The 66,000-nt window shown below is 33.7% G+C and overlaps 6 protein-coding genes across 10 annotated transcripts in view; 1 reads left to right on the top strand and 5 right to left on the bottom strand.

The window, feature by feature from the left end:
• Positions 1-5,836: 5,836 nt before the first annotated feature.
• LOC147392597 (adenine phosphoribosyltransferase 2-like) lies at positions 5,837-12,582 on the bottom strand. Of its 3 annotated transcripts, XR_015182179.1 has the most exons (8): positions 12,415-12,582; positions 12,196-12,306; positions 10,056-10,148; positions 8,384-8,533; positions 8,231-8,289; positions 7,183-7,254; positions 6,244-6,409; positions 5,837-6,168 (listed from the first exon to the last, which is right to left on the bottom strand). XR_015182179.1 is itself a non-coding variant. In XM_086456202.1 (7 exons), exons 1-6 carry the CDS (start codon positions 12,503-12,505, stop codon positions 7,198-7,200), a joined length of 561 nt encoding a protein of 186 aa, XP_086312328.1. In that variant the 5' UTR covers positions 12,506-12,581; the 3' UTR covers positions 5,837-6,168; positions 7,183-7,197. The 3 variants fall into 3 exon arrangements, 2 of the variants coding, with proteins under 2 accessions (XP_086312328.1, XP_086312329.1); XM_086456202.1 differs by lacking the exon at positions 6,244-6,409 and having other exon boundaries at positions 12,415-12,581; XM_086456203.1 differs by lacking the exons at positions 5,837-6,168; positions 6,244-6,409 and adding an exon at positions 6,452-6,634.
• Positions 12,583-42,383: 29,801 nt separating this feature from the next.
• On the top strand, positions 42,384-46,865 carry LOC147392596 (serine/threonine-protein kinase PBL34-like). The gene is made up of 6 exons (XM_086457150.1): positions 42,384-42,934; positions 43,646-43,965; positions 44,064-44,199; positions 45,076-45,209; positions 45,291-45,414; positions 46,007-46,865. The coding sequence occupies exons 1-6, from the start codon at positions 42,814-42,816 to the stop codon at positions 46,459-46,461; spliced, it is 1,290 nt and encodes a 429-aa protein (XP_086313276.1). The 5' UTR covers positions 42,384-42,813; the 3' UTR covers positions 46,462-46,865.
• Positions 46,866-49,207: 2,342 nt separating this feature from the next.
• PDE334 (ATPase, F0 complex, subunit B/B', bacterial/chloroplast) lies at positions 49,208-50,131 on the bottom strand. Its single transcript, XM_086457151.1, has one exon. It carries the CDS (start codon positions 49,992-49,994, stop codon positions 49,332-49,334), a length of 663 nt encoding a protein of 220 aa, XP_086313277.1. The 5' UTR covers positions 49,995-50,131; the 3' UTR covers positions 49,208-49,331.
• A 2,138-nt stretch (positions 50,132-52,269) lies between these two features.
• Positions 52,270-56,096, bottom strand: LOC147392594 (uncharacterized). 3 transcript variants are annotated; one of them, XM_086456936.1, is made up of 6 exons: positions 55,436-55,939; positions 55,234-55,333; positions 54,868-54,967; positions 54,443-54,529; positions 53,402-53,490; positions 52,270-52,969 (listed from the first exon to the last, which is right to left on the bottom strand). In XM_086456936.1, exons 1-6 carry the CDS (start codon positions 55,605-55,607, stop codon positions 52,681-52,683), a joined length of 837 nt encoding a protein of 278 aa, XP_086313062.1. In that variant the 5' UTR covers positions 55,608-55,939; the 3' UTR covers positions 52,270-52,680. The 3 variants fall into 3 exon arrangements, with proteins under 3 accessions (XP_086313062.1, XP_086313063.1, XP_086313064.1); XM_086456938.1 differs by having other exon boundaries at positions 52,796-52,958; positions 55,436-56,096; XM_086456937.1 differs by lacking the exon at positions 54,443-54,529 and having other exon boundaries at positions 55,436-55,909.
• A 2,418-nt stretch (positions 56,097-58,514) lies between these two features.
• SERAT1;1 (serine acetyltransferase 1;1) lies at positions 58,515-59,820 on the bottom strand. Its single transcript, XM_086455240.1, has one exon. The coding sequence runs from the start codon at positions 59,678-59,680 to the stop codon at positions 58,784-58,786; it is 897 nt and encodes a 298-aa protein (XP_086311366.1). The 5' UTR covers positions 59,681-59,820; the 3' UTR covers positions 58,515-58,783.
• Positions 59,821-63,160: 3,340 nt separating this feature from the next.
• Positions 63,161-66,000, bottom strand: part of LOC147392592 (PTI1-like tyrosine-protein kinase At3g15890) — a 5,045-nt gene continuing 2,205 nt past the window's right edge. The window contains exons 3-4 of the mRNA XM_086455239.1: positions 64,226-64,488; positions 63,161-64,141 (exon numbers count right to left, since the gene is read on the bottom strand). Coding sequence (XP_086311365.1) covers positions 63,487-64,141; positions 64,226-64,488 — 918 coding nt within the window. The 3' untranslated portion in view covers positions 63,161-63,486. The remainder of the gene's footprint in view (positions 64,142-64,225; positions 64,489-66,000) is intronic.

Genomic DNA, 66,000 nt, shown 5'->3' with positions numbered 1-66,000 from the left:
ACTTCTAGCCCCAGTTTACAAGTTGAAAAATCGTGGACCGTCTATTTTTTAAAATTTTTGATGGGGTTAGAAGTTTTGGAATGGGCTGAGTTTTGGTGATGATGATCTCCTCACCGTAGAGATCATCCTCACCAAAAATCAGCCCATTCCAAAACCTCTAACCCATGTTTTGAAAAATGTTTTGCCAAAATGTTTTTCTTGAATTATATATATATATATAATATATATATATATATAAAATATATTAACAATTCATTTGTTAAAATAAATCAAGTTTTTGAGATGTTGCAATCGTTAGGAAGAAAATGTCGGGAAAATAAGGAGTCGAGTATTAGATTAAACCCTAATCCTTATTTCAAAACTTTGGGATTAGTTGAAAAAAATCTTGTTCTTCAATTCGATTCTGTCTAAATCCATATCTTACCTTGGATAGAGCAAATCATGGGAGCCGTTCAAGATTGTGTTTACAGGTAATTTCAATCTTGAGGATAAGTTCAAATTAAATGCAAACCTAAAATTAGATGATAGTTTCACAATCCTAAAATAAATCCTAGAAATTTTTTAGATTTCATTAATAGTCATATAAAGTAATATAATAAATTTTACCAACCTAAACATAAAAAACAATCTCAACTTTTGGTCTTGAATAATTATACACCTAGAAATAATCATTATGTCATGTTGCAAGTTTTAGGACATGTTTGGCTCACCATTTTTTGGCCCAAGAGAATTTTTTTTTTTTTTTTCTACAACAAACAATTTTCAAAAATAAGTTTTCCAATGTAAAAGTCCAACTTCAAACAAGTTCTATTTCACCATTTTGAGGAGGGGCTATAGTTGATTTCCCAGTGGGGTAAGTGATTATAGCTAGTTTCCCTCACATGTGTGTCTAAAAGCATTAATCAAGGTTAAAGGGAAAAAACTTTGAAGCGGGCATCTTGCTTCGAAATTTTGAAGGAACCCTCACCATTAGATTACACATCTGGTAATGAGGAGGGTTCCTTCAAAATTTGACATGGGCTACCCTCTTCAAAGTACTCAGGAGGAAGACTACTAACATAATCGGTTGAGTCATACATGGTCGAGGGAAGAAGCATAAAGAAATAAATTAAAAAGAATTAAAAAGAAAAACCTAAAAAAGTAACAAAATAAATTAGAAGGGGAGCATGGGGGAGAGAGTTAAAGTTTGAAAATATTTCAAAGAAAATACCTCATCTGATGAAGTTGCCACTCCATCGATCGTTGGAGATCCAGGATTAGGCATGAGATCTCTCGAGCGAACAACTGTGAAACAAGAATGTAGAAAATAGGTAAGGGGATATATTCTTAAATCAAGAACGTAAGGATTATAACTCGGAGAATTTTATCTTTAGTTTTAAATTTATTCGAAATTGTCAAAGTAGCTTTAAATATTTTTATACGAAAAAAGATATGTTTTTAATTAACGGTTACAAAGGAGTGAACACACGCACGTGTGCTTAACACGTTTGGACATTTATGACATTTACTTCGCACGTACGCATCATTGTGTGGGATTATAGTGGTTGGTCGGATAGCCCTAACCATCATTATACTAGATAGTCAAGGGGTTTTGACCACGAAAATGATCATGCTTAAAAGATATGACCATTAGTAAATGGGATTTGAGTGTGGGGTGATTACATTCAAATCAATATCAAAACACATAGACTTAGCGCTTATCTCTTTTATAGAAATCTATAATCATTTTTTCTTACTATTGTTATTTTTGGGTACCTATTTTGATTGAATTATATAGGATCTCATCGTATTTGCTAGATGTCAAGCTATGATAATAAAAAAATTAGGCTTGTCGTATCCTGGAAATGCATCGTTAAAAATTTCATGAACATGAATTCATACCTAGGTAGGGAACAAATAGTGTTTTAAAGAAAATGATTGTGTGCCTGAAGTCCAACGTCTCTTGAGTTCTTTTTCTAATACTTTTAAAAATTGTAAACCAAATTCTCTAACAGATAATACACCAGTAGATTCCATAGGCTCATGAAAAGTCGATGCATAATAGAGAGAGTTTATTTGTACTTGCTCCATGTTCTTATCCTTTTGTTGTACTCTCGCTTGTGGGGTCCATATTTGAGTGATCAACCATAATGACTCATTCACAACATTATTATCAGGACCACAAAAAATCATTTCATTCTAACATTATTATCCATACGAAAAATAGGAGAGTATCAATACTTCTCACAAGAAGTCAAAATGCTTCTACCACCGGAAACAAGTACAAACCCATCATTTTTTTACCATAGTGAGGGAAATTTCATTATTCTCATGTGTGATAGAGCAAAATTCTTCTTACCATTAGAGAAAGACCCCAAAGCCATATTTTTTTTAATTTGATCGACAATAGCCAAATTAAATATAATAAGTATTTGATAAAATTGTGGTTAAAAAAAATAAAAATAAAGAATCTATATATATGATAAAACACAACGGTAGGTCTCACTCCAACTATAGTTTCATGAGATATAAAAATTGAGACAAAGAAGTGGATCCACACTACCCTATTTAATTATGTTTCCTCTCCGCTCGCAAACTTTAGTGTCTTTCCTCCCCCCCACACATTTTTTTAATAATACCTTCTAATGTTACTATATTTCCTCTTTTACCCCAGTGCTTGTGTCATAGGCACAAGCAAACTTGTGTTGATTTTGATTTAAATAAAATAAATTTATATAAAAGATTTTATTAAATTATTAAATGAGTTTTTAAATTTCTTCCAATGGAGATGTATGGTTTGAAGAAATGAACTAAAGAGGTTCATTGTATCAAATCCAAACCTAAGTTCATGATCCCAAATTAATAGACCTAGGTGCATTGAGCAAGTTCGTGACATTTATGTTGGTGTATAGATCGAAGTTCATTCATCAATTCTAGATAAATGAATTTAGCCAAAAAAGATGAATCTAAGATTGAAAAATCTTTCGAGTCATATATATAATAAATACATATACAATGCACCTAAGTTGGAAGAATGTGTGAGACATGTATTAATTCATGGTGATACATTATACCAAGTACATCTCCACCTCCATCTCACAAAAAATCTCACTCATTTTGTACATCTCTCAATTTTCTCTCGAATAATGCTAAAGTGAACTCAGGTTGAAACCTCATATTGCATTTCTTGACGTGAAAATGTATGGGAACCTTAAATGCTTTTCATCAAGATGCAAGTAAAAAAGCATTTATGATTCCTATCCAATTTCACGTCAAGAAGTGTGATATAGGGTTCCAGTTTGAAGTCACTCCAGCACAACTCTTTTCTCTCCATTCTTTTGCGAGACTTATTTTCTTCATCTTTTTTCTTTAGCATCCTAAAGAGGAAGGGTATAAGATCTTGTCAAGTAGTCCAAACTTGTAGATGAACATAATTGAGTGTAAGCTAGGTTGAATCCCAGAGATAATGTTATCATAGGTTCCAACTTTCTTCAAGAAGCATTTACATGTCTCTTAGCCAAGTTGATGTAATCAAAGATTATTATTCTTTTTTTGTTTCTTATAACAAAATATCATGTTTTGAGTTCGATTTTTCAATAACTCTAATTTATATAATAAAATACAACGGTTGATCCATTCTAACTACAGATTTATGGGGGTATATAAACGTCCTACTCCAACTACAATGGAATAGGATCCACACTATCCCATTTATTGTCTTTCCTCTTCACCATCTTCAACTTTCTCCTCTTTTCTCTCCTCTTTTACTTTTACTATCTTTTCTATTTTACCCCTTTAACTCTAAGCGCACGGGCAAACTCTAGTTTTACTTATAGTACCAATCTCGTTTGTTTTAATCTATAAAAAGAACATAAAGACAAGAGAGTAATATATATTTCTTTTTGAATTTTTATGGATTTTTAACATATTTTTTTTATCTATTAAAGAAGAAGTCCTCTAGGTTTTGTCTATAAAAGCACCTCCCCAAAACATCCATGTAGCACCGATGTGTACTGGGGTAGTAAAACATACATTTTGCTGGTTGGGAAAATCTAGTCACGTTAACAAATATTCTTCTCATATTTGATCATATAATATAGAGTAAAGATTTCCTGACACCTCTACGCCCCAATCATAGAACTGTAGATCATTTGCCCCGAGATATGTATAATTATAAAAAAATTCTTGTGCATCCCGAGGCAAATGATCTACGATTCTATGATGACGACGTGTGTCAGAGGGGGTGTCATATTATCACGACTTTATAATATAAGGTATTCCTCTTCCAACATAGTGTATGTTGAGGTGTACTCCAATAAGCCATAAAATGGGTCGGACTTGGGTTGGATTTAAGCACATTCATATTCATACTTTTTATATAGATTCAAATCCAGATCCATATATGGCACAAATCCTGCTAGTTAACACTGTATCCGGATTTTAGTCCAATCAGAAAATACCGAATAATTTTGGACTACTTGATTTTTTTTTTTTTTTAAATATATTTTACTTCTTTATTAACTTGAAATGGTATTCTATTTTGCCACTATACTCTTTCATTTTATAAAAATTCATATTATAGGAAAATAGCATAAAAAATATATTTTGCAATACTTTGAAATATAGTTTTCGACAAATCTAGGGATGGATCAGTATCCAACCCGCATCTGAATCAGTTCAGGGGACATGAAACCGTCTCCAACCCGTTTTTAAAATTCAGATCTAATGCAAGGATCCAAACCCTCTAAATTCGGTTTTTAGACCACTCGGATTGTGTTGAAAACTTGTATTGAATATCAAGCAAAAATATGAAGAAAATGATTGACAGCTCTTTTAGATTTTAAGGATCAATCGAAACGTGATTTCTTCACAAATGCAACCCCTTTGGAAAACTGAGTATGCATAAAGATTTTACGACAAAACATTTTTGGGATACACTAAAATTGATATTTACACTAGCATCTTCGGATACTGCACAGTTTTGGGTCGAATCGCCCTTCATAGAGTGTTCTTTGGCCTCGTATTCATATAGGCCAAATAATGTCCTTCGAGGGTGAACCATTGCAATAATGATCCATCACATGGTAATAGTCAAGGAGTCAACCATCAGTGTGATATGTGACAGTTACGAGAGACCTTTGAACTTAATTGTCATAGTAAGCATTTGAAATAATGTAAAGCACACCTCACAAGTGCCCATGCCCACACATACATGATTGACACAATGGCTTGTAATTCCCACATTAGAACTAAGAATAGCAGTTGAAGGATCTATCTATTAGCCAAACATTACTCATGAACCCACTCATTCCTACCCACCCATGGGTTTAAATCTCGGGTTTAAATCTCGTCCAAGACCAAAAAGACTCGTTCAATACATCTCAATATCATCCACCCGTCATGAAGGATACAAGTCAAAGGATTGGACAAGATTAAAAGTCATAGTTCATTTTCCTCATTGTTGAACGAGATGACTCAAACGTATTAAAAAACTCATCCCAAGACAAACTCATCCAAGACGACTCGATCTCGTTAATGGGCGAGAGACTAAATGGCAAAACGAGTATTAAAACCATGTTCCTACCTTTTTAATCCTCTCATCTCTTGACCAAATTTCTGGCTACTTAAAACCCAAAACCCAATCTCTTCAGATCCATCAACAAATCATAGGTAGCTGAAGATACAAGGATGGATTCATCATCAACAACAATAAAGTTGGGAGCTGGCACTCAACCAAGCTTCAAATATCAGCTGTTTATCATTGATAGACAAAAAGGGTGTCAAAAGTGCAAAATTCACATTCGAAGCTATACTTATCATTCACAAAGAGCAAATAACTGGGCTCAGACGATTCCTATCACACTTTAAAGCATTTTGTTTTTGTGAAGAACTTTTATAGCTCTGCCAATATGATTTCCAAAGTCTTGTATCAAACAGTATTCCTTGATGCAGCTTTGTTCAAAAATGTGAATAAAAACTTGAAGAGCTAAAACCGATAACAATCTCTTTCTAGATACCGAAAATTAAACAAACGAGTCGAAGAAGCAAACCCCTATAAAAGAAAGGAAAACATCATGAATGAAGTTGGTATACAGGACTGCATGAGGAGCATGGCCTGTAACTTAAACAGATGGTATCGGGAAACAGCTCACGGCACCCTTCAGTCGCTCATTGCGGAATTATGTATAACTGCACACACAAAAAAAAAAATCCCCATTAGTACCCATAATCTTTAAAATTATAGTAAAAATACTACATACATACCATGCATATAAGACCCAAAATTGCAGGCAAAAATATTGTATTATCACGGCTTCCTTAAGTTTTTATATTTTCTCAGTTCCCTCTTCACTCATGTACACCCATGTACAGTGCATCACTCCTAAGTGGTAGTGTCCATTGGTGCAGAGAATCAGACAAACGAAGTGCCCTAACAAAGCATGACTAAATAAGAAGGCTAATCTTGCTAAAAATCTGATGAGATGAACTGAAGTGCCCGCACAAAGCATGATTAAATAAGAAGGCTTATCTTTGCTAAAAATCTGATGAGATGAACTAGCATACATGACTGCACCAAATCATTCTCTCCTTTATATTGTAATCGTTGCAACTTATTTAAGATAATAAAGTTCACCATTGATAGAAATTGGATATGCTGCAATAAAAAAAATCTGTTTCACTTTTAATATATATATATTTTTTTAATGAATAAAATTATATTTATTAACCGGGGGGGGGGGGGGGGGGGGGCAGTCAACATGACCTAAAACCCCAAAGAACAAAGAGAGCAAAATAAAAAAGAAACAAACAAACAACACCTCCACATAGTTACGAGCCACCCATACAGTTACAAACTCAATCCCACCTCCCCAAGAAGTCTTCAAAATAAATCCCTCTCGCTTCAGTGAACACCAAGCTCCAATGAAACGTAAGACCAAGAATTCCAATGTTCACCTTGTGACTTTCAAGCTCCTTACATAATTTGTAAGGTTCAATGCTCACTTTAACATAGTTTGTAATGTTCTCAAAGCACTCCACTAGGAGGAGTAGAATGATTGGCTCCCACAAGATCACAAATTAGTTGTAATTGTTTATTTAACTACTCTTGAATAGTTCATGAATCACTTCAAGTGCAAGTAATGAAATTTATTAAATGTAAACATCTCAAATTCAAATTCAAGATCGTATGATCTTGAAATATACCTTAACAATACATTTCTACTGACGGGGCTCCACAAGGATATACAATGGTTTTCCATTTAGCTTGCACGTTCCCTGCAAGTTATACAACCATAAAAAAAGAAGTCAAATTGCATTTTACAAACAGTTCATTGGATTCAAACAAGGGTTAAAATGGGATGGGAGATTTAAATGGCTAAAAGAGTTTACTAGGTACCTATGGGACTAAGGCAATTGTCACTTTTGGAATATATGAGCACAAAATAAACCAACTTAATCTTGGGGGGTGTGGAATGAGAGAAATAACAGGGTGTTTAACAATAAGATGAGAAGCTCTCACGACATATTCTTGGAGATCTTGGGCTTGTTATATCTTTGGGCGAAGCAGAACTTTCAAGGGGATTACTTTTAATGATTTCGTTTTTAGATGGAACTCTTTATGTAGTCTTTGATGCTTTAATTTCTTTTTGGTTTGTTGCTCTTTTAGAGGCTTCCTCGACCTCTTTGTACTTTGTTTTCTTTCACTCAATATATTACACTTATCAAAAAATAAAAAATAAACCAACTTAATTGGCTACAATTCAAGCCTGTGTTGCACTGAAATAATGGATCTTATAAAGGATTGAAATAAGGCTGGACAATGGGCACAAAAAATCTTCATATTGTACATTATGCAGTCCAAAAGTTGCCAGAAGTATCTAAATTTTAGCCTTAAAGTTATGTGCACAGCTACTACTTCATGTTCTTCTTGGCGCCATGCAGAACACTTGTGCACATGATCATGTTCAAGTTTTCAATGAGAAGTTGATTCCATCAACCAAACCGTGTGTGCATGCAAACCGTGTGTGCATGCATGCATGTACACAACTTCCAACAGCATCCAGATTCATGAAACAACAAAGATAAACTATAGATTCATGAAACAATAAAGATATACTAATTATTTACGAATTTTAATTGTTAAAAAAGCCTTGGAATCATGGTAATAATTCGGGTGTGAGTATGAAATCTGTATCCCTGCCAAGTCTCAAGTTTTACAAGTGAGGGCATCAATTAAAATCATAACCATTACCTTGATCTCCGGCACCCCAATAACACATGCACACTCAACCACTACAGCCCCCGCACGTTCTAGTTTTAAAAAAAAACAACAATGTTCAAAAAGGGAAGTTATTAGTCACAAAGGAAAGAGAACACTATGTAGCATTGAAGACCCAACTCTTACCTAGAAGTTTTATTGCTGCAGAGAGGGTTCCACCGGTAGCTACCATATCATCAATGATCAATGCACGCTCACCAGTCTGAACCGCCCCAACATGCATCTGTAGACAATCGGTTCCATATTCAAGCACGTAATCTTCAGAGATTACTTCACCTACATATTCGAACTTTTGAAGTCAAATGTATGTGTTGATGTTGTAAGGTGACCAAAAAGGACGCAACACTAGCATGTATGTTAAATGATAGAACAATAATAGACATGTTAACATATAATTATGTGTTCATGGAATGTAATAAATGCTTTTACAGATAATTTTAAAGAGCTTCTATTGGAACCCCAACTTGTACTTGTTACACCCCAATGTCTTAAATTATTTATCACACACCAATTAAAGATTAAACCGCACTCTTCAAACATTACAAAGGTTTGGCTCAAACTATAATCTCAACATTACAGAACATCATAACACTCGTTCAAACAATCTCAGAAGTTGTTTACAATTATGATTAGTCTCATATAAAATCACAAACCCAAAAATAGAAATCTAGCAAAACAATGAGAGAGCTTCTATTGGCACACCAACTTTTATTTAGTCTCAACCATTCACTTATTTTCTTTAATTTTAATTGTAGGTGTAAGAAGTAAAATTTGGGATGCCAATAGCAGCTCTCTTATTTTATGATATACTTCTGACTTTCTCACAAAATTTGTGTCACAAGATAGGCAGCACCATCCACCTGCAGGAAGAGTTAATTCATTTCTTAGCTCTCTTAGGCTCGCTACTTGGGTTCACTTTGGTTTGCTTATATATATATTTAAATTCAAGCATGCAAGTAGGTTCAAGTATAAACATGATGTTAAAACATTCTAAATTATATATAAAGAAAATACATACAATGATCCAAGTGCTACATAAATAAATATTAAAAAAAATTATAAAATGTTTGTAGGAATCAATTAAAGAAAAAATACATAAATATTAGTTATAATTTTCCAAGTTATAACAAGTTTTATAATTTTCCATCGACGTGGTTGTCTTTTTTCACACTAAATGTTTGTAAGAATCAATTAAAGAAAAAATAATATCATTCGGATGATTTTCTAAGTGTTGAGATGTTTGGTTCCCTAAGGAAATTATAACTATGAATTTATAGTTTTGGTGAAAATACACAGTTCAGCAAAAAATTCATGGAACAAGATTTTTCAGGGAGGAAATGTAAGTGCAAAGCAAAGGTATTTCTTTGTCTATTATAAGATACTTCCACGCTCCACCCATCCAACATTTACTTGTGGGGTTAATATGAGTGTAACTCTGAATTACAACATGACAAATGTTTTATTGGAATTTATCATAAGGTAGATTAGTCACATGGAAGTTTTACTTAGGTTATATTGTTGTAGCTATTTTATATTAATAAATTTCCATTTATAAAGAAATATAACTCAATTAGTCTTCATAATTATGAAAAGAATAATGATTTTCCAACGCCCCCCTTCTATCATATGCTCCCTGACATGGCATAGGCTAGAACCATAGATTTTCCTCAGGATACACAACTGCACATATGATTCTAGTCCATGCCACGTCAGGGGGCGTCACAAAATCACAACTCTAATGAAAATTCAAGTTTAGGATCACCACCATAGTCCAAAATGGCAAATAGAGCATGTATACCTGGCAACTTTCTTGGTTTGCGAAGAGGAACGAACTTTGCACCAATGGCTAAGGCAATTGCAGGACCAAACATGAATCCTCTAGCTTCAATTCCTAAAATTAAAATTGGATATCACAAGTTAAAAAATTAAGGAAAAAACAGAGAAAAACAACATGCCAGATAATAACAAATTGATTGGTCACTCTTGATTCTAATTTCGAACGGTGCACTTATAGGCTGCTAAACAAATGTGGCGAATAGTCCTCCAACTAGCACATATACAAGATTTCAAACTAAAAGGCTGGAAAATCAGTTATCCAAGACCAACAAGTTTCATTGTCGCTCTTACCCAGGCAAGTCAACTTCATATAAAAATGTTTGGGTCAAGAAAACTCCGAACCCGGGAGCGTTAACACATCAACTCAAGCATGTAATTGTTGTTTTAAAATTTTATATGTACAAAATAAAAGAATTTATCAGATTTTCGTGTATGGTTCACGAAATCCATTAATATGGAAAAAACAACCACGTTCTAAAAGGAGACAAATTTTCTAAAGCGACACTCCAAACTTCTTCACCACAATGGTAGTAGCAATACAATGTGTGGCATAAGGGGGATGTGTATCTTTTAGTTTCTTCTCTCAATACCATTTTACGAAAGTCAATGAGTGCAATTCATGAGGAGAAAGAACAATTGATGATAATGTAACGGCATGGGAGAGACAAGGGCACCATCGACGTTGCTAATTAAGATGATTGTTTATTGGATGGAAGATCTTGACTGGTCTCGTCAGCTTTCCACATTACAAGAAAAATCCCACCATGGCAATGTTGACACACGAGTCTTTTCCATTTAAAACAACACCATGTAGAGGGGTTGTATAGTCTTACAAGGTTTTGCTCCACACCATTCTTTTCACATGGCTGTGAAGTTCAAATAGAGATGAATGAAGGTCTGCTTTTTGGCGAGGAAATAATTCTTGCCAAAAATGGGCAAATTCTGAATTTTCAAACCATATGAAAATTTCGGATTTTTGTGACGATGATACTACCAAAATCTCATCCTTAGACTCATTTTGATATGGGCCCACACATTTTTTTCACAAACCCATGAAGTCCAAATGTTGATGAATAAAGGGCTAATTTTTGATGAGGCAACAATTCTCACCCAAAAAAAAAAATTTGGGAGTTCAGTCTCACTAACCCTGTGAGAGGTCATTTTGCATGACATTACATGTTTGGATTTTTGTGGTGATGATCACCACCAAATCTCATCCTTAAGACTCAATTTGATATGGGCCCACAGACCCGCATAAAAATTCAACGTAAAAGTAATCAAAAATGAAAAAGATACAATTTCAGCAAAAAACCAATTGTCTGTTCAGATAGGCCCAAAAAACAGTGACATTGTTGCAATCTACATTATGGGTGTCCATGCATTTGGTGATACCTACTTTGCACCCTCGTTTTCTGCAACAAAGCCCCAAAATATCATCTGCTAGAATTTAGATAGGAACGACGTCTTGGCGTTCCGATTTGTGCGATTAAAATTAAATTTTTGCACCAATCCAAACAAGCCCTTAGTATTGGCTTTTGGACTTGAAACCTCAGAAGTCCAAATGGGTCACCATATAGTCTAAATTACCATCACTGAGTGAGAGCAGCAAGTCAAATAAATACAGCAGATTCTGTTATTTTCAGAAATCCACTCAATTTGTTTGTCTTTTAGAATTCATGTGAAACTTTAAAAAAAAAAAAAAACATACAACTCAACCAAATTAGATTAAAACCAATCTTGTTTAATTAAATAATTTCATTTATCTAACACACAAGCTGTAAACTGTTCTATGAGAAGAAAACACAAAAACCCAAAGAAAAAAAAATTCTAAAGAAATGAAGTAGAACTATAAAAATAATAAAAACCCAATTCCAATTGATTTCTAGTTACTTTGAAAAAAATAATACTGAAAAAAACACTAATAAAAGAGCAATAAATTCCAAATACCCACAAAAACCCAAATACCACATTTACACCTTAGTCCTAACATGATCAAGATAAAATAAAAAATTAGAACCCAAAACCCAGAAAACAAGTTTAAAAAAATTAATAATAAACAAAGAAGGAACCCAGTGGAGTAAGAGAGAAGAGATGAGCATTACCAGCAACAACAGAGATTTTCATCTCTCTGTATCTATCAACAAAGATATCAACAGTGTTCTTGAAAGCTTGGTGATCAAGAAGCAGAGTTGTTATATCTTGAAACATTATACCTGAAACAACAAAACAGTTTTTTTTTTTTTTTAAGTAAGTAAATGTGACTGATAAAAATCCAAAGAGCAACAACAAAACAAAGGGGAAAAAAACCCAAAGAACAAAACCTGGTTTTGGGAAGTGAGGTATGACTCTAATGGCATCAGAGATGGTTTGAAGCCTTGGGTCTCCCTGCAATCCATCTTCTCCTGCAAACATCTCTCTCTCTCTCTCTCTCGACCAGTGAGTGGGTGTTAAAAAAAATATTTTTTCTTATGGCCAAAGCACTACACAGGAAGATCTGGGTGTTCAGTGGCAGTTTATATATAAACATAAATTATGAGTTTTAATTTTTTATTTTTTATTTTTTCAAGGAGGGAAAAGTACAGAGTGTTTGTAGTACTATTAGAGTAGAATGTCTAAAATACTTTCAATCAATCCACACCGTTGATCAACTATCTTATCTTAAAATGTTTATATCACAAATTTGAGTGGCTAAAATGAATCTATTTTGCCAGTTCATGCCTATGTTACCTGGTTGGTCGGTTTGCTCCATTTGAATTAGGGTTCATGGTTCGATACTCTATAATGGACCCGTAAATAGAGATAATTCATTCTTTGGTTCTCTAGATTGGTTTACTTGTACATATATATATTTCAAGTATATACGTTGCAAGTCCAATTATAATGTTAGAAAATACTTAAGCTAATTAGAAACATATTTATATAATAGTTCAAGTTATAACGGCGGTAAACAATGAAGAAAAATATAACAAATTGGTTTGGTTCACTGAACCAATTAAAAAATTGTTGCGAACTGACAATCTTTTGCTCATTATACTAGCATGTTTTGGTTCGTTGAACCTAATTAAAATTCAGTGTGTTCGTGGTTCGCTTGATTGTACAACCCCTATCCACAGACTGGTTCAGATCGTATTGATTCATGATTTAGACTAATACCAATGCATTGGGTAATATAAGTTCATTCTACCTTGAACAATGGTTTTAGAGTTAAGTTTTGAGTTGTGTTTTTTGAAAAACAAAATGGATAAACACATCAATAATGATAATTATTTAACCTAATGACTTTAGGAAGATAAATCTTTTTAGGAAATTTGGCTCAAACTTTCCTATTTTACTTCAAAATTGGGTAACATGGGGTTTATTCTACCTCGAACAATGGTTTTAGATTGAAGTGCTTAACTATGGTTTTTTTTTTTTTATAATTAAAATGGATAAAACCTCAACAATGACAATTATTTAAATTAATGACTTTAGAAAGATAAATCTTTTAGAAAATTTGACCCAAACTTTCTTATTTTACTTTAGACTTGGGTAACATGGGGTTCATTCTACCTCGAAAAATGGTTTTAGATTGAAATTTTTACCTATGTATTTTGAAAGAAAAAAAAAATCAAAATGGAAAAAACCTCAGCAATGCCAATTATTTAAATTAATGATTTTAGGAAGATAAATTTTTTTAAGAAATTTGGTTTAAACTTTCCTATTTTACTTCAGAATTGGGAAACATAGATTTATTCTACTTCAAACATAAGTTTTGGAAAAAAAATCAAAATGGATAAAACATCAACAAAGACAATTATTTAAATTAATGACTTTTAGGAAAATATATCTTTTTAAGAAATTTGGCTCAAACTTTCCACTCTTAGTTTAGAATTGGGCAACATAGGTTCATTCTACCTCCAACAAAGGATTTGAATTTAAGTTTGGACTTGTGTTTTTTGGAAAGAAAAAAAAAATATTCAAAATGGATAAAACCTCATCAACGACAATTATTTAAATTAATGACTTTTAGGAAGATAAATCTTTTTAGGAAATCCGGCTCAAACTTTCCTATTTTACCTTCGAATTCTTGTTTAATCCAAAATTTTAAAATAGGCCAAAGGTTGAAGTTGTTTGAATCAATACTATAAGATTAGTCAATTTTGTTCAAGTTTAATTAAGGTTTGTGATCCACTATCGTAAAAGAATCAACTTAGCTAAAACGACATGTAACAAAAAGATGCAATCGGATTTATCAACCAAATATATATCGTATTTTGATTCATCGAAATGTTATATTAAATCTATTGAATCCAATGAAAACTTCAATAAACCACAACTAGTGGATTTGAAAATTTGTTGGTATGTGATTCGTTCTATTCTACGAGCCAGTAATGGATCATATTATAAATTAGTTTGTTTCACATCGATTTATTATTCAATAAAAGAGGTAAGAATTCGATACATTAGATACTGACTAGATCTTAAATTCTAGTATATATGAAAATTCAAACTTAGCATATTATGCAGTCTTTATTGAATAGTACTCAATTTTTAAGGTAATGATTAAATAAAAAAGGAAAAAATGAAAATAAAAGAAAAAATGAAGATAAAGGAAATAAGAAAAGGAAAAGAAAAAGAAATACGGAGGTAGGCTCTTTCAATTTTTTTGATAGCCTTAGGAATATTTTAAGAAAAGAATTTCTAAATTTTATAGTTTAAAATATAATTTGTTTTATATTTCTAATTTAGTAATTTTAAAAATAAAAGTTGATTTTTAATTATTCTCAACAACATGCACACATTTTATAGATATTTATATTACTATTTTTATGAGTTTAAAATATATTAATAATTGCTACTTTGCTTAGAAAGAATTTATTACATGCTTGTTGTTATTTTTATCCTACATCATTTTTTATTGGAGGTATTCGAACTTATGTCAAATTAGTGGGGTCCTGTAAACACCCTAATTTGAACGGACCCCAGCTCAAAAGGACCCAAAAACACCAATTTTCAAGTAAAATTCGCCAACAAGTCTAAAAAGTTCAAATCGTCGAAATTCGACATTTTAATCAAATAAAAAAGTCTTAATATCCTTAAAGGTCTTATAGACCCACAATAAGACCTTATAAACCTACCACATTTTCATCATTTTACCCCTCTAATCCAAAACTCGAGAACATTCTAAGCCCACCCAAGGCCTACCAATCTTCAACCCACTAAATCATATTTTAGCCTCACCTTAAAACAAACTTAACCCTAGCCAATGTCTTAACCAAACCTAACCCTAATCCTAATCCCATGCAACCCAACTACAACCCCAACCTTAAACTCGCGTCAATTCTAAAACCTAAGCCCCTATCAAGATTAAAACCCAACATAATCAAGTCCAAACCCAAAACTCATACTCTTATTCATACCTATGCCCACAATCACTACCAATCAAGGTCTATGCAATCCTTGATTATCAAAGGGAAACCCACCTCCCAAAATTATTTTACACAATCTCACCATCACCCCTAAAAGTTAAACAACCCATACCACAACCCACAACTCATATCATAACTTAATCCTATCACATTCTCCTCAAAATACTTCATAAGTCATCTCCATATCCCTCATATCCCAATCTCCTTGATCAAGTCACCTAAAACACACACCCACACCCTTGGGATACTTGTCATCATTTTCTTCACCCTCTCAAAATTTAACCACTTAATCCCTTATACAACTCATTCTCTTAACCAAAGACCACACATCTTAACCCCACCTAATACTCAATCCAAATGGGTTAAGAGATCCAACCCATTTGGATTACAAGCTACCCATGTACTTCTCTTTCTACAAATATTCTTATTTCAACTTTAAATTTTACGAACCTCACTCATAAACCTCGGGTCATTCCCCACATTTCTACCTTTTCATTTTATCCTACCCCTAAAAGTAACATTCAACACCTATAAATACCCCTTACTTTCCAAAAGGGAATGCTTTCAAGCCCTAAAAGATTTAAAAAGCAAAGTTTTTAACTCTCATTTACTTAACTCTTCTCTCATTTCTTCATCTTCTCTAAAAAAATATGTTCTTATAATTCCATTAAGGATCTAAGGAGAATAAAAAAAGATAAGGAAAAGAGGAAGAAAAGGAAGGCCCAAGCCTTAAGGTGGGATTGCGTTCCCCTTTCTCTCCCCTCTCAGTCTCCCTATTTTATCTCCCTTTATATTATTTTTAGCAAGCCTCTAAAATGTAGTGCTCCCCTAACTCCGATAGATTGGACCGCGGTTTAGTCGAAAGTGTAACAATTGTAAGCATTTTTAATAAAAAAGAAAAAATTGTTGTAAACCCCTAAAAAATTCGTTTTAAAGTAATGAATAATGAGAATCGGACCATAGCCACAAGCCAATACTTTTTAAAAATTAGACTATTGAGATTGATCTTGAGAATGATCGTCTTTTTCCATGAGATGATCATCATGTTCCGGACCGATAGTGAATCCCTCAGGTAAATGGTACAAATTGTCGATTATTTGACTATCTTTTTTCGTTTCGTTCGAAACGATCACGTCTTTTGAGGTTACCATCAATCGATTGAGTGAAAGGGGTGCTTAAGACCTTTCGTTCTCTCTAATCGGATTGCTTATCTAGATCTTAGGTGGATTGATATTTTATCCGTACGAGAGTCACTAAATGCCAAAACAATGATCTTTCCAAAAAATACATTCCGGGTGACCGTTGACACCCTCTTATAAAAAGGAATGGTTGCAACTCCAAATCCTCGAAGAGATGATATTCAGATTCGAAAATCACACGTCTACAATATCGAAAGAACTAAAAATTGGGCCAAGGCGCGTGGATCCCATCACCTGGGCACGTGTAATGCCTGCACATCACATGCACCGGGTAAGTGAAGGTGAGCCCTTGTGGGTGGCCCCAAGAAATTATTACTCAAACTAGGCATCAAACTCACAACCTACTGACTTTCACCGCTTATCAATTCAAAATTGTCATTGAGCCAATCCTTCGGGATTGAAACCCTACATTATTTATGGTGTTTTGGGCCAACGATCAAAATGTCTAGTTTTGATTTATTATCGATGTTCACATAAGTTGTTTCTCCAAATGCTTTACAACTTATAAAAGTGATTTTTAAAATCCAAAACAACATTCTCTCGATAGTCAAATTTGCAAGTGGATAGGATCAAACCTGAATTCTCATCTAATAAGTTCATATCTAATTCAAGTATTTGAGTAATGATAATGATTTGATTTCATTACCCATTGCTTTGGTTCTTGATCAACCACGTCCCAAACAAGGTAAATACGATAAATTGTGTACATACATTGAAGTTTAGCTATACAAAGTTAATTAATATGAAATCAGTTGTGATCCAATCTAGACACAATCAACAATATTGAATTGGTTCTATATCCGATTCGATCATTCAATTAGTCCTAGAGTGACTTGGATTCAATATGGACCGATCCATTGACAACTCTCAAAGTAGTAATGTTCAAAATGAGATCGAAGAATCTTCTTATAACTTAAATTCTATAAATACATTATAACATAATATATTACATCTTCCACTCTCTTGCAAAATTATATATTGAAATTCTCTTAAAAACATACTTCAATCTTTTAGTTTTGGATGGTTTTAAATTTCGCTTGACACTGAGACGAATCGTTTGATTCGTCCCGGCATCATCCACCAACAATATGGATAGACAAAATCATCTCAAACAATGGAAAAACCCTTAAAAAGTCATATATTCAAGTCAATCAATTATCTCTCATTCTTTAAGTAAGGAAATATGCCAATTTTGTTAATTGTGTAAAATATGCAAGTGGTGATATCACAAGCATGGGATCAAAACCCTACTTCACATGTTTAAAAAAAAAAAAAAAGACCTTTGCATTATTCAAATACATCTTTTTATGGATGACCCAAATCTCAAGATATTCTCTTTGATTTGGATCTAATTATTTCATTTTCACCTCTCTCCTTCAAGGAAGACTTGTTGGACCCAAACTCAATCCCCAAATGGATTTTTAGACACAAATGGGGATTTCCTTATTAGGTTATGAGGTTAAAGGTTGTACAACTCAATAGCCTCATTTATATTTAAAAAATCTTACAAGATCTAAGTACTGCCTATAAAAATAAAGGGTTTAAATTATACGATTCATAAAAAAAAAACATGAAATCTTGACCATTATAGGGATCCCAATCAAAAATTTAAATATCATTTCTTTCCTTCATAAATATTTTAAAAACATATTATGCTCATTTGTTAAGAAAAAAAGAAAAAGAAAACCCAATTTCTTAAATTATTTATCACACCCCTTTAATTTTCTTCAAACACATCTTTAAAACATATTTATTAGTCTTTAAAATTTGAATTTAACATACTTTTAGAAAAATATTGACTAATTCATTTTTTCTTTGTTTCTTCATACCTGAAATTTAAATTTTATTCCAAAATTTTATTGGTTTATTAAAAATCAAAATTGAACCATTAAGATATTTTTAAGATTAGAGAATTGTTATTGGCACCCCAACTTTTACTTCTTACACTCCATATTCTTAAATTATTTCCCACACCCGAATAAAGATTAAAGCAGACTCTTCAAATATTACAAAGATTTTACTCAAATTATAATTTAAACATTATAATACTCGTTCAAATAATTTTGGTAGTTATTTACAATTATGATTAAGCTCATGTAAAATCTTAAACCCAATTCGAAGGAACTGGCCCAATGGCAATTTTAAACCAATAAGTAATTAATGCTTGTAGATTGTGAAATCGAAACCTAATATGAGCATCAATTTCTTAGGGGCCACCCACGAGAACGCACCCTCACTTATCTGTTGTGTATGATGTGCAATCATTGCACGTGTCCTAGGACTAGTCCTTAGACAAGAACATGATCTATAGATTGGACAAAACTCATATATGATCCTAATCTGTTGTTTATAACGATACCTGATTATCAATATATATATATACATATAGGGTAAGGATCCGTAGACACATAAAGCTACTCATAAAGCTACAATATTTTTGTCTTATATGGGCAAAAAGAATTGGAATAGACTGATTTTTTGTGAGGATGATCTCTATGGTGCGTGGATCATCCTTGAAAAATATTAGTCCATTTCAAAACTTCTAACCCCATCAAAAGTGATTTACAAAAAATGGATGATCCAAAATTCTTTAACTTGTAAACATGGGATTAGAAATTTCAGAATGGGCTGATTTTTGATAAGGATGATTTCCTCACCATATAGATCATCCACACAAAAAATCAGTTTATTTCGAATCTTTTTACTCATATACGATAAAATATATTATAGTTTTATGAGTAACTTTACGTGTATACGTGTATATGGATCCTGATCCATATATATATATAATTGAGGTGTAATAAGTAAAAATTAAATGTCAATAACAACTTTTTAGGATTATTAATGAAGTATTGTACAAGTACTTGTATAATATTTATAGATCTGAATAATAAAAAATAAAAAAATAAAAAGAGGAAGGACGAAGTAGAAGAAGAAGAAGAAGGAGGAGGAGGAAAGAGTTATTGGTTGGGCAGCAGAATGACATAGTATTTGTCTAATAGATTTTGGTGTTTTTTTAGATATGCGTGCTGAGTATCCCGTGTTGCTTATTTGAGAATAGAGACGAGGTAAGGGTATTTAGGTCATTTACTATGTTGGTGGGCCCTAGCCGTTGTTGTGTGATCGTTTTAAATTTCGTAGGGAAAAGAGACGTTCAGAGAATCAAGTGTCAGAAGATCCCCACAGATTTGGTGTGGGTCCCAAGGTCGCCTTCTGCTGATTCATACTGACCACTCTAATAAAATCTAATGTGTTTAACAAACCATCATATTATCTAACAACCAAATAAATTTAATAATTTTGTGGACCCCATCAAATCTCACCTATAATCAGATTTTTTCTACCAAGATGATCAATTCAGTATCTCTAGATTACCCCTCACTCATATGGTAAATGTTTCTTGTTGACTTTATTTAAAAATAAAAATAAAATAGTAGAATTTTTTTTTTTTTTTTTTTTTTTTTATTTTACATTGGAGGCTTTAAAATATGAGAAACATTTTGCTTACTAACTTAGTAAGATTTTAAGTCTTCTTAAGGGTTGTTTTGCTCAAATGAACTATCCTATGTTACTTGGTTCGTCGGTTTGAATTTGGATTCAGAGTTCGTGCTTCACCAATCTAAAATGAATTTGATTTATAGGGTACGTCAGAGAAAATTTATTTTTGAGTTCGCTTTCATTTCCTGGACCGGTTCACTTGTGCATATATGTAATTCAAATATATAAGTTATAATTACAATTATAAAATTTTACGTTAAAAATAAATTAGTAAAATAATCTAAATTCAAATATAAAATATAAAAAAATTAATTAATTAAAAGAATATTTGATTCATCAAATCAAATTGGTGGGTTTGTCGAATTACATGTTGTGGTCCCTAAACCAAATATTTTGGTTCGACGAACCTGACCAAAATTCGATGGGTTCGTGGTTTGCTTGATTTACAAACTCAATACGAATCGTATCACAAATGGATTCGCTTCATACTGGTTCATGGTTCGGACCAGTAGAAACAAATTGGATAACATAGGGATTACCATATTAGCAGTCCCTTGATTTTAAAAATTGATATTATGTGGGCCCAGCATTTGATATTAAGTGGGCCCAGTTTACCTGTGATTTTCAAGGTATCATCAATGGTGAATCGCAGTGGTAGTAGGTAAAGGTGTCTTTCTCCTTCCTGTACAGAGTAAAAGTTTCTATAACTATGGAAATTTTGAAGAATCATTTTTAAGGGTATGTTTCCATAGATCCATAACTATGCTATAGTGACATGACCAAATATCTCAAGATGTTACATCAGAGACTCCTTGGGTCCCACTAATTTCATTAATTTTTGGCCCGTAAAATCATATTTGATTGATGATTTAAGATCATAGGATTTGATATTTTTATCTCAAAACCTCCATTAAGGGTAGAAAAATTAGTCCAGATTTGATATGTTCTCACTGTTCAATCCATATTATCATTTAAAATATTTCTAAATAACTAGAGTCGGCAACATGAATCCCAATTCATCATTTAACTCTAATGAAAAATATCTCTAGTCAAATTATCTTTTATTAAATGTTTCCTCGTTATGTTTAACGGACTAGTTAAAATTCGTTACTTTCTCATTATTCATTCTTTATCGTCGTGTAAAGTCTAAATCTTATCTGAATTACTAGAGTAGATAACACGAATCCCGATTTATCATTTAACTATATCGTGAATCATGCTTTGGCCAAGGCATCTTTTATCATAACTTTCATTATTATAATTTATATTCATATTATTATCGTCGTCATCAAAATCTTATGTCAAGATTTTGTAGGTTTGATTAAACGAATCATATTCTTTCAATGAAATGTCTTATCAGGATTTACATTAGGAGGGGACGAATTTTTACGCTGCCTACCAACTCGACACAACCTTCCTACTGTATCCGATTTTTTTTTCGATAGGTAAATGTTTGTTTAGTACCAAAATATTATTAATAATTAGCATAAGAAGTATGGGTTCAAGGGATTTCAACCTAGGACCTGAGAGCAACCTCCACACGTCCTACTGTATTTGATATTGGGATCAACAATGTAGCAATAAGGACTATTACATCGTTGAGTTAATATTTTCATTCATGTTATTTATGCAATTTTAGTTAAAATATTTCAATTTTAACTATAAAATGAACATTGATGTTCTTAAATTCAGAATAGATGCTTTAAGAGACGAACTTTCCCATTATTCATTCCTTATTGTCGTCTAAAGTCTAAACCTTATCTGAATTACTGGGGTAGATAACATGAATCCCAATTTATCATTTAGCTATAGTGTGAATCATACTTAGGTCAAGGCATCCTTTGTCATAGCTTTCATTATTAATTTCTATTCTTATTATCATCATCGTCATCAAAATCTTATGTTAAGATTTTTTAGGTTTGATTAAACGAATCATATTCTTCCAATGAAATGTCTTATTAGGATTTACATTAGGAGGTGACGAATTTTTACGCTGGCTACCAACTTGACACAACCTTCTTACTATATCCGATTTTTTTTTTTGGATAGGTAAATGTTTGTTTAATACGAAAATATTGTTTTTTTTTTTTTGTGGAGCTAATCGAGTGTTTGGGCTAGCTTGAGCGCACCACGACTAATCTCGGGGAGGACTAATACCAAAATATTGTTAATTGTTAAAATTAGCATAAGAAGAATGAGTTCAAGGGATTTGAACCTAGGACTTGGGAGCAACCTCCACACATCCTATTGTATTTGATATTGAGATCGACAATGTAGCATTAATGGTTATTACATCGTTGAGTTAATATTTTCATTCATGTTATTTATGTAATTTTAGTTAAAATATTTCAATTTTAACTATAAAATCGAACATTGAAGTTCTCAAATCCAGAATAGATACTTAAGAGATGAATTTGAAGAAGATGTCTAGGGTTAGATTGATACTCAAGTGGATGAAAATACTTAAATTTTGATGATATGAAGTCAAGCCCATCATGAAGAGAACTTGTAGAGCCCTGCTTGAAAATAAATGATGAATCATAAAAATTATATTAATTTATCAAAGTTTTAAGGTGAATATTTGAAAGGATTGAATTATCGAGAAATGTATTTCTAAGGTTCAACAAAGTATATTAATTTTCTAAGGTTCAATAAACTTGAAGCGTGTCTTGGTTGCCTTAATTGCTTCCAAGAGCTCAATTTTCTTTCCAAGAATAGGTACCAATCTTTCATACCTTCACCAAACAAGAGCAATCCAACATTACAATCCTAATACCAAGAAAGGCATTTGTTAATTTTTGTGTGTCACCATGGTAACTTTGTTTTTTTATTTATTTATGAGATTGGTAACTTGGGTGATGGAGAGTATTGAGCCTATATATATGACATCAACACCCACATAATTTACAAATAATCTAGTAGACACCTTCGATTTTCGTTCATGTTTTTCACTATATTATCTTGTTTTATTCAATATAAGTCAATGATACATTGAATCATGTCGGATTTTTATCATCATCAACATGACAAGGGTACAAAAAATGTTAGATTTTCTATTAATTAGATGAAACATGAATTGATTGAGATTTTTCATTATTAAAAATTAAAATGAGTAGAAAATAAGTTGATTCCAAAAATAATATAAAAAGGAAGAAGAAGATGATTATGGTAGGTATGATAAAAAATAATAATTTATTATGATATAAAACATAACAATGAACAATTAAACTTCTTTTCATCTAAAAGGGCAATTAAGAAATGATGAGAATGATTTACTTCATGAAAATCCTTACAAACAAAAAGAAAAAAGTGGGTTCTCTTTGAGTATCAGGAAAGCTAAACCCAAAAAAGAAAGAAAGAAAAAAAAAAAAAAGAGGAAAATAGGAAACCTAGGGCTAGAGTTTTATCTCTTTGATCCATTTTCATTCTCTCTCTCTTTCTCAACCACCCTTTTAACCAATTATGTTTCTTTAATACTTTTATGCCTTTTCCTCTTCTAGTTTTCAAAGATATCTTCATCTTCCTTCTTTTCTAGTGAAAAATATTAATCAACTTAGCCCACTCGAGTCGAGTTAGCTAAATAATATGTTCGTATCTAGTTTGATTTGAGCATCTCGGACCCTACCTTGGGTTGGGTTGAGTGGTATTAAGTTTGCTTTGGAGTCGCAACGGATATTAATCCGACCGAATTTACCTTACATCCTTATGAGTATAAGGCAAGAAGGATATCTTATGGCTACATTGGAGGTGTAATTAAGAAGAAAGATATCAAATGGAATGAGACTTAGTGAAATATGTGAAAAGGAATAAATAAAATAATTTTAAGTAAACAAAGTTTACTAAAACCCCTTTTGATAACCTTTATATTTGTCATCACTATCATCATTATCAAAATCTTATGTCAAAATTTGGAGGCAACTCGCATGATGAAGATTTAGATTTCTTTAAATTTTGTTGATGAAGTTAATGGAAGCAATATTAAGGTTGTGGTACTCGTTACATTATACAAAGTAGACTCACTTCGTTGCTCTTTCGCACCCATACAAAAATGCCAATGATTCATTGCTCCATGGCTTATGTGTCCCTTTCATTAGTGATCATGATCTAACTTCCACTATCTCCTTCTAGAAGGAATTTTTAAGGTCCCAAGGCACTTCACTATTGGTGAATATTATCTTGAATAATGATTGAATCGTGATACCTAACTACCCCACATGGCATGCTCAATCGACTCCCCCTGACGTGACATGTGCAAGAATCGTAGATCTGTACTCCTCGAGATACACAAGTTCACTTTTTATGGAGATGTGCAGCTGTGTATCCTGAGGAGTACAAATCTACAGTTATCGCACATGTCACGTCAGGGGAGTCAATTGAGTATGCCACGTGGGGTAGTTAGATTATCACAACTCATAATGATTTTCTGACACCCCCTCTAGTATACTTCTCCACACTCACCTGACGTGACATGTGCTAGAACCATAATTGTTTTTTCATCGGGATACATAGTTGCACATTTTTATGGGGATGAACAGTTGTGTATCTCAAGGAAATCTATGGTTCTAGCATATGTATGTCACGTTAGGAGAATGTGGGGAACTATGTCAGAGGGGAGAGGAGGGTTAGAAAATCATGACTCTATTGTTTTTCATCCTAAACGTAATATCTTAGAAAAATCTCACATTGCATCATTAAATATAAATTTGAATAATGGAAATATTAGTTAACATGGGCTGAATGGTGGTATAACACTACATATTACAAGACAATGAAGTAAACACCATATAAAAGTTGTTTAAGAATTTTACGTGTGTTTGGAAGATAAATATACTCCAGGTAAATCTCGAGCTACGAGACCTAGTTAGGTACTTCGAAATCTCTTGCAAAATCTTATTTTTCATCCTAAACGTAATATCTCAGAAAAATCTCACATTGAATCATTATGTATAAATTTGAATAATGGAAATAATAGTTAATATGGGCTAAATGGTGGTATAATATTACATATTACAAGACAATGAAGTAAACACCATATAAAAATTGTTTAAGAATTTTATGTGTGTTTGAAAGATAAATATGCTTCAGGTAAATCTTGAGCTACAAGATCTAGTTAGGTGCTTTGAAATCTCTTGCAAAATCTTATTTTTCATCATAAATGTAATATCTCAGAAAAATCTCACATTGAATCATTAAGTATAAATTTGAATAATAAAAATATTAGTTAACATGGGCTGAATGGTGGTTTAACACTACATATTACAAGACAATGAAGTAAATACCATAAAAAATTGTTTAAGAATTTTACGTGTGTCTGAAAGATAAATATGCTCCAGGTAAATCTCAAGCTACAAGACCTAGTTAGGTGCTTTGAAATCTCTTGCAAAATCTTATTTTTCATCACAAACGTAATATCTCAGAAAAATCTCACATTGCATCATTAAGTATAAATTTGAATAATGGACATATTAGTTAATATGGGTTGAATAGTGGTATAACACTACATATTACAAGACAATGAAGTAAACACCATATAAAAGTTGTTTAAGAATTTTACATGTGTTTGAAAGATAAATACGCTCTAGGTAAATCTCGAGCCACAAGACCTAATTAGGTACTTCGAAATCTCATGCAAAATCTTGTTTTTTATCTTAAACGTAATATCTCAGAAAAATCTCACATTGCATCATTAAGTATAAATTTGAATAATGGACATATTAGTTAACATGAGCTGAATAGTGGTAAAACACTACATATTACAAGACAATGAAGTAAAAGCCATATAAAAGTTGTTTAAGAATTTTACATGTGTCTGAAATATAAATATGCTATAGGTAAATCTTGAGCTACGAAACCTAGTTAGGTGCTTCGAAATCTCATGTAGAATCTTGAATGGGGCCGAGAGATAATTAAATTGCAAGCAAGAAAGAAAAAGATAAAATGAGAATTCTGTAGAAAATTTGATTTATCTTCAACTTCAACCTCGTGACTAATCATTGGTAATCATAAAAAAGTTACTCAAGTTATGACCTCAATTTTATAGGACTTTTAATTCATGGAAAGTCTTTAGATGGCCTTTTGATTCATGGAATGTTGGTTGTGACAATGATCTTGTTTTCACACTTTTCCAAAAAGGTCCTTACAATGTCAATTTGCATTATATCATTTTATAATTCAAAAGCTTTTCATTGTGGTGGGGTAGGGTTTTCTATTAGATTGTATGATTCTTCAATTAATTGGTGCACTTGTTCATGTAATATGTTCCTCTTTATATACTTCCACTCCCCTATGATTAGAGGAAACTATGTGATGCTTAGAAACACCTAATACATGTTTTGGTGATCATGCTAAATTTTGTCACTCTTTTAACCCCAATGACCCATGGATGGGCGCATTGATGATTTCTACAAATTGGAATTGAGCATTTTTTTTAAATAACAGATCACACGACGAATAAAAAAATTTAAATTTTTTAGGGGCAAGTTAGACTTGAAATCACAAACTACAACGTCAAGTTGGGGTTGCAATATGTCAGCTAACTCAACCATGTGTCTAAGTCTAACAAAAAAGTTACGTTACGAGCCCCAAATAAGAATTGCTCAAACCCAATGAGTAGATATCTATTCAAAATTAATTTTTAAAGAAAAAAAATGATTCTAAAAAATATGGAAAATATAGGAAGCACTTAATCACTTGAGCATGTTTCTTAAGTGGAAATTTGAGCCGTGAATTAGTAAAGTGCTCACTATCTTAGTTGTAGTTGGTAAAGTCTACGGGTGATGATATAGTAGATTTGGGTTCAATTCTAGCCATAACCGAGTTATCGACCTCATTAAAAATAATTAAAAATGAGAGACAAATTCTCTAACATTAAAATATACCAAAAAAGGAAACAAATAGAGACAGTGAAAGAGAATTTTGAAATATCAGTTTATGTTTTATATTATATTTATTCTATGTTTTATATATATATATATATATATATATATATATATATATATATATATATATATATATATATATATAAGGAAAGAAAATTATAAATATAATTTATTTATTCTTGATTGAGGTTGATTTCAGCAACCCTTACTCTTTTAATTGTATTTTTGTGTCTTATGAAGTTTATTTTCTAACCCAAAAATTGAATCCTTCTATGGCCCATACAAGTTATCATTTTTATTTTATTTTTACATTAAACATGAGGTATCTAAGTTGTACGAATAAAAGAATTTAAAAATGTCCTTGATAAGTTTGATTCTTCGACACACAAATCATTTAGGTGGGACCTCTTGATTTAATGGTCAAGATCGAGGAACACGTTGATCACGAATAGTACTTAAAGATACATAGTCCCTATTTTTGTCATTTTTTGTAGTTGGTTATGATCATTTTGTCATCATCTATGGTCCCATATGTATCTCTAAATAGATAAGACGATGGCCCATCCCATCAAAGCGATATTGTGATCGAAGATTTATTAGGACAGATCGATCACAAGCATAAGTTCGGTATATATAAGAAAAATAAAGTTAAACAAGGACCACATCTTATCAAGACAACTATATCTTTAGATATTATTCTTCATCAATGAAGGAGATTGAAAATAATTTCAAGAGATTCTTATTTCCGAGTACTACGAACCTGCAACATTTCTCTCTACTTTGAGATGAGGAAGCGATTCAACCGCGATGCTTTTATCATGCAAATTTTTTTTTCAAAAGAGGTTTCTCTACTGCCCACCATGAAAAAATATTTCTAACATGTAATCCAATGGGTTAGGATCTGTTAACTCATGAAGAATGACTCATGAGAAAACACACGATCTCTCTCGTATAAACACATAATTCAACAGTTGAGATTTATACATATCTTCATAACACACATCTTGGAGACACTTATCTTGGGGATAAATCTCAACCATTGAATTTTGTGTTTAAATAGTTGAGATCATGTGTTTCATGCATGAGTCAATTTTTTATTTTTTATTTTTTTTATGAGTTACTGGATCTTGACCCTAATCTAATTATGATAATAATTTGAATATAATAGCATACGTGAGATAATATGAAAAAGAAGAATCGTGGAATCGTGGGAAAAATAGAAATCGAAGGAAACTATCAACTTAAGATTTAAGGGATCAAGGTTTATATATAATAGGATAAAATTTGAGGTAAAATATTTAAAATAATAATAATAATAAATAAATAAATAAAATCAAATTTCATTTCCATTATTGAGATAAAATTTGACCTAAGACTCAGAGGTTCTTTACAAGGTACCACATCGACACTTGACAACGATGAAGGAAATAACGGACTTAGGATCGAAATCGTTCATGATCTTGAGGAGTAAGTGATTACAAGAAAATCACTCCACAAATTCTAATACATGTAATTCATCATATTGTTATATATATATATAAGACAATAATATTATAAATACAACTAATTTATTATTGGTTGAAGTAGATTTGAGCCACTTAAATGGGAAAAAAAAAATTGCTCGCAAAAATTGTTATGTGATTTCACATAGTGTTGTGATAATCTGACCCCCCACACACACAATGTGAAAAAAGTCCAAATTTGACGGTCGTGCGCAGTCAAATTTCATAAAATTCGATGGACAAAAGAGTCGAATTAGTATTGAATTTTTCATTGTCAAAATTTTCTTTTCGACGGGCCGAAACTATCAAATTAATGAAGGATGAGAGAAATTCGTCAACTCTAAGCCGTCAAATCTAAGAATATCTAGAATTTTGATTGTCCTAGACCATCAAAATTCAATTTCTAAAATTTGTGGGCCTTGGCCCGTCAATTTTTTTTGTTGAATTTTTCAATTTTCAGGTAGTGCCCCCCTCCCCCTTTGAACATATGCCCCCATCACAGAACTATAGATCATTTACCTTTGGATACACACGGGAAGTTTCATGATTTTATGTATCCCGAGGCAAATATCTACGGTTCTGTGATATGGGCGTTTGTCAGAAAATCATTATTTTTTGTTCGTAATCCCGGATCAATCAATCACACGAATCCATGTGTATTGAAGGCATTACCAATTTATAAAACTACCATAACAAACTTTTTACAAATTGTCATCCAAAATTTTATGAAATCCTAGATTGACTTGTCTGCGAGTAAAAAAATCTTTCATCCTTGTCATATGTGTGACAAATTTCATGTACTCCAAAGACCATATTCTTTTAGATTTGTGATAACCTAACTACCCCACGTGGCAAACTCAATGGACTACCCTGACGTGACAAGTTCAACAACATAGATCTATGCTCCTCGAGATACACAACTACATTTCCTCATAAAATGTGTATCTCGAAGGAATCAAATAACCCAAGGAGTATAGATCTACAGTTTTCGAACTTGTCATGTTAAGTAATCGATTGAGTATACCACGTGCGGTAGTAAGATTATCGCGACTCATTCTTTTAAGTAGATTGGTGGGCCTCATAAAGTAGATTTTCTAGATCAAAAAGGTAAATCCAATCCATTATCGTGTATCAGACACTCAAGTCTCAACTAATTTTTTATTTTTATTTTTTCGCATCAAACGTGACATATCTAAGTCATATATAGGCACAAATCTTACAGGTGGGCCCTCTTAATTTAATGGTCACGATCGATCGAGGGACACATTGATCACAAATAGTACACAAAGATACGTGGTCCCTAGGTTTTGTCACTTTTCAGGACAATGTCATCACCTATAGATAGTCCCATTTGTACACACCATAAATAAATATGTAAAATGTGGGTCCATTTATGTGTGGGTCCCACCTAAATCTGATCAAAAAAATCTATTATGATGGAATGATCACCAACAAAACTTCAATTCTACATTATAAGGTGGACCCATGGCGTGCTGGGTGGGCCCAACTTTACAAGGAAACAAATATTTTATTAATTATAATTAATGGCATCATATATTAAACACAACCAAAACAATATCTGTCAAATAATTGGTGGGCCCACAATGAACGTGCAGATCACTATTCATTTGCATGCGCGTGTACGTTGATAGGTCCCTCTCACGTATCTAATGGCACTAGACCCCGATCTCTTTAAAGGACAGATTATATATTAAACGGTCAAGATTGAGTGAGTTGCTTTGAGAATAAAATCTCAACCTTTGAAATTTAATTTGCTGACGTTAGTAGTGACAATGCGTAATCTTATCTAACTCCAAAACCAAATATAGTCTTCCTTTGTCTATGGCTTTTGGGGTTGAGGTGATGAGGTCAATTTAATTTAATTTTTTTTTTTTTTTTATAGACATTTTAGGGAGTAGGGCCCACATTAATTTTATCTCTTATTCATTGAATCCCACCTAATTTTTTTTTTCTATTAAAATCTTATTTTAAAGATTTGGAATCGAATAAATATCCTATCAAATTATAATTTTTGTAGGATCGACTTTATTATTTTTTCTTTCTACATTTTTAAATTTTATTATATTTTCTCTTTTACTTTTTTAGCACATTTTATTATTTTTCATCTTTTATTTCTTTAATTTTAATTTTTTAATTTGATTTTTTTTTTTCGCTTTTTCGCTTTTAATCTTAGTAATAAATAAAATCAATTAACTTGAAATTGAGATTGACTTGACTCATAAATAGACTTGAATACTAGTGAGTTGGGTTAGGTTGGACAAATATAATTTTCGACCTAACCCAACCATTCAGAAGGGTCAAACTTGGGCTAGTTACTTAAAGATCGTCTAGCTTCAAGCCAACCTATTAGCAATCGTAAGCATTATGTTCCTTACCTAATGTGATGTCGATCTTCACGATCATAATTTTTTATTTGTCAAAACAATTGATAGTTCTTCTGATTCGCACCACAACAATCTCGAGAAATATCTCAGTTATTAAGCTCAGGTTTAATATCCTTTTAAGTCTTATGTGGGTGGGTACAATCATTTTCCTTACCTTTATCTAAACATAATAAACCACATCTTAAATTATTAATTTGTACAAAAAAAATAATAATAATAATAATAATTATTATTATTATAAAATTAAAATATATTATGTTATTTTATTAAAAAATTTGAACACAAAAAATATAAAAAATAAGGGCAATGATAGAAAATATTTACCTATTTCACCTTCTTAAAGTAGATTGGATTGATTAATTATTAGTTTGGTTTCAATAATGAACTAGTTTAAATTAGGGGTGTCAATGGGATGCTTCTGATTCAATTCCTATAAGAACTAGAACCAGAATCATAATCGTCAATTTGTCACAATTCTGGTTCTCAAATCAAAATCAAAACCATAAAAAGATTTCTCTTTAAAAGATTATGGTTCTTGATTTCTATCGATTCCCATCGATTTTCATTGTCAATCGACGCTACTTGATTCCAATAAAAATGGACCTAGAACCGTCCTATCGGTTAGGGTTTGGAATCCTTTCCTATCAAATGGGTACTTTTTATTCAAAGTTCAAAATTATACTTTTTGTTGTACTTCAACAAGTAAATGCGATATATATTTTTTATCTTCAACCCCAAGGGATGGCCTAGTGGCTAGCCAAGCCTTGGTAAGCTCCTCAAGAAGAGTAGGTCAAGTGTTCGAAACCCCACAAAGCTATAAATTCCTTGGGGTGATGTGTGTCTGACCAGGTAGGGATACCCACAATAAGCCAAAAAACGGGATTTTTAATTTTATTATTATTATTTAAAGACTAATGATAAGACGCTCTTTTTTTTTAGACGCCCCCTGACCTGGCAGTTACAAAACCATAAAATATTTTTCTTAGTGTGGATCTACGATAGTGTGATGTGGGCATCTGAAAAAAGAGCCTTGGATAATCACGATTCTTATTCAAACATTTTTCTTGATAGTTCATAAAAATCACTATAGTATTTCTTTTACATTACATTGCCAATCCCAAACAGAAAATATCGCTGAAAAATCTTCGCAAATGTTCAAATCCAATGGTTAGAAAGTCACCGATCAAGTTGATTTTATTTATTTATTTGTGAAAATACACCCATCCACTGGGCCCAGCATGGTTGTATGGGCTCTAGAACCAACGTTGTCAAATTGGATCAAATCGGGTAATCGGGTCAACACAATCAAATGAAAACCTTAGTAGCACATGGGTTTGTGGTGAATGTACATGGTGGTGATGTGGGGCCTGATCTTTAGATGTTGGACGTATCCTTGTGGGTGCAGGTATGTACACAAGCATGAAGGCCAATGGAACCCACACCTCTGACTTTTTTCCTTTTAAATCGTTGTTTTCGCATTATTGTTGCAAGGCCAAAGAGGCATCGTATCTATCTTTGTACGACTAAAATCTAGGTACATTCGTTATTAAAATTATTAGGGGGGCGGATTGGGGATCAACCCATGTCCATGCCCAACCCAAATCAGGTCATTCGGGTTAATTCATTCCTCATTAATACTAGGTAATTTAGTATTGATAATAAGAAACATGTAAAAGAATTTAAGGTCGGTTTCAACCCAATGGGTTCGGGTTTAACCCCCCAAGTTGCAGCCCTAAAAATTATACCACATGACACGTGGATATCAATCAGAATTTTTAGATCCAACAAACCAATGGTAGAGATTGAAAGAGAAATATATGTTTCCTAGGGAACAGCCCAGATTTCCTTGTAAATCCCTAAGAAATATCTTTTCATCTTACACTTATGTGTTGGACTCAAATACATCCAATGATAATGTTTGTTCCAAAATTTTGTTATTTGTTTATAGGTCCACAAGGGGACATTTATTCAATAATTTAAAATAATAATAATAATAATAATAATATTATTATTATTATTATAATTATTTTCTCAATCGTTGTTTATTTCTATATATGTCAATGTCAATTCCTTTTAAGAGATCTTTTTAAATAGTGTAGATTAACTATTTCTGATGATTATGTGGTGTATATGAAAGATCAAATGAGGTAAAGGAACTCATTCGCTTAGTGGTCTTTAATGATCTTCTAAGATGTCACTTTATCTTTTTTTGTTTATTCCAAAAGGGAAATTGATTCCATATATAGATTGTCTATTTTTCTTTCTTTCACACGGCACCAAGTCATAGGTCATTAGACCCACCAATGAGATTTATTATAATAAGAATTTCAATCCAAATTAATTAAGGAAAAAAAGAAGGAAAAAAAAATATGGTGACTATCTAAAAATTTATATAAATTTAAAGGATTCGAGAATGGTTTCAAAAATATGGTTCTTCGAGCTAATATGAAACTCGTGAGTTGATTAAACTTGATTAGGTTTATAGATAATGATACAATTAATAGCCATTCTCATTGAGTCGACTAAAAACTTTGATGAAGTTAACAAACTTAATTGAATAAAGAGATAAAAATTTGTTTTGGAACAAGAAGAGATCAAAGATTTAACACTTATCTTGGGGTGGCGTTAGCAAAAGATGGTGTGGCAATAGAAGCTCTCAAAATTAAAAGTAGGAGTGTCGATTGGGCTTGTGGGCATTATAACTCGACTTGACTTGGGCAAAAAAGTAAGGGTTAGGGCCTCGATCTTGAGCCTATGAAGGTAGGTTTGGGCTAAAAAAATTTCAACTTACTTTCAACCCTAATCGATCATCTTCAACCTTAGGATAAAAGTTTTTATACTCTTCTTCAAGTTTAAGATCCTATCCTCTTCAAATTAGGAGTTTTGAAAAAGTAGAAGACCGATGGAATTCTAAGAAGAAAAATTAAAGGTTTTTATGAGGCTTTAAAGACGAGTCTGGTTAAAAAGATTTAACCCTAAATTTTAACAGCTTGAAGATTGAACATTTTTTTTTTTTTACATTCATCCTTAATTTTAAGATTCTATCTTCTTCAACCATCAAATCTCAAGAACATGACAATTTGACAAGAAGGATGGAATTTTGGATAGAAAATCAATGATTTTTTACAATACATTAAAGACAATGGATTGAAATTAAGGTTGAATATGTTAAAAATAGTCCACCTTAGATGTTAATAACTTGAAAATGAAAGATTTTCTTGGAAAAAAATAAGGGGTTGTGGCTTGAGATACAAGGGTATTTAGGTAATTTTTTGTTAGTCCCTTTAAAACTCAAGTAGAAGGGCAGGTCATCAAGTTGAAAACATAGGTGGTATCTCTAATATTGACCACAATGTATACGGGCATGTTAAAATCATACATAAAAATAATAAGTTTTCTCCCATCTGTAAATCAGTACCCCCTTGAAAAAAAGAAAAATTACTCAAAAGACCCTAGTAGAGGGATTTCTTTTTAATTAATCCTTACATTCTAGTGCTTCTCTTAATAGTCTATTTATTCAGTAAAACCTTTCTTTCTAATCAGTCCATGAACTCCACTCTCCACATTTCTAACGATTGAAATGCTAAAATTGTCCTAATCATTCGAATTCACCATTTTCGACCACCAAAATTGGATTTCCAGTCGAGTTTCAAAGACTCAATTCCAATGGAAAGAATTTGAGAAGGAAGAAAAAATCATTTTCAATGATTTTTTCAAGCATTTTAAAGACATATTATTATTATTATTATTTTCAATTGTTTGTTTAATAAAAACAATAAAGGATGATTTTTTATTTTTTTTGTTTAAAATCATCTACACAAGTCTTATTGTCCAGTTTTTAGTTAATCTTTTTATGTATGTTAGTCAGAAAAACGAAAACAAATGGATTTTATCAAAGTCGAACTCATTACTTTTTATTGTCCAATTCAATAATAAAAAATGTCAAACTTGCCAATAAAAAGTGGTGAATTTGACAATAAATAAAAGCGGTGAGCTTGACAATAAAGAGTGGTAAGTTCAACATTGGATACAATTTTTGGAATCTCAACTTCATATTTCATTTTTGTTATAAATCGTCGAAAGAAAAAAAAAAAAAAAAAAACATCTAAATGATCAAAATTAGAAGTATATCATTTTCATTCGTCATTCATGATAAAAAAAATCATTGAAAATGATTGCAATCGTCAATAGAAAACCTAAGTATGTGAAGATGAGAAAAATGACAGTTTGGGTATTTTAAGAACATTATAACTTCAGATGAGATCGAGGGACCATTAAGAAATAAAAAAAAGTTTACTAAATAGACTATGAAGCTACCACCCAAAACTTAGGCCCCTCCACTTGGGTCCTTCAAATAATTAAAAAAAAAAAAAAGTAACTAGATGGAGATTGGAGCCCTATTTTGATGAAAAACATTATTAACCGGCCCTATATGATTTTATAAAACCCAAAATCAATGAGATTTCAGCCCGGACCTGTTAGGGGCTTGTGCTGGGTTTAACCCAATTAGGCCCAATAGGGATGGTTTAAGGTTCAGCCCATCATTTAGGGCTGGGTTAACTCAACCAAGCCCAGCCCAAACCCACTTCTTGACAGCCGTAAAGAAAATATCACATACATATGATACCATTTTAAAAAATGCCACATGTCACATTTAATGGAGTTGGGCATCTTGTTCCATGGGCGAAATCCAACTTTTTCAATTCGTAGGCCCATCCCATTACAAAGAAGCCCAAATCCAATTCCTAAAATGGTGTAAAGGACCATCTTGTTGGGAGAGAAAGTTTTAGAATTAAAATTTAATTAAAACTCAAGAAGAGATATTGAACTTAAATCGATTAGGAGTTCCAATGGGTTGGGTCAGGTCATGTTGAGGTAAGGGTATTATGAAAATTTACCAAACCCAAACCCAAACCCAAACCCAAACCCGACACATTTGTTAATTGTGTCAAAAACTTAAATCCAAACCCAACCCATTTATAAATAGGTATATCAGACCCGACCCATTTATAACCTATTTTGTAAAATTCTAATATTTATTCAGCAATATAAATTCAATTTCCACCACGGAAAAAAAATAAAATATCATTATTAAAAATAAAGTCACACAATCATAAACCAATATATATCTATCAACATAAATTAAGTACCTTTCGCGTCGTATTCACCCCTATTTACGATCTTTGTAAGTCCATATCCAATCGACCCATCAACTAGACCCATATTTGTTGTGATTCATTGGATAATGATCTGATCGAAATTCCCAAACCTAATGGTCCATTGGGTTGTTCATTTGCCGATCATCATCCACTGACCAGTATCGATCGATCCATTCGATTAGACCCATATTCATCGGATCCAAACGAAACACATTGTCAAACTTTCTAGATCAACTCATCAACCAGATGTAAATATTGAGAACAACTCAAATAATTTCTTAATAACCCGAAAATTTGGGATGAAAAATCTCACTCAAATCAATCACCTTTTGGTATTATTCTTTGAGGATTTCAATCGATCCACACCAATAGGATCTAATAATGGGGATAAAATAGTCCCAACCATGATGATGACACCCACATGGAACTCTTTTTACACAAGTGGCTCAAATTTTATTATATCTGATCTTATAAGGAACTTGAGGTGTTAGTCACTAATACCTGTCTCACCTGTTCATCACACAAAATATCGCCACATGGCATGCTATTGGGCCCACCAACCCTTTAAATGTTTGGCCATAAATGACAATATTGGATTTGATCATTTTCATCATCGACGTTATTAGTGGGCCCATGAGTGAAAGTATTAGATTTCAAGCCCATCAGGAGTGAATGCTAAAATTCAGTGGTTAGGGATCATAAACCAATTCCATGATCGGCCTAAATCAAAATATTTTCCAAGGAAAATTAGTTTACTGTAAAAATGATTATCTAGAAAATAGATTTTCTTATAAGAAAATGTCGAAAGCGACTTGATCCTTATTATAGGGATGGGGGTAATCCTTTAGAAAAAAAAAAAAACAAAAAAAAAAACATGTCCCTTGGGTGTCGGTTCAATGAATATTTTCCCATGTTGATAAGAAAGTCACAGTCTCTAAAAAAATGGATTTCCCATGAAAATGAAATCAAGCACGCAACGGATTAGTTTTTATTTTATTTTATTTTAAATCTCCATAATTAGCACAAGTCACCACCTTTTACATTTAGATATACTGATCGTAAATTTTCACTTAATAACATTGTTCAAAGGCTAATGCCAGTCGCTCGAGCATTCAAGAGGTTATTAGCAATTTTTTGAAGGTAAGAATAATATTCAAAACAATTAGAACAAGAAAATATTTTCTAGACCAAAAAGGGAAGGATTTGAACTCTTTAGTTTCTTTTTTCGTTGCTTTCTTCATGCTTCGTGTGTGATCTGACTTGGACGTTGGAGTGTCTTTACAGATACCAAATAGATGCAAGAGACGCAAAAAAAGACCTCCGAAAAAGATTTTGATTTATTATAACTTTAAATATTGAGGTGAGAAATTTTTTCTCCTAATAGGTATCCTAAGTTGGTTTTTGTAAAAGAAAGTCTCTAAAGGTGGAGTCAGCCAACAAGTGTATTTTTGCATTTTCTATTCATCTATGGTAGAGGGTGGATGTAAAATTTTCTTTGATTCAAATATTCTTTAATATTTGGTCAACTTTTCTTAACTTGAAAATAGAATCATATTAGATGACCTTAAGAGGGCTACATTAATGAGTACTTCCTACCTATCTCTCATTAATGACATTGTCAAACTCATTTTATATTATTAGGCAAAATCATGACATATCAACCAACTAAATAATTGCTGGTGAACCCAACAAGGTGAGCTTGGTAACATAACTTTATTTATTTATTTTATTTTAATTTTTTTTCCCTATGACCTTTGTATTGTCATTATATGTTATTTAAGATAATTTTTTTAAAATAATATTTACATTTTTATAATGTAATTTTAAAATAAATAATAATTTTCTGACTTCCCTTCTGCTCTCCTGACGTGGCATGTTATGGAGATGTGCAATTATATATCCCGAGGAAATCTATGGTTCTATGCACATGCCACGTTAAGAGAATATGTTAGAGGGGGGAGTCAGATTATCACGACTCTTTTATTATATATTATACTAAAACAACTAGGGAGGGGGAGGAGATATTACTCTTGATGGGCCATAATGATGGATGAATCACAGACCAAAAAGCAAGAAATTGCCAATATAATTTGAGTGTTTTGGTTGATGAACCACTCATTATTATTTCACGATGATTTAAAGAGAATCGAGTTTGGGTGGAACTTATTCTCTTGTAAAGGTGTCAATGGATTGGTTTCGGTTCTTGTCAGTTCTCGGTCTAGTTCTAAAACAAGTGGACCGAAGTTGCCAAGAAACGATGGTATTTGTCGGTTCTAGTTCTTAATTATAATTAAATCAGAAAAAATATTTTGAAACATTGTAAATTTCTTATCCTTTCAAAAAATTAACATATTATCTACAAAAATATCAAGTTAATTACAATGTTTTATACTAAAGATATGAGTTAATTTTTTTTTTTTTAACTTTATGTTCATCTTCTTTAAAAGTAATAAACTTTTAAAAGAAATGAACCCTTTTAAACTCCAAGACATAATTTGTATGAAAAAATTGAAGAACTTTATATAATAATGTATTAATTTTAAAATGTAGAAAAATCTAAAATCATATATAATATAAAATAAATTAAAAAAATCAATTTTTTGTACCCATTGTATAGAAAGTAATGGTTTAGTTTCCCATCGGTTCGTATTCTAAATCCATCCTCACTTTTTCATTAAAGTCAAAAAGGGAAAATTGTATCACCCTTTGCCTAAATTTACAAATGCATCAATCTACTTAATGTCAATTCACCTTGTAAGTATCGAGATTTTGAGGAGGCCCTCATAAATTTTATAAATCATTTGAAAGTCTCGAAATCATAAATGGACTCACACATTCAAATAGAATCCATTGATTGGGACGGACCTCATATGATTTGGGTTTGGATTTTCGCAAATAAAGTCCATGATCTAAACAAATTCAACTGGTCCATGTTAAATGTTGGAACTTACACTCAAATAAATGAGTTTGGCCCACAAAAAATTCATAGAATCCTTAAGATTAGAATTGGATGAGCTCAACCTTTAACCAATTAGTTAAAGTCTGGCAAGTCAGTGGAATAGTTGAAAAAGTTAATTTATCCCAAGTTTATAAATATCAAAGTCTCCCTCATTTGAAGGATCCTTGACAACTTTTTCTCAGAAGATAAAAAACTCTCAATCTAGAGAAGAAGTAATTCTTAAGCCATTCTTCATAGACGAAACAAGCTTCTTCAAGAGAGACTTGAATTCCGATTTGAGAGAAGATCAAACCTAAAAGTTATTCTTTGGAAGCCAAGAGATCCTTCTAATTTGATCAAGGGTAAAGCTTGAAGAGAAAAAAAATCAGTATAAATCTAGTACCAAAGATCAAACACAACAAAACCACCTTTACAAATTAAAGTAGCATTTTCAACAGATCAAGCGTGAAGTCTGGAGTGAAAAAAAACTTCACATCACTATTTTCACAATACTTGATTGTTAATTAGAGGAAAACACTATGTTAATAGATTGTATTAAGATATATACCACCTTTTTTTCATAACAAATCAATAAAATTTATTTGTGATTTTATTTCATGCATCTCAAGGTAGATCATGAAATTTATTGTTGACACGCCCAAAGTATACCTTTATTTCTATCAACCTTGTCTACTCATGTATCACTCTATCTCAAAAAGATTTTGTTTTTATATTTTGAAAATATTGTAACATTTTGTCTACAAGTCGACTTGTGTGAAAATTACACTATCAACTTTTATTGAGATTTTCACAACAATATCCATTATTAATTTTAATTTTTTTATTTTCTCTATAGTACATTTCAAAACATTATTTTTAGAGTCTTGATAATATGAAGCCCTCCTCTGACACGCCCCCTTACGCCTACATCACATAATTATAGATCATTTACCTTGGGATACACAAGAAAATAATTATGGTTATGTGTATCCTGAGGAAATGATTTACAATTTTGTGATGGGGGTGTCAAAAAATCATTACACTTATTTTTATGACTAATGTGCAATGCCATTATTTAAGTAGCAACGGCCATGCACATGCTTTACACACACACACACAAAGAGAGAGAGAGAGAGAGAGAGAGAGAGAGCATTTGGTGTCCCGTTCTTATAAATACAATTGGTGTCTACTTGACAGAATTTGATAAGGAAATAAATACATTGGGCTGTGTGAACGACTTGATTAAAAGCCAAAAATGTTTTAAACACCAACTAAAGCATGCCACATAGACACCTAATCTATTTTGTAAGAACATGACACCTATTGGATCCTAAGTCTACAATCTATTATGACATGTTTAACCTCATTTAACATTAACTAGAATTAAAAAAGTTTAGATTATTTATTTGAATTATTAATTTAACATAGCTTTTTATATAAGTTAATAATGTTAGAATAGTTTTATTTTTTTATGATGGGTGTGTTGAGAATTACTCAATTCACAAACCTATGTTTCTCACTTGGGATGGGAGGTAGAATTCTCATGCCTTAGAGATATTTGCCACAAATTATTCATATCTCCATCTCCTTCTCCAACTTGAATTCTTTATTGACGAGGTTAATAGAAAAAACACTCCGACACTCAAATTAAACAATTGCTCAATATATCCAATATCAATCTTTGAAACACTACCTCTATGGCTAGAATTGGTATAAATGTTTTGCACATAAGTTGTCTTCAATCTCGAGATCGGATTTTTGTCTCAAGATATTAACTATAACTTGTCTCTAGGTGACACACGTACACGAAAGTAATAAAATCATATTTTATCCCCCACCCCATAATATATATTGACAAGATATACATAATAGTGCAAACATTTGGTCAAAAAACCATTTTTCTATCTTGTTGAATAACAATTGAATTCCATTAGGCTATGGTATGTGGGTCCCAATTCAGAACCCACAAAGTGGCGGCAATGGGTATCACCACTTTCATATATGGCTTTGAAACAATGAAGAAAATTCTAGTTCACATTGCTTTTCTTCCCCTCTTAGCATCATAGAATCCATTTATTTGTTTATGTTGGATGAGTGACCTCTCACCCCTCTCAACTATAGTTCACATGCTTTTCTTCCCCTCTTAGCATCATAGAATCCATTTGTTTATGTTGGATGAGAGACCTCTCACCCCTACTCTCTCTTAATAAGCAATAAGAACATATGCCAGATGGGATATTTATAGGTTCTCATAAAGGGAGAGAGAGAGAGGAGAGGGTAGGGATTTAAAGGGTGGAGAGAGGAGAACATATATCAGATGGGATATTTATAGGCTCTCATAAAGGGAGAGAGGGTTGGGGTTTAAAGGGTGGAGAGAGAGAGAGAGAGTTGGTTTTGGAGCTCTTAATGGGATTGCACTGAGATATGCTCTTGAATATGTATCAAATGGTTTTGACATAAAGGAGTGAATTCTAATGCTCCAATTTAAAGCCTTAATATAGAGGGTATGTAGATTAGGAAACCTTTTAATTAAAGAATTAAAACTCATAAATAAGTTTAAATTGTATGAAAAAGAATACATGAACTTTAAGGATTAAGAGAGCACTAAATTGTAAATTAGTAATAAATTAAGAAAGTCTAGAAAAAATAGAATTAGCCCCTTAAAAGCATCTCTCCCAATAAGTCCAAATCTCATATTCCCCACCTCACATGAGAAAATCTAGAAAGAGAAATCTTGACAAAGAAGGCCCACTTTCATGTCAAGGGTACAGTCAAAAAGATCTTTGATGGTGGAAATATACACCATCTATATTCTCTATAAATAGGACAAATATGCTTATGGAAACTTATATAAAACAAATGATTTATACTTAAAAGGTCTGTATGATTGGAGAAAATTCCCTTTCAACGAATATAAATTCTATCGGAAATGATGATAGGAATAAGAAATCAGTCGTAAAACGAATTTCACCATTTAATTACATCTAGAAAAATATCAAAAAAGAGAATTGGTTTTTAGTCTACGGAGTACAGATTATTGTGAGAAAAAATATATTAGAAGATGAAAAAAATTATTTTCTTGTCGAGAAATTGAATTTAAGTAAAATGTGTAATCATATGCTTACAAATCATATTTTCGCCGAAAAATCACTTTCCAACAAATTTTCATGTCATGTGCAATCATTCATAATCTTAATTTTTACAACAAATCCAAATAAATCAAACCTTGATGTGATTTATAACAGTTTTTGATTTGATGAGAAATTCTTGATCATCAAATCAAATTAAGAAAATTTTTACTGACCACAGCATCTATCTCTCTTTGACTGTTCTTACTCCCAACCCCCCAAAAAAGAAAAGTGAACCCTTGATTGTGGGCTGAAAGAGAGAGAGAGAGAACAAACATGGGAGAGAGAAAAGTAGAGAGAGGAGAGAGGAGAGAGAAGAGCACTATCTCCCAATGGAAAAGGTAGTGGAAAAAAGCTCTTTTGGTACATACTGCGATGATGGTGATGATGATGCCTGTAATCTCCAACACCACCACCAACAACACCATCAACAACAACCAAAAAATCTCTCTCCACACCCACACTTCTCTCTTTCTTTCTCTCTACTTTCTGTTTCTTTGCTTCTCATTCTATGGAAAATCTCTTCTTATCCTTCTTCTTAGATTTCTTTCATTTGTAAGGAGTTACAGTGACAGTTCATGAAGGAAGAATTTTTTTGAAGAGAAATGGACAACAAGTGTGGGTGTTGGTCAGCTTTTAAACGTGGGGTTAAGGGTACCTGCAAGTCCTCTGTTTCTAGAGACTCTGCTCACGCTCTTCCTCGTACCAGTCTAGTCTACGACGCAGGTATCCATGGATTTGTTTGATTTTCTAATATGGGTTTTTTTCATAATTCAATCCGAACATGTTTCTGCAATTAATTTCCTTTGTTTCATGTTGAAACTTTAAAAAAAAAAAAATCAGCTTTTTGTTTGGGTATCCACTCAGATTAGATATTTAGTTCTAGCAACTAAGTGAGAGAAACCATTTCTCTCCATTTTCAATTTTAATGGTTTCTTTTATTTAATAAGGCAATTTTGTTCTTTTTAATCTTTTTTGGGTTCTCCCAAAATTTTGAGTTCTTAGTCTGCTAGATTTTGAAAGACTAGTATTTTGATTTTTGAGCAAGAGATCTCATACTTGAATGGTTGCAATTGAAAAATTGGACCTTTTTTTTTGGTTTAATTTTCTGTATAAAAAGATATGCATTAGTTGAGATCTTATTTGGGTTTCTCTGAAATCTGCAAAATTGAGCTTCATTGTCTCTTTTAAGTTTTGGCATCAAGCCTAATTTAGCTTCTTTTGTACATTTTTTTTTAAAGAGGTGTGTTCTGAAAGGAGTTATTTCTGCTGATGTAGCAACAAAGAATAGATGCTTAAATTTTTGCACCCTCATGAAGAATTTGTGTCAATTAAGATCATATATCTTTAATTTATATTTGAGTTCTCATGTTTCTTCTCAAGTTTTGATTAAAGAGTAGCGATCCAAGTTATCTCACACTAATTCTACCAATGCAGTCACTGAGACCCGATACCTAAATGCTAGCAATCGAGAGCTCTCTGCAGCCCATGAAGCTCAGCTCTCCTCAGAAAATCCCGATGCACCACAGCCTGAAAAGAAAGCTTTTCGCCAATTACTACAGTTTACATTTCAAGAACTCAAGTCTGCAACTGGAAACTTTAGACCTGATAGTATTCTAGGGGAAGGTGGTTTTGGATATGTTTTCAAAGGATGGATTGAGGAGAATGGCACCGCCCCCGCGAAACCTGGCACTGGTGTCACGGTTGCGGTCAAAAGCTTGAAGCCGGATGCTCTCCAAGGCCACAGAGAATGGGTGGTTAGTACTTAGTATATAATCTGTATTGGTTGGTAGATTGAGAGACTTGGAGAATCAGTGATAATATATGGTGGATATGATAATTTTCCTGATTGCAGGCCGAGGTTGACTTCCTTGGACAACTTCACCACCGTAACCTCGTTAAGCTTATTGGATATTGCATCGAAGATGATCAGCGGTTGCTTGTTTACGAATTTATGACCCGGGGGAGTCTTGAAAATCATCTTTTCAGAAGTAAGTGGTAGCTTGTTTTTTGGTGTAAAAATGACATGTAGAGTGTCATTTTCCATAATTTTTCTTCTTGAGGAAACTACATGATGCAAATCAAACAGAACCCTAGTTGAGCAAATTTTCTAACATGGAATAGATCTAGGAAGTAAGTTCCAATTTTTTTTTATGCTAATCGTGGCATTGTTTGCTTTCTGTTTTAGGCTAGAAAGGGTTGCCCATTCTTGTTTTAGGCTGAAACTAGTTCTGAAATTACTTGGGTTGTTTGGTTGAGATCCACTCACCATCACCATCGTGATGTATGGCTCATCCTAAACATTTAGCAAATTTTTATTAGTTCTCAATTATACTTGTGTGGCTGTAGAGCCGTAAATTATTATGGTGGACATCCTTGTTCAATGCTAATGGTTCTTTGGTGGGTTATTTTTGGAGGGAAATTCTGGCTTCTTATAACCTTTCATTCTCAATGGATTGGCCAGTAAGCATGGAAGTTTTGACAAAGCTATGAGCACCTTATAGTATAGCAAACTGTCTTGAGCATCCTCATGTTTAAGTCTCGAAGATTGGACTAATATACCATTAAGAATAGTATTAAAAGAGTAAATGAATTTTTTTTTGAGAACGCTTAGCTTAGCTTAAAGGGATTCTTTACAAAGCTTAGCTTTCTTTTTGGTAGGCTATACAACTAGTTCACCATTTGTACAGCATGGTGTGGCAGAACAGAACCAATATACTTATTTAGAAGCACCATTACACATTAATCATCTATTAATCTATAACTATTGGATGGAGCATGTTTTATGGCACTTTTTTTTTTTTTTTCCGCTGTATACATATTTAATTGTTAAAGTATGGTGCTAAAATCTTTTTGAATTCTTGAAGGGTCCCTACCTCTTCCATGGTCTAACAGGATCAAGATTGCACTAGGTGCTGCTAAAGGATTGGCCTTTCTCCATGGAGGCACTGAACCTGTCATTTATAGAGACTTTAAGACGTCCAACATTTTGCTTGATTCGGTATGTTACCAAACTTTTGGACTGTTGATTCTGCTGTGATTTTGTTCTCTCTTTATTTATGATTTAGAATTTTCTTTATAGGAATATAATGCAAAGCTCTCGGATTTCGGTCTAGCAAAAGCTGGGCCGCGAGGGGATAAAACACATGTTTCTACTAGGGTCGTTGGAACGTATGGTTATGCTGCACCAGAATATGTGATGACAGGTACTAAATAGTAGCCTTAATGGGTTAAATGAAATGTAACCATTCTATATGGCTTTTGTTTGGAACTGGGGTACTTTTTGAGTTTCCCATCATACATCCTTGTTTTTCTTTAATAATCATCGTCCATCCAATTGATGGACAGACTTTTTTCAGTATGACGTCCCAACAATTACGTCAATCAAGTGATCCCAAGTCTCTACCATCCCGATGAATGAAACATTTTTTAGACATAATTTTTTGGCCTTTCAAGAGCATGCAATTGGAATGGTTGTTTTTGGACCATCGCTTCAGTCCAGATCAATGACCATGAATATTATATTACATGTAAAATATGAATATTTAGGATATCCGATTTGCCAACCATTAAATGAATTAAGGTTATAATTTTGAATTTGTTGAGCATTCAGACTTCACAACTTCCTAAAGGACCTTTTTTTTTTGCTAAGCAAGAAAGTGAAATTCCCAATGACCTCATAAACCATCTAGTATCAAATTTTTTTTTTTTTCCTCTGGTTTAAATCTTCTTCTCTTCAATATGGGATGATTGTGATTCAATAGAAATTCACACAATTCTGGTTTCTTTTTTGGCCAGGTCACCTGACGTCTAAGAGCGATGTCTACAGTTTTGGGGTTGTGTTACTCGAGATTTTAACGGGTCGAAGATCAATGGACAAGAACCGACCCAGTGGAGAGCAAAACCTTGTCGCTTGGGCTCGATCATACTTAGGAGACAAGCGAAAGCTTTACCAACTTGTGGACCCTCGTTTGGAGCTAAATTACTCCATTAAAGGGGTGCAAAAGGTTGCTCAGATATCTTACTACTGTCTCAGCAGGGACCCTAAATCTCGTCCTTCCATGGATGAAATTGTGAAGGGTCTCACCCCTTTACAAGATCTCAATGACCTTGCGATCTTATCTTATCACCCTCGTTCGACTCAGCAAGCTCGCCGCAAGAAGAAATCTGATGGAATGAGACAGCTTACGTACACCCAATCGAAAAACATCAGGGACTCTCCAAGGAATACGGGTAAGCAGCAAAGTAGATAATATCAGTGGGATATATTTTTTTATGTTTCATGGATAGTTCATCCATCTATCGCTTACCCTTCAATTGGATCGATATTCAACATGTACCCATTGTTAGGATGTGGTTTATCTGAATTGGGTAGTTTATAGAAAGTGTGCCGAGTTTGGATATATGTGTTCTTGAGATTTGCCAATGCCAGATGGGGAGTGGGCAGTGAGGCAAGGCACTAACACATTTTTTGAATGTTGGGTTGTGTGTAATTGACGAAAAATACATCACCTTATATATTTGAATTCTCTAGAGACGTGTTGTAAATCTAGCAGATGAGTTCGGATCTTGAGATAAATCATGGGAAGTAGTAGATTAAACTTTTTCATTGCTATTTGCAGTTTCTTGAATTTGAATCTTTTTCAGACTTTTAGAAATAATCTGTAGTTGGATCTGTGGATTGAAATTGGTGCTTGGTGCTTCCTTTTAGTTCCAAAGAACTGTTTCTTGTGGTGAGTTCCTTTCATCTCTCTTAGATTTGTTTCTTGGTTGAATTTTAAAGAAGAAACTTTATCTACTAAAGGTTTAAGGTATATGGTTTTTTCTACTGGACCACACACACATGTATGTTGCACCTACACATCGAGCTTACCTGTTGTCTACATCTAACCATTGCATTCATGTAATTTTGTGGTTGATTTCTATCAACTACTAGATTGGCTTTTTGGGTTCTACTTGGGCCAAAGGTTCACACAGTTATCTTTAGGTGATTATAGGGTTCATTGCCACACACGTTATTGCACCCTACACCATGTCATAGGTTCAACCACACTTGAGTGCCCTGGCACCTGTAGCCGTGTGTGACTGGCACGTAGGCTCGTCGTGCATATGTGGGTGTGTGGGTGCTATTAACTTATGTCCTAAAGGGCACATGAGCAACTATTATGAACTTGAGATTACTTCTCCTCCTATAAAATATGTGACTAAATTTTAAGACACAAAAATAGGAGCTTCCAAAGGAATGAAGAAGTTTTGAAATTTCATTTCTCACCAAAACTTCGAGTAGAAGAATGGGATATATCTTAAAATAAAAGTAAATTGTACGCTCATTTCTTTTGCAAATTCTAAACAAAATATTCAAATCCAAGGGATAGGAAACACCCAATGAAATATGATCTGATCCTATGGCCATAAATCATTAATCAAACTAACTTTTGTTGTGTGGGCCATCAAAACATTGAGGGGACCCGAGGCTCCAAAAAAAAAAAAAAAAATTCCGACTCTTAGAGCAACTCTAGCCAGGGGCTTCAAATTGGCATCTTCTTCATTTTGAAGACTCCAAAACACTTTCGAACTCCAACCGGTCTCATTTTTAAATCACTATTCCTTCCTCAAAAACACTATATTTGAAGGGACACAATAGGCATTTAAATAATGTTGAAAAGAGAAGACTAAAATTGACATTTCCTGAAAAAATTGGGATACAATAGGTATTCTAAAAAGATGAACAGTGATAGAGATTGACCTTCTATTCTTCTCTCTCCCCTCTATATTTGAAGTTGTGAACAGTGATATAGAGGAGTTTTCTTCATTTTGAAGGATGGTTGGAGTTTGGTTAAGAGGCCTTTATTTCTAAATATAGAGATTTGAAGGATGGTTAGAGTTGCTCACACAGTCTCGGAGTTCATTACTTGGATTTAGAACTCCAATGCACTCAGACTCTACATCCTCTACCGACTACCACTTTGGAGAGTCAAATGCCTCTGAAGCCACTCCAATGCACATTACCATTGGTTCTCAACTAAAAATATTTTGAAAAGGTAAAAGAAAAAAGTGAGATTCTCTCTCTCTCTCTCTCTACCATTTGGTAGTTACGAAACACTGGATAGAGAAAAGACCCCTTAAATAGGCAAAATGGATCTCCACAACAAATTACCTACTAGATATGTCTATTTGCGTTAGAGTTGCTCTTAAAAAAGAAACAAAAGGCCTTAGATTGATTTTATTAGTTGGATTCAACTAATTTTCATGATGGCTCCTTAATGACGCGTACAGGAGGGCGTTACTACTATCGCAATAAGGTTTATTTTGAATTAAGGCATTTGATTAAGTCACATTTATTGGACCAAAGCTCATCAAAATATAATACCTTAGCGTTGGAGGTGAATTTTAGCTATTCATCAACATGGTCATTTTTTTATTAAGAAAAAAAATTTTAATTCTAAAACTTTAATTTAATTATTATTTATAAAGAATTGTCTTGAACACATAGTCATAAAATTTGAATTTGATAAATATTAAGATTCAACGAGGTTGGTTTAGATAAATTCAAGTAAAAAAAAATCGACATATTTCACTTGATTGTTACTTTATTACGAGGTCAATCTAACAAAAAAAAAAAACTATTATTGTATCACTTAAGTTATAGAGAAATTCCCAAACCCAAAAATTAAGAATGACATTTACTTGTAACCTAGAAGAAAATAATAACTTTGAATAGTGAAATAAATTATATTTAAAGAAACCCTTTCCTTACTAAAACGAGTCATGATAATTTGATGCCCTCCTCTGCCATACGCCTCGATCACAGAATCATAGATTGTTTGTCTCAAGATACATAAGAAAAATATTTATAATTCTACATATTTTGAGACAAGTGATCTACAATTCTATGACGGGCGTGAGAAAATCATTATTCTTCTAAAATAGTGAAGGAAAAACAGGTCTTATTAAGTCTCATCCACCATCAAAAGACCTCGAGATTCATAAAACAAGTCCTCGAGATTCAAGTTATTTATCATTTCTTATTTTTAAAAATATTTATAATTTCGACAAATTTAAACAGGGTACATCAAGTAATTTCTCCAAACTTTAACCGTACAACAAGAGAGAGAGAGAGAGATTAAACAGGGAGAACCTTCTTGACAATTTCATCACTAAGTGCAGCAATTTGAGAATCAAGAGCTTTAATGGTCTCCTCCTTCTGTTTCTCCAAACTCGCTAAAGCCTCAGCCAACTCAGCCTCCACTTTCTTCTTCCCTTCCGCCAACTGCGCCTCAACCTCCAAACTCGTCTCCTTCTTCATCTGATTCAAAGCCGCCGTTATCTCAGCTCGAGCCGCCTTCATCACAGCTGCCGCTTGATCTTCAAGCTGCTTCACTTCCGCTGATGTGTCCTTCACTCCACTCAACTTCTCCTTTATCGCTGCGTCTCTCTCGTCCATGAATTTCGACATTGGTGTGAAGTAGATCTTATCTAGAGCCACCATTAGAAACAGAAATTCTGCAATTATGGCTGGTAAGGTTAGATTGAAGTCGAACAACGCCGCTTTCTCCATCTCTACAGCTAATGATGGTGGCGCCATTGCCAAGATTGATGCTGCGATAGCTGCTGTTGATTTTATAGAATCGAAGGAGAGGGTCTTGTTGTTATGGAGTTTGTGAGGTTGGGTTTTTTTGAGGATTGAGATTTGGGGGATTTGAACTTTTGGGGTTTTTGGAGGGGATGGGAGAGAAGAGGATGATGGAATTAGGGTTTTGGTGGAGGCCATGAGCATCTTCGCCATGATTGATTCTTCCTTTTTTTTTTCTGTTCTTTTTTTTTTTTGAATCAAAAATTCAATTTGGTTTCTCTTCTTTATCTCTCAGTTTTGGGGTTTTAGGTGTTTGGAGGGAGAGAGAGATCCTATCTCATTCTATCTAATGTTCTATTGGCCTCACAATTGGTAGTGTTCTTCAGGCCTCACAATTGATGAGGCCTTGTAAGATAATTTTTTTATTTAGAGATACCTCTCCATGTTTTGATGAATATTTGAGATACCCCTTTACTATGTTCTCAAAATGATGACATACCCCTTGACCTTGGTCTACTATTGGAGTCTATTAAAAATACCTAAATGTCCTCAACTTCTTCCTCTAGGCTCTATTTAATAAACCTTGATTTTTCTCTAAACGATCAACCATTTTCATACTTTTCAACCTCCAAAGAGAGAAAATTGGAAAGTTTCCATAATAGACTATTCATTTTAATTTTGAGAAGAATGGTCTACTTGCACACACGGAAATGATTCATTGCACCCACTTAAGTTACTTTTGTAAAAAGAAAAAGTAAATTACTGTTTTACCTTTTTATTTTGGCTTATTGCATGTACCACCACCACCACCACTTATTGAACAAAAATTCAAAACCCGCTTTCTTCTTGCTTTCTTTATTTTCTCATATTCATCTCCTTATGAATTTTATGAGAGGTTGAATCAATGGAAGTTATATTTTTTTTTCAAGTTATCTTTTAAATAAAAAAAAAACTTTTTTCTATTTAATCATTAAGGAAAATGGAAAAAACTATTGTTAAAACCTTAAAACAATGATTTTGAATCAAAGAATTTGAAGATTTTTTGATAGTTCTATTTGATAGGTTCAAACTGAATTTATTTTAATAAATTTGATAGGTACCTCCTGAATACTACCAAACAAATTTGAAAAGTACATACTGAACAAAATTTTCTATCAACAATTGTAAAATTGATTCGGTAAGTACTTACCAAACATAATTTTCTCATGTAAATGACTTTAACTCGATTGAAAGTATTAGGGTAAGAAAAATAAATAAGATCAAAGCTTAAAATCCTCATTAAAATCTTTTAAGAGACAAAGAAAAAGGAGAAAAAGAAATGAGAGAGAGAGAGAGATGTGTATTACAAGCAAGTGAGGTGAAAATGAGTCATTTTAGTGTGTGCAAATAAACCCACCCTTTTAAGAATGATAAATTACCATTTTTGGTCAAAGTGAGAAGTTGTTTTTATTTTACAAAACATTATATTTTCTCTACTTTAATTTTAATAAATGGTTAAAATTCCCTACTTTAACTAAAATGTTTTAACTCCGAAAATGATAAATTACTGCATTTGGAATTAAAATGAGTAGTCTAATTGTTTTGGAAAAAATAATAGTTTTCAATGCATATTTTGGTAAAACCTGCTTAAATTATTTTTAACAAAATAGATTCCATTTTAAACCATGATTTTCAACCTCTTGTAGAAAACCCTCCATTTTTCTAAAATAAAAATTCCACCATCTTCTACTTACCCAAAACCCCTATCTAGTTATTAAGGCTTGAAGGTTGGATATAAATCATAAGTGTAATGATTTTCTGATGCCCCCTTCTGACACACCCCCCCTTACGCCCCTATCATAGAAGCGTAGATCAGTTGCTTTGGGATATGCACGATCCTAAATCATTTTCTAAAGTATCCCGAGGCAATTGATTTATGATTCTGTGATGGGGGAATAAGGGGCGTGCGTCAAAGGGAGGTGTCATATAATCACAATTCAAATCATAAAGTTGAAGACAATGGTAAATTTTTTGTCATTATGCTCACCTTCTATTAAGTCTATTAGAGAATATGCGATCGATAGGGTATCTCAAATATTCACAAAAATATGGAGTGGTACTTCTATATCAGTAAAAAAAAATTTTTTTTTTGAAACTTCATCATCAATATATCTCCTTTAAAAGATTTCAAATATAAGTATTTATTATAAAATGAGATTTTGTGATTATATCATCCACTAATTTACAACAGTAGAACATTTAAAAAAACAAAAAATTCTAAGTACATATTTATCAATAATGTCCATCGAGTTTGAGAGGATTTTACATGATCTAATTAGACCAGATAGATGAGCTCAAACCCGACTCGACCAAACTTCAATTATCATCATCACCTTATCGAAAGGATTTGGTAGATATAAATATATCTTTTGATAGATAGATATTTAACATATATCATCTCTCACGACTAAACTACTGTGAAATGCTTTACAAATAAAACAATGCTGTATGAATACTAAGAAGATTTAAACTGAGACTAAAATTTCTGAATCATGTAATGAAGTCAAAGGGGATGATGCCTGTCCATCATCACTCCACACATTTTTCCATTGTCTTTCTCCCAATTTCAGCAAGTTCAGGTTCATCAAAAGAGAAAAGAAAAAAAGCCATCTAAAGCAGATGGATCCAACCGAAATCATTAGCCCTAAAACCAATCGCGATGTGCTATCGTCATCTCCCATCGGGAATGAAGTTTCCAAAGCATGCCAAGATTATTTTTGAGGAAACATAATAAACCTTGATGCATTAACACAGCTGATATGAACATTGGCCAAAGCTTGTCGAGCTTCGACAGGTCCTGTGGCGTTGCATTATTGATAACCTCTCCATGCTTCCCCTCCTTGATTGCAAGATTACCTCTCTATATCCGTGTAAATGTAATCTTTGAACCCATTTTCAAGAAATTCCTGGAAAACCTTGAAGGACGAAACTTGCTTTCTGATCTCTTTCTCCCCACGTACCACAGTTTAGAGTATGAAAGCCATCCCCTCAAGAAGTGAGCCAACTTGAACTCTGACTGACCATTTAAATCTTCATCAAAACCATCTTCAAAATAGTAGTGTTTTTCGTTTTCTTCTTGCTCATCACCATTACAATCACCCCCACCATTGTCTTTTTTCTCTTCACAAACATCGGGTCCTGTTAACAACCTAAAGATAAGGATCTTAGTTCCATGTTTCAGCATAAGCATTTTTAATAGATGATTGGGATTGTTGGGATATAACCTTATAACATGGTATGCATAATAAGAGAGGGGGTGGGGGGGGGGGGGGGTTTGAGAAGACGAGACCATTCAACATCAGTGAACCAAAGCCTAGGAGATCCCTCTGACAGAAATCAATTAAGTTAAAAATCTGACTAGACAGCAAGGATTGCGAATATTTTCATGTGAGATCTCTTGGGTGAGGTCCACCGATTAAACAGCCAAGATCAACAAGTGCAGGTCTTGATTTTCATTCCGGCTACTAAACAACAAGAAGGGATATTAAGGCCAATTTGCATGGTACAATGGGTATGCATATTTAGAAATGATTGATAGCCATACATTACTACAAAAGGGTAAATCCATATGGAACGCTTACATTGTTTGCTGTTTGCCTGCGGTACTCTCTTTTTTAGGTCGTTCCTTTATAAAGTTGTAGTTAATTGAAAGATACCGAATAAAATGAAGCTGCGGGCATGAAGAAAATGGTTAATGTAATGCAACAACACAATAGAACATGCTTTAAGTTCACAGCTACAAAAGGAAGGACAGGAAATACAGAACAAGAATAGCGACAAAAACCTTCAAGATTTCATCCACATGTATACACCTAATATAAGAGAGGTGTCTACACACAAGATTTCCATTAGCACAATAAATGACAATCACTAGATGCTTAACTACAAGATGGGGAAAGTAATAATCAACTGTATTAATCATAAAGAACTCCAACACATGGTTTGCATCTCTAAGGACATAGAAAGAACTCCTCAAACAAAACCATTTGGAAGATAGAAATATCCACAATCTTCCAAGCAAAGGAGTGTTTCCATGACCACCAAATAAAAAGGGAGGGAGTCCATGTCATTCTACAAAGAACATTAATTGAAAATGTGGAAATGACTAAACCCAAAACACGGAACTCTTAGTCACTATGGTGCTTACTGTCTAGATCAGCCGCTTTATACCACTATTTTGGATCGACAGCATGAATCTTATTTTCTTTTTTCCTTCAACTTTATCTAGAGATCTATATTATATTTCTGAAGGAAAGTGCCTTCAAACTTTATTGAAGGCTCCTTCTAATTATTTACATTCCCAGACCATCTCAGCCAACTTTCCTTCATTTTATGTCCTCACAGGACTAATCTTCAATTCCCTCAAATGAGCTCATTTCTTTGTCTTTCCCAGTCTGTACTCATCCATCTCAACACCTTTGATCCCTACTACCTTATTTTATGGACCCTCCACTTCTTGATTGCCTAAAATACTACCTTATTTTAGGATTTACAATGTATGTGCGGAAACACAGTAACTTTGGGTATTTTTTTTTTTTCAATCAATGTTAATTGGAGTCTCGTCTCTCTGAGTGTCCTTAAGTTAGCACATAAACAGCTACCATATTTTAGAATACATGTACCTCTATCAAGTGAAACTCTGGAAAAACCCACAACATCTCAATTTGGTTGCCTCCACCAAACTTTTGCTCGACAAAGCCTTCTAGATCCTGCTGTTAGAAAACAAGCTTCTGCAATAAATTCCAAGTCTCTTTTTGATCCAACTAAATTCTTGAGAAGCCATAAATGGGCTCTAGACAGAAAGATGAACCATATCCTCTCCAATATCATCAGATAACGATGATGCAGATATTACCTAAAGTACACCTTTATGTGTCACACACACACACTCATATATACACAATCAAATTTACATATATGTTTTCATACAAAATTGTCTCTAATTACTAATGCCATAAAAAGGAGCTGGAATGTGACTTCAGTAGGAGAATGACGAACCATCTTTGCAATATACAACTAATAAAAAAAATATTATCTGAAAACGGACCTGATCACCATCCTTAATCCCAAAATTTCGGATGTAATCCTTGTTGTTGATCAGCTTCTGACCTTCAAAACATAAGCAGAAATGGCCCCACACGTGTGTCCTGAATATTCCATTTCAAATTTTAAAGGGGGAAACTCTAATTAGAACATCAAATTAGATCAATTTCAATAGTAAAAGAACCAACTTTAATAAGACCCAAAATATATCCCAAATTGGGTATTTAAGTAACAAATTACCATCAAATCAATCAAACACATTATTCCTCTAATTTTCATAATCGTGTTCTATAATACCCAAATTAAAGAATCAAATTTATTGTTAAAACCCTAAAAATTACGAAAAATAAATAAACAAAAATCACCTCACCAAGAAATCTTTCCTTTCCCCTCTTTAGGAGATTGAGTGAAGACATCCTCCACCGCTTGCTTGAGTTCCGCTACTGTAGCCGTTCTCTCAACTTGAACATCTGTTAAAAAAAAAAAAAAAAAATAACAACCACCCTAAACCATTAAAAACAAAAAAAAATCCCCAAAAAAAAAAAAAAAAAATTCAAGAGAGAGAGAGAGACCGAATGAAGAAGAATCCAATTTGAGAACAGAGAGCTTGAAGAGATTGGCAGGGAGCTTATGGTAAGAGAAGCTCAAGCTAGGGAGGGCATCGTTGAAGGGATTAAGAGAACAGCTGCGACGCCTCTCCAGAGAAATCAATGTTGGGGTGTCGTCTCCCCCAATGCCTAGCATTGTATCTCTCTCTCTGGTCCTCCTCTTCAAACCCTAGAATTCTTCAGTGTTGGTGGTGATGGTGCAGGATAGGTTTACTGGACGAGCAGTAAATACTTGAGGAAAGAGAGATTCCAGAGAGAGAACTACACGCTTCCACTCTCTTTCTTTTATTTTTGATCGTTTAATTTTTTTTTTTTTTTAAATCGTTGGAAAGAGAAGGAGATTTGATTAGCAGAGAGACAAAGGAAGGAATGAAATATTTTGTACGTGATGATCTCATGGTGGTGGTATTATAGAAACAATCCTGAATTTCCACGTGGAGAATTTTTATTTGTTAGATTAAACAATCATGATTTAGCCCAATCTAACTAGAATTAAAGATGGACTATAACTGTTATAGGGACAAATACGAGTTAACTCTGTTAGTGCGAGAAGTATGTGATCGTAACTCAATTTGTTGTTTTTATGGTCCCGTTGGCCGTTGATGGTTGGGCTTTTAAAGCGGGAGACCGTTATACCCTCAATTTGAATAATTGCCACGTGGCAAAATCCTGGCCCATCCCAACGTTTTTACCATCAAACCCCATTCAGGGTGGGGAGAGCACTATTGTTTTTAATTGAGCTCTCCCCCTCTTCTTTTGGGTTTTGTGTGCCAATGGATTTGTTCCGGTTTGGTTTTAAAAGTAGCTGGACTTCTTGGTTCCTAATCAATTTTGATCGATTTTGGTTACCTTCAGTTCCAAGAGGAGGTCCAATTTTAATTGATTCCAATAAAATGAGATTCAAAATCATGATTTTCGATTTTGATAAAATGGGCACCCATTAACACCCCTAATGAGAGAGCCATTATCACCATGATGCCATCACTTCTCCCATGTCCACCATTGCTTGATTTCGATCCCAAGCCACCCAAGTAGGAAGTCTTGGTTTTTGTTGGTGCACTGTAACAAAAAACGGATTTAAAAGGCACCTTGCATCTCTTGACAATTAGAAAAACATGATTTTTTCATAATTTTTAATATATATATTATCTTTTAGTTTCTAAATACCAACCCATTTAAAGGGGTATAGAATATGTCATCTCCATCTCCTTGTATTGTTTCTTCTGTTTGTTTCATATGATAACACTTACAAATAACTAACTAGAAAGGGATTTTATATAAATGTAAAATGTTCCACATAAGTTTGAGTAACAAACCTTCAAATTACCACACATGGTGACTCTGTGTGACAGCTGAATTGAGACTTGCTTTAAGAAATATAGCGTAATACAATAAGAAAACCATTATACAGGAAAGCAAGAAGCATAAGAGATGTGGGTTAAATTTTCACACCATTACATCTTGGATTCAAATCTCAGAAGGGACAACATGGGGAAAGAGTCACATGGGGACCCAAAGCCGGCAAGATGAGAGGCTGTGAAAATCACCTGCGGAGTGTGGTGGTGTATAACTCCCCAAGGCTAAACTTTCCCCACCACACGATGAGAGGCTGTGAAAATCAGCTGTGGAGTGTGGTGGTGTATAACTACCCAAGGCTAAACTTTCCCCAACACATGATGAGAGGCATTATTGCGTTAGTGCTTTTGGTGTATTGGTTAGGTTCGAGTCAAACTCAGAAGACAAGCATCAAGGTTCCTAGTGGGAGAAGAAACAAAAGATCCATTTACACGAAGAAAAACTGCTATGAGAGACCAACCCCAGAAAGAATACACAAAGTGAAATAAAACAGGAACCCATCGTCCATCTGTAACAAATGGCAGATCATTCAAGTTACCTGACACATGCGCGCATGTAAAGTGTAATGGGAAACAAATAATCTACTTGAGAGACTAAGAAATAGCTAAAAAACCAGGGGGACATAAATAAGGAAAATCAATTGTGAGGCAAGTCACCCCAGATATACATCAAAAACAGCAAAATTGGCGTGCATAATATCCATAAGATAGTCAACAAATGCAAGTAAACGAAAATGCTTCAGAACTTCACGGATCACAGTTACCATAAATAAATCCCATTCATTGTTGATGAAAGAGGATTCAAATATTGAACTTGAGTAGGAAAGCTGAAAATTTTCTCTTACCATAGTGCCACATTAGGCCAAAGCTACCAAGGCCTCAAGATTTTCCTAGGAAGACCAAGTAAACATGTATCATGAAAAAGTGACATAAAATATCAAACCTCAGTAGAGAGATTGCAGAAAAAAAAAAAAAACAGCAAAGAAAAGAGTATAACACAAACAAAAGGATTTACGTGGTTCAACAGTGTGCCTACGTCCACGGATCAGATCGAAATCTAATTACACACTTTTTTTTCTTCTTCTGCTTATAGTGGGTATCCCAACTCTTCAGGTGGGACTAATCCCACGGTCATGCGCACCGCCCCCTCGGAAAGTCCTACGTGCAACTGGTTGAGTCGAGGGTCAACCGGACCCTGGAGGGTGACCCCAAGGAATTCATAGTTTTGTGGGCTTTCGAACTCTTGACCTACCCTTCCCGAGGAGGTTATCAAGGCTTGGCTTGCCACTAGGCCAACCCCTTCGGGTTGAAATCTAATTACAATCTATTCTTTCAAAATTATAGCCCTAGAGATTTCTAGCAAAACAAGAACAGAGAAAACGTTTCTCCCTTTTCCCAAAAAAGGAACCTAGACAACTTTCCCCAAAAGAATACATATATAACCTCAAAAAAAAAAAAAAATTCAACTTGATCCCGGAGTCAGAGGAAAAGGTTCCATTTGATTTTACTTCTTGAAGTCCAAACCCAATCAAGAATACAAGACATCTTACAAAACAAAGATGAAAAATTAAAAAAAAAAGAAGAGATGAAAAATAAAACCAGCAATGTCTAAAGTGCATAACCATAGGAATCAAACAACAGGTCCCAAGCTCACACGATAAATGCACCGAGAACTACAAAGGCTACACTGATGAAAACTTGGATTTTTCGATAAGAAAGGAATTACAATTACAAACATTGAAAATATAATATGCAGAAAACACAATGACACTTTTTAATCCTTCTGCAATTAATTTAAGGATTGGATGTCCTGTTTAATTCATTCAAGAAGAAATTAACCCATACATTTCTCACATTGATCCTCTCAGATATAATCAAATTAAGTATAATTCGAAAAAGCTGTCAACTTTAATAAAAAAACTCATAAGCAACCCCATTCAAGCAAACACGAAGAAACTCAAATTATATAATCAGACCATTCGGAGATAAAGGAAGTATGATCCATCGACTCCCCTGGCACATCTTCATGTCTCGACGGCCTTTCTTTCCCTCCAACAAGCCTAGCAGGATTCCCCACCGCAGTAGTCCTCGGTGGAACATCAATTAGCACCACCGATCCCGCTCCAATCTTCGCTCCCTCCCCAATTCGAACGTTCCCCAGAATCGTTGCACCGGCACCAATCAAAACCCCATCACCAATCTTCGGATGCCTATCTCCACCAACCTTCCCGGTCCCACCTAGGGTTACGTGATGGAGAATCGACACGTTGTTGCCGATCACGGCGGTTTCTCCGACAACAACACCCGTTGCGTGATCAAAGAGGATACCTTTTCCGATCCTTGCAGCCGGATGAATGTCTACGGCGAACACGTCGGCGACTCGTGAGTGGAGAGCGAGTGCGAGAGGGCGACGCGACTGGTTCCAGAGCTTGTGAGCGACTCGGTAAGCTTGGCAAGCGAGGAAACCCTTGTAATTAAGGAGACAGTGAGCGTAGGAGACACAAGCTGGGTCACGAACTCGGGCGGCTCGGAGATCGGCAACCGTGGCGGATCGGAGAGTTGGATCGTTGGAGAACGAGTTGAGGAATAGATCGTAGAGGAGAGTCGATAAAAGAGTTGAGGAGCAAAGCTTGTTTCCTAGATGGAACGAGAGGGATCGTTCCAGAGACGAGTGAGAGAGGATGGTTGAGTAGAGGTAGCTGGCGAGTGCGGGTTCTGACTCGGCATCTCGACGAGCCTCCGCTTTGATTTGATTCCAAACACATGACTCGTCTTCGATCGATTCAGTTGATGGTGGTGGTGGTGGTGGTTGTGTTGCAGGCTGCGTATGATAGCGGAGTTCTCCAGCCGGCATCGTTTCCGGTGTAGTATAGCAGCGATGATTTTGCTAATCTACGCTGGGATGATAGGATAGGGTTGCCAAATATAACTCAAAAGTTCTGGATTCTGAACAATTGGGAGGAGAGGTCGAAAAGACGGGTATTTCGAGAGTAATTTATTTTGCTCACAATATTGTGAGCAAATTTTCTCATAACCTAACAGTAGATTGACATGTGGCACAATGACATCAGCAGTAAAGAGGAAGTTTCTCTTTTACCCTCGTGCCCTCTACCCACATAATTAATTTTTAAGATTTTAAATCTAAGAAAGGATCGTTGGCTCAAATTGATTATCACTGGCAATCCAATGACAATATCCTCTGAATTTCATGAAAATATTCATATTAAAAAAAAATTATTTTTTGAGTTTAATCCAAGATGTTAAAAATGGATGGCTTACGGAACACCCAAACTTAAATATAAAATAAAATTCAATGTTAAAAAATAATTATGTTTTTTTTATATATTAAAGTTCATATAAGTTTGTCCTCTATAACCTCATTGCTTCGAATCATGTTTTTGAATGTCACAAGGTGATCGAATCAGAAAGTGTTTTTTTCACTATGGATTGGAGAGAGAAACTTTCTCTCTCATTGTTGATGTCATTCGCGCCACATGTTAAATGATTGTTGGGCTGCGAGCAAAAAATCATTCGGTATTTCGATCCTTCCATAGTTCAACTTTAGATTGATTGACATGTCCATTGAATTTAGTCTTCTCTAAAATATTAATAAAAAAACGACCTCAACGTCCTCACCACTGTAGAAAAAATTCAAAAATTTCCTTTTCAAGATCAATCATTTTTGACCTTATTCTATTCCTTAAACCTTCAAACCTCAAGGCAAAATAAGATTTTTGGGTTAGTTAAGTGGAACTTTAGTTTTGAAATTTAAAGATTTTCACAGAAATTAGAATCTTATAGACGTCGTGGGTATCCCCACCCTTCGGGTGAGATTAATCCCTCAGTCACACGCGATGCCCTCTCAAAAAGTTCTATGTGCAACTGGTTGAGTCGAGGTCAACCAAACCCTGGAAGGTGCAATAAAGAATTCATTACTTCGTGGGGTTTTGAACACTTGACCTACCCTTCCAAAGGAACTTATCAAGGTTCGGCTTGCCACTAGACCAACCCCTTGGAGTTAGGTTTGAATTTGATATTGATTAATTTACTCGTGAATTTCTCATCTTGGTATCAAAATCAAGAACGACTCTTCCTATTTGTTGGGGAGGTTGTCCTAGTCTTATCAATACACCAATGACTGGACGTGGAAAATGTTGTAGAGATCAAGGGGTTAAAGTGGAGTCATCATGTTGCGGGTTGGAACGACTTGGAAGAATATGATTAATCCCACATTAGACATAAAAACGTTTAAAGTCTTGTCTATAAGAATAAACTTGACCTTATATAGTATGATTCGTTTTAAAATTGTACAATCTTCAGTCCAAAGTAGACAATATTGTATTATTGTGGACTTAGGGTGTTATAAGAACTTTCTTAGAATTAAAGTCCACAATTTTTTTTATGATTATTATTTTGAGAGGGGGTGGGGGATTGGTAAGCCTATTTTTTAATGAGACCATGACTCAATGAAAGGAATTGAACCAACTAAGCTAATCAACATCTTCAATTCAAGCCACCAAACTTTAAAAATACAATGAAGTTCCAAATTATTGGAGGTGTTCCTAAACAATTCTTATCACCCTCACTCCTATGGCAAAACAAACAAAATAATTATGCAAAAGTTTCCTCCCTTGATACCATTCATATAAAGTGCCTACTACTGACTATATGAACTAGTGTTCGAGTTTGAAAATTAGGAGAGTGACGAAGGTAGCAACATCTACCTCTAACATAATGAGATCTTGAACAAAAGCATGGTTACTTACCGTTAAATTTACGGTAGGCATGCAAACCAGAGCCAAGGAATCCAAAAAATTGCCTCATAACGGAATGAGAGATAGGGGTGCCAATGGGTCAGTTCTAGTTTGAGTTTTAAAGAAATCAAAACCCTTAAATTTGATCGATTTCCTATGCTTAGTATCTACCATTATTTTAAAGTTTGGATATTTAAATGAATTAAAAATCTATTAAACAAGTAATTAGACTTTCGATGCCTTACTTTATGTTCTATCTTTTGTTTGATAATTTGCCGACTCTCTCAAATTGGTCTGTATTTTTTTTTGGATGGAAATTGCTTATAAAATCATAACAGAGGGACTTTTTCTTAAATCCAACGATTAAGAATCATTCCTAAGACAATTTCGTAGTCAATGGATGCACATTGCCAATCAAATTGATCTTTTGTGTGTAGATTCAAGGGATGGACAATAAACCCATACGATGAATGAGTCACCAAAAATGCCACATGGCATAAAATGGGGTGCCACCTGACCTGACCTTGTTAGGAACGGTACACCTTTTGAATCCCTACTCATAGATAAAAAGTAGTGAACTCGACACTAAATAAAATTTGGTGAGTTCACTAATAACGAGGTACCATTAAGAAATAGAAAGTTTATTATTCGTCCCATCGAGCAATAAAAAAAAAAATAAAAATAAAAAGATTATTTAGACATAAATCCTTTTGTGAGGGTCCTTTTAAGTAATTTTCACTTGGTCAACCGTGAATCATGGCAGGCCTGTGGTACTCTAAGGTGATTGGTTTTGGCCCACTAGTTTTGATTCAAAGATGTGGAGTAGAAAACTAGTCTTAAAAGGCTAGAACTTCAAATGATGAAAGAGTGCTGGTCCACAAGCAACAACACACTCAAATGTGACGAAGGCTTGCCTACATCTAAAGGCAAGTGGAATCATTAAAACATCCTAGGATGTTGATAGGTCTCAATTAGTGCCAGTTCTCAAGTGTTCATTTTCATTACTCACAACCTCAACTCATTCAAATCTATCTAGAGCTATATTTATTCGCTAAAGCTCTTGTTTTCGACTTCTCTCTCACAATTCGCGTCCTTTCCAGCATTCTCACCTCCATTTCTGAGTTAACGACATCCCATTGGTGCTGTTATTGTTCTTTGTTGTACATTCTCACAACTCCTTGGTTGACATGCTGCATTGTAGATACAAGGTTTTAGGTTCAAATCTAGCTTAAACATCCAAAAAAAAAAAAAACCCCATGTGTCTCAACATTATCATATATGCATCAAATGCAATGTTTAAGGTACTAGTGTTTGTCTCGGAATATTTTGTAACTCAACTATGTGAAATGTGCATTTTTTTTTGTTCTTCTATTTAACTTTCATTTTAAAAGCTGTTGTTTAATTTCTTAAATTATGTTTGATTCCGTTAGTTTTTCTGAAAAAATCAAAACAAAGGAATGAAAAAAGTTTCTCAATGTTGATTTACATGTTCTATATAAATCAACACAAACTTATTTTTAAACATGAAAGACCACAAAATTTTTATGGGAAATGAAGATACGATGACTACTTACATGCTGTTCTGCTTAAAATAAAAATTATATATGGGCAGCGATATGTCTGCTTCCTCCAATACAATTTTAACAAGCATCGACAGAGACCCAATCCAAGTCACCAAAGGTCTGAAAACAGTATGAATTTGGACACTAGAACCAGTTCTAGATAACTGTTGTATGGGCATTTCACTATTCTAAGAAATGAAGGCTTGACATCTGAAAACCACCCAAAAAAAATACCAAAAACAGTTTTGATTCCCAAAACATACTAAACACAACACAAACCCACATACAAGCTTACGTCAACCCCAAGCACTATGATTTCAAATAAGTGGGAAACGTTTCCCTGGCTATGCTTCTATTCCAGAACCCGCCACTTCTTTCAACTCCTCTGTTATATCCTTCTCTGATATAAACTCTGAGCTATCTTCAGCACCCGATAACCCGTCTTGACAACCACCAACTGGGGTTGCTCTAAACATCTCACTATTCTCAAGGTCGGAAAGCTTCTCCTTTGAATCTCCCTTGAGCATGTCGATCACCTCAAGCATGGTGGGTCTCTTCTCGGGCTTATTTTGAGAGCATATGAGTGCAACAAGCACAACCCTCTTCAGCTCTTCCTCCAAATACTTTTTGTTCAGCCTTGGGTCTGCCAATTCATCGAACTTCTTCTCACGGAACAGTGGTAGGGCCCAATCGGTGATTGTGCGCTTAAGTGTTGCACTGAGTTTCTCTATGGGTTTCTTGCCGCTAGCAAGCTCTAGTAAGAGTATGCCAAAGCTGTAGACATCACAGCTCTCTGATGCCTTCCCGAACATGGCGTATTCGGGTGCAAGGTAGCCAAGGGTTCCCTTCACCCTTGTTGTGACATGAGTTGCCCCATCAGGAATAAGCCTTGCGAATCCAAAATCTGCAACTTGGGCATGGAAGTCTGAATCTACAAGCACATTACTTGCTTTGATGTCCCGGTGAATTATATGTGGAGTTGCATGGTGGTGAAGATATCTAGATTCAAAGAAACAGGTTAAAAGAACAAGACAGATTTGAGAGAGAAAAAAAAAAAAAAAGGAGATTGGGTTTGATGCTTACGCGATACCCTCTGCAGATCCGATTGCAATATTCATTCGGCGTTCCCAGTTGAGAAGGCATTCTGCTGAGTGTTGCCCATGAAGATGGGAGAGTAAGCTTAAGTTAGGCATGTAGTCGTATACTATAAGGCGCTCTTGCCCTTCAGCACAGTAGCCACGTAAGCTTAGTAGATTCTTGTGCCTGACTCTGCCCAATATCTCAACCTCCACTGCAAATTCCATCTCGGCTTTGTTGCTCCAGACCTTCAGCCTTTTGACAGCAATCTGCACAAAGTATCTCATAGTAAATGGCACCTAGTTTATCTGACATAAAAGATAGTAATTAAAATGATGTGGAAAATAAACATCAGGACAATGCCATAGAACGTAAAATGAAAAGGGAAGTCTCATATTAACCACAGCCATGTACATGGCTTAAGGTCACGTTCAAGAAAATATAGAAAGATAAGATCCTCAAGCATTGCAAGTTCTATCACAAGCTTACATGGTTTTAAATTTGATTGTATTTCAGTCAGAATAGAACTTACTATTAACACTATTTTTTTTTTTTGTTGAAATATTAGATTGAAATTTCAGGAAATGATGAGACTATGCTGTGGAAATATCCGTTGACGGTTAGGGACACAATGAGACAAGCATGAAAAGCACTAAATAATAAAACAACATTATTAAAAAAGTATGATCTTTTCTTTTGATCAGTGAGGTAAATATGATAGCATTCATTACATGCTGATGCAGGTATCTAAGACTAATAGAAACAGCAGGACTTGCACATTTAAATGTTCATAATCATGTTGATTCAGTACATAAAAGTAAATAAATAACTGATCTTTGACTTGAGAAGGTCATGTCCACATGGTGTCCCTTCCTATGTGACATATGGTAAACCTTATAAAGAATCATTTTCGAAAGAGATTATATACTATTTTTTAGTCAAACTAAATATAAAGATCACATTAGAAAACACTACGTACATCACTTATTAATATTATAGCAGATTTACCAATAAAAAAAGAATAATATATCATACCATAAACTACACATGGTACAAATTCTATTAATTTCTTTATTTTTTAAATTCATAATGAACATGCCTTAGAAGATCATCATGCCATATATGTATCTGTTGCCTCAAGGCTTCCTATTTTGTCATGATTCTGTTTTTTTGTTTTGTTTTGATTTCCCAAAGTTTTTATTATACAATGAGATTATAGGTTGATGAAGCATAGATGAGGAAGCTGAGTCGAATTATTAAGAAAGATAAAATTAAAAATAAACGCATTCATGAAAAATAGTAGTAGCCCAATTGGCTATAACCTAATTGACGAGATAGTTTGGTTCTGGTAACAACCTCAATCAAAAGTAACATGCACATTGAAGGTTCTAAAAGAGCAAGAGGAAAACCAAAAAAAAAAGGATGTGGGTTGAAGTAGTGAGAGAAATATATGAGAAAATTTGAATTAACATAAGACATGGCTTTAGAGAGGAATGGGATTCATTCAACTGACCCCAAATTTTATTATGACAATGGTACCAGTCTGACCTGTTAAGGATTTGTGAGAAGTGGAGTGAGTGAGTGGGTGTGGGTACACGAGGCTGCACACTTTGCTTACTTGCATCTTCTTTTTAACGATATTCTCTCAAAACGATGATTTAGCTTTTTAACGACCTCTTTCTAAATTTTTAGCTTGACATTATTTCAGTTGTGGGCAAAAGTATAGGACACGTACAAGAGCAATGCTCTCATGTCACATCAAGCATTAAACAGTAAACAAT

The sequence above is a fragment of the Akebia trifoliata genome, chromosome 10 (genome assembly GCF_017979445.1).
Source record: "Akebia trifoliata isolate Shusen 1 chromosome 10, ASM1797944v1, whole genome shotgun sequence".
In the NCBI taxonomy this organism is placed as follows: Eukaryota; Viridiplantae; Streptophyta; class Magnoliopsida; order Ranunculales; family Lardizabalaceae; genus Akebia; species Akebia trifoliata.
This window is presented reverse-complemented; position numbering and strand designations above follow the sequence as displayed.

Coding starts and splice junctions, on each gene's coding strand:
- LOC147392597 (XM_086456203.1), bottom strand. CDS start 12,505: ATGTTTGCAGGAGAAGATGGATTGCAGGGAGACCCAAGGCTTCAAACC. Junction 12,307..12,414: donor ACCTCACTTCCCAAAACCAG/GTTTTGTTCTTT, acceptor TTGTTGTTTCAG/GTATAATGTTTCAAGATATA. Junction 8,290..8,383: donor TGCAGCAATAAAACTTCTAG/GTAAGAGTTGGG, acceptor TTTTAAAACTAG/AACGTGCGGGGGCTGTAGTG.
- LOC147392596 (XM_086457150.1), top strand. CDS start 42,814: ATGGACAACAAGTGTGGGTGTTGGTCAGCTTTTAAACGTGGGGTTAAG. Junction 43,966..44,063: donor AAGGCCACAGAGAATGGGTG/GTTAGTACTTAG, acceptor TCCTGATTGCAG/GCCGAGGTTGACTTCCTTGG. Junction 45,210..45,290: donor CCAACATTTTGCTTGATTCG/GTATGTTACCAA, acceptor TTTTCTTTATAG/GAATATAATGCAAAGCTCTC.
- PDE334 (XM_086457151.1), bottom strand. CDS start 49,994: ATGGCGAAGATGCTCATGGCCTCCACCAAAACCCTAATTCCATCATCC.
- LOC147392594 (XM_086456936.1), bottom strand. CDS start 55,607: ATGCTAGGCATTGGGGGAGACGACACCCCAACATTGATTTCTCTGGAG. Junction 54,530..54,867: donor GGATTAAGGATGGTGATCAG/GTCCGTTTTCAG, acceptor TTCTAACAGCAG/GATCTAGAAGGCTTTGTCGA. Junction 52,970..53,401: donor GCAGGCAAACAGCAAACAAT/GTAAGCGTTCCA, acceptor CCTTATCTTTAG/GTTGTTAACAGGACCCGATG.